This window comes from Chenopodium quinoa, unplaced genomic scaffold (assembly GCF_001683475.1).
Source record: "Chenopodium quinoa cultivar QQ74 unplaced genomic scaffold, ASM168347v1, whole genome shotgun sequence".
In the NCBI taxonomy this organism is placed as follows: Eukaryota; Viridiplantae; Streptophyta; class Magnoliopsida; order Caryophyllales; family Amaranthaceae; genus Chenopodium; species Chenopodium quinoa.
This window is the reverse complement of record NW_018743689.1, coordinates 484,514-556,602: the sequence shown is the minus strand read 5'-3', so window position 1 is coordinate 556,602 and position 72,089 is coordinate 484,514. Positions and strand designations below refer to the sequence as shown.

The 72,089-nt window shown below is 40.9% G+C and overlaps 2 protein-coding genes across 2 annotated transcripts; both read right to left on the bottom strand.

The window, feature by feature from the left end:
• Window positions 1–29,431: 29,431 nt before the first annotated feature.
• Window positions 29,432–34,825, bottom strand: LOC110683642. Its single transcript, XM_021860034.1, has 6 exons — window positions 34,546–34,825; window positions 33,214–33,531; window positions 30,793–30,911; window positions 30,653–30,710; window positions 30,128–30,261; window positions 29,432–29,896 (listed from the first exon to the last, which is right to left on the bottom strand). The coding sequence occupies exons 1-6, from the start codon at window positions 34,823–34,825 to the stop codon at window positions 29,432–29,434; spliced, it is 1,374 nt and encodes a 457-aa protein (XP_021715726.1).
• A 6,353-nt stretch (window positions 34,826–41,178) lies between these two features.
• Window positions 41,179–61,360, bottom strand: LOC110683658. Its single transcript, XM_021860050.1, has 8 exons — window positions 61,164–61,360; window positions 58,315–58,495; window positions 57,981–58,033; window positions 57,197–57,284; window positions 56,429–57,117; window positions 55,704–55,916; window positions 55,538–55,591; window positions 41,179–41,707 (listed from the first exon to the last, which is right to left on the bottom strand). The coding sequence occupies exons 1-8, from the start codon at window positions 61,170–61,172 to the stop codon at window positions 41,549–41,551; spliced, it is 1,446 nt and encodes a 481-aa protein (XP_021715742.1). The 5' UTR covers window positions 61,173–61,360; the 3' UTR covers window positions 41,179–41,548.
• Between the last annotated feature and the right edge of the window lie 10,729 nt (window positions 61,361–72,089).

Sequence of the window (72,089 nt, the reverse complement as noted above, 5' to 3'; positions counted from 1 at the left end):
CACCAACTCACGATGTTGAGTCCTACACATACGCACTCAACAAACACAATTAGTAGCAAGGCTACAAGCGTAGCCAAAAAGGAAAACAACTCTTTTTGTGTTTTTTTTAAAGGTGAATTAGACTCAAGCAATCAAATAGCAATCAACAACACTGGTTCCCGGCAACGGCGCCATTTTGACGAGCGCTAAATCGGTCGCACAATTTAGGCTCATTCAAACACATTTATAACAAACACCTCACTCAAACAAGTACAATGGCAAGCAAAGGTTCGGTCCACGGAGAACGGGAATCAAATGCTAAATAATCTTAATGCTCAAGCTAAATCGAAATCAAGGTATAAGTGGTGATTAACTAACAAACTACAACTAAAGGTTGAATTCAAGGGATTAAAACACTAGGGGAATGGGATTCACTCAACCAATAGCAATTAGGCAAATAGGGAGGAATGAGGGTAATGGAATAGCAAAGACCACATGTAAGATCAACATCAAACGATATGAAAACAACTCAGATTACTAAGCTTAGATCCCTCATTAACTTAGCAACAAAAGATACATAATCATATTGCAATAGGTAATGAAACATTCAACTCACATTTCCATGTCGAATCAAACATTTCATGCCATCAAGTTAAATAATCTAGGTTAATTACTCCTATCATGAAGAACTAACAAGCAATCCCATATAATCAAGTTTAGTCGCAATCCATCATCAAAATCACTCCCAAACTCACATAATCACCAATAGGTTGAGTTTCACCCAACCCCTAGCCAAGAGGACTACTCACAATTCATTGTGAGTACATGCAAATTCCAAGCTTGGATTATAAGCGATTCTAAGATTTGGAAAAACAAGTGATTATCTATGGACAAAGGTAACATGCAACAACAATATATCAAGATTGAGAGAAAATCAAGTGGCTTACAAAACAAAAAATAAAATCAGAAAATAATGAAGGACAAATGAAAGAAGTTACTATTGAAGCTTCAAAAATGTTGGATAATTGCTGAAATTCTTGAGATAAATCTTGAAATTTGCTTCTAAAACTATTAGATTTGAGAGTTTCTAAAACTAAATCAACTAATTTAATGAAGTTGCTAACTAAGAGAGAGTATCTTTTTTGCTGAAAACTATTCTACTGTTTTTCTTCTCTCTCCCCGAAAAACGATCTCAAAAGGACCTTAAATAGTCCGTACAAAATTGGCTGAGATCGAAAAAAGGTCCGACCGAACTCTGGGTAGGTTCGGTCGGACTCAAGGTAGGTTCGGTCAAACTCTGTGTAGGTTCGGTCGAACCTCCCTGATCCTTGTTTGGTCGAACTTTTGAGGTTCGACCTCTCCTGCAAAATTGCTGACAACTGGTTTGACACTGCCTTCACTGCACCCAGGAGGTTCGGTCAAACTTTTCAAAAGTTTGACCACACCTAGGTTCGACCGGACCTTTCAGAAGTTCGGCCACACCTCCTCTTGCACTTCCTTTTCTTGCTTCCTCTCCTTTTTTTTTTCTCCTCTTGCCTTTGTCCATGGCTTCCATACTTGGCCAAGGGGCCTCCCACCGTGCATAGGACCGTCATGGAACCTGCAGAAGATACCAAAGTTCACGAGAGCATGGGGATGATAAAATAATGCATAAAGATTATCAAAATAAGCGCAAATAAGCAATACTTTTCATCAATACATAAAGAAGCCATAAGAGGATAATTGAGGTGGAAAAAACTAAGAAAAATAAGAGGAAAAAGACCTAAATGCTACCCCTAAGAGTGACATATATGTCACTCATCAAGAGGCCGACTGTAATCCAGATGGCCAAGTCCATGGCTGAGGGCGGTTGATCCTGACGACAAGGCGTCTATCAGAGGAGTCGGCCTGGACTTGGATGGCATCCTGGGGAACCTCTGCGAGGTATGAGTCTTAAGCAATTCTTCCTTTTTTTTTTTTTTTTTTTGCTCAAGTCTTTTTCCGCCTGGTTTTAACCATTCGGCTATTTTTGCAAGCCATGCTGCGCGTCCAAGGGCTCAGGCAACCCCTCAAGGAGAAATCCAAAGAGGTAAAAGCCGCTAAAGCTCGGGCCGAGTCCGCCTTGGATCGGGCTCAATTTGATATTGCTCAGAATGAGTATCTGACGCTTGATATGATGTATTCGCAGGCGGAAGCCAATATGCAGGTAAAGAAGGACCTGGAATCGGCCCGCCTGCGCATCACTTCCCTTAAGAAAGAGATAACAACTCTTAAGGAGAAGCTCGAGCCTCTTCAAGATGCCAAAGAAGAGGCCGAGAGAGCCAAGCAGAAGGTGGGCCGCCTGGAGCAGCGCCTCAGCAACCAGGAGTACCAGCTGAAGTCCAAGTTTGAGTTCATGGTTGAGCAAGAGAGAGAGGCTCTTGTTAAGAAAATGATGAGCGACTATGATTCCATCATGCGGGACACTTGGGCGGCTGTGCAGCCGGACTCGGACTATCAGACTTGGAAATCCAAGTTTGATGAAGCCAGCAAAGCATTCGACGCTCGCCTGATTGAGGAGGCTGAGAATGCTGAGGCCGAGGAAATTCTGGGTCCGACTTTTCTGGGGAGTCGTCCTCTGGTGGCGAGGAGGAGGATCAGGCGGAGGAGCAACAGAAAAATGATGAAGAGCAGCCGAGAGACAACAGGCCGGCTGCCAATGAAGAGGCTCTCCCCTGATCACTTAAGCTTTTTAGTTTTTCTGTTTCTGCGGCCGAATGGCCAAGTACTTTGTTTTTTCGGCCTACGTGCCGAGTATTTGTATTTTATCGACCGAGGGGTCGGGTAATTTGACAATCTTTCTGGCTTGCCAGATAACAATCTTAACCAATCGTCTGGTGACGATTGGTCTTTAATTTGAATCATTCGACCATTTGGCTGAAGTTATTCATATTGTTGTCCTTTATGTTTTTGACTTTTTATTTTTCATTGCATGTTTTTAGCTAAGTATTATAACCTGTATACCATGCGAATGTCCTTGCCCTGGACGGATGTCGAGTGTTTTGGTTTATTGGATTGATTGACTTAGAAATTGTTGATACTTAGAAGAGTATTTATGGTTTCTAAGTCAATCAATCACTATGGTGATTACCCCAAACCATACGGCAGACGTCCATCCAGAATTGGCAAACATAAGTGTTCATTCAGCCATTGGCTCGAACTAAACTCAAATTTCCAACTTAGCTAATTTGCTAAGGGAAAATCTCCGCTTGTTCTGCCCCATAAGCAAAAACAGGCGCCTCCGGGCATAGGCCTCTTTGAGATGAAATGTGAAGTTTGTAACTTAACCAATTTACTTTAAAAATAATTGTCCGCCTGTCTTGCCCCATAGGCAAGGATCAGGCGTCATCTGGCCAATAGCCTCAATAAGTGCCAAGTAGTTAACTTAACTCGTATATTAATCAAATATTCCGCCTGTTTTGTCCTTGAGCAATAACAGGCGCATCCGGCTTCATACCTCGCTTAGCCTCTACTTATGAAACAGTGACCATTTCTGAACTGCGCTAGGACAGATAGAAAATTCAGGTCTTTTAGATTTCACTTTCGATTAACACAAACGACTGCGAATGTTTCCTTAGCATTCGGTAAGGCCGCTTGATATATTCGTAGAGCAATGTGCCACCCAAATGGGAGATGCTTCTCCTCAACAAATTCGCCCGAATGGACGTCGCCGGTTATCTGACTCATGTTGGAGCAGGCGGTCATACTCATGTTGGAGCAGACTGTGACCATTCGGTCTCTTTTTGTTTATTAACATCCGCCCATGGGCCTCATCATGATTTTATCTGGCCTTAGGCCTCTTAAATGATTAAGTCAAGTGTTGGTATAAACTTAATGAATTTCGTAGGGACGACTGTTCTAAAACAATCGGCTCCTTCAGAAGGATTGAAGCGTCTACTGTTGGGACAGACCCTCTACAAACGTATTGGCCGTCTGTATACAGGCGACACTAAAAAACTTAAATAAAAAGATAAGTTGGGAAATGAAGGCATATTCTCATTAAGAAAACTTGAAATTACAAATTTGAGGTCTTTACATTCGTACTTAGAAGTAGTACTTTTTCAAGTTATCTACATTCCAAGTTCTGGGCACCTGCCTACCGTCTGGGTCTTCCAAGCGGTAGGTGCCGTCTCTTACTTCCTCATAGATTCGGTAGGGGCCTTCCCAATTTGGGGTTAGCTTTCCCTGTTCATTCGCCTTACCGACTGCCTCCATTTTCCGTAGCACAAAGTCCCCCACTTTGAGAGGACGCTTGTGTACTCTTTTGTTGTAAGCCCGAGTCATTCTCAGACAGTATATCTCATTGCGCAAGGCAGCATTGCCCCTGCGCTCTGGTAATGAGTCCAATGTTAGGCGCATGGCCTCCCAGTTTGCCTCTTCATCATACAACATGATTCGAAGAGTCGGCTCATAGTGCTCAATGGGAAGAACAGCTTCTGCTCCATACACCATAAGGAATGGGGTTTCTCCAGTTGCCCCTTTAGCAGTCGTTCTGATGGACCAGAGGACGTGTGGTAATTCATCCGCCCAAAGGCCACCAGCCCGCTCAATTTTCTTTTTAATCCCGTCTAAGATTAACTTGTTGAAGGCTTCGACCTGGTCGTTTGCTTGCGGCCGGCCGAGTGATGCAAAGAAGCTTGAGACCCCCTGGTCTCCCAGCCAAGTCTTGAGTTGAGGCGTCTCAAATTGAGGACCATTGTCAAAAACCATAGACATGGGCACCCCAAAACGAGTGATTATATTCCTCCAAATGAAGGAAATGACATCTTTACTCTTGATGTTTTTTACTGCCTCCGCCTCTACCCACTTGGTAAATTAATCCACAACCACCAATATATAGCGCTTGCCGCCTGGTGCAGTCGTATATGGCCCTAGAATGTCCATGCCCCATTTGGCAAAGGGTATTGGGCTGTGGATGGACGTCAGGTCTGTACCCGGACGATGGATGAGCTTGCCAATCTTTTGGCACTTGTCACATTTTTTCACCATTTCCATGGCATCCGGTTCCAGGGTTGGCCAGAAGTAAAGCCGCCTGGCCTTGGCCGCGAGGGATCTGCCGCCTATATGGGAGGCGCAGAATCCCGAATGCAACTCTTCGAGGACTTCCTTACCCTTTTCAGGGGTAACACACTTCAACTGGGGTTTCAAAAAGCCAGCCCTGAAGAGTTCTCCTAGTCGTAACTCAAAGTTAGTTGCTCGTTTTTTTAGAACAGCCGCCTCCTGTGGTGAGCCAGGGAGCGTGTCGTCTGCAAGATAGGCCCGGATGCTGTCCATCCAGGTTGAGCTTTGGTCAAGAATTCCAATGGGGTCTTCATCAGATATACTTCTTTTTTCCATGACCTCCCAGAAAACTGACCGAGGCGTTTCACAGGAGGCGGATGATGCCAACTTGAATAGAGCATCCGCCTGATTGTTTGAAGACCTGGGCACTTGAGTTAGATGAAATTCTTCAAGTGACCCAACTTCACTCTTGACCGCCTGCAAATATTTTATCATGGTCGGATATGTGGCCTCGTACGTTCCATTAACCTGTAGTACGACCAGTTGAGAATCAAAGCAGGCAGATATCTTCTTTGCCCCTGCCGCCTTGCAGTACCGGATGCCGGCCAGCAGGGCCTCATACTCGGCCTCATTGTTAGAGACCTGAAACTTGAACTGTAGTGCGTATTCGTACTTATCTCCTTCAGGAGACTGACAGATAATCCCCGCACCACAACCGTTCACAGTGGAGCTCCAATCCACATACACTTTCCAAACCTGGTCTGTATTGTCCGGAACAACCGGCCTTGTCATTTCAACAATAAAGTCGGCAAATGCTTTCCCCTTTATTGCTTTCCTGGGTTCATAAGTGATTTCCAATCCTTGCATTTCAATCGCCCATTTGAGCATTCGTCTAGAAGACTCAAAGGTTGTGAGTGGCCGCTTGATCGGCTAGTCAGTATAGACCACTACCGCATGTGCCAAGAAGTAGGGTTTCAATTTCTTGACGGCCATGTAAAGAGCGAGACCAAATTTTTCAACCATGGGGTACCGATGCTCAGCGTTCCTGAGAACATGGCTGATGAAATAGACCGGGAGCTGAGTGTCGTCTCTTTCAGCTAAGAGAACAGCGCTGTGGGCATGATCGGAGACGGCCAAGTACATGAAGAGCGTCTCTTTGGGCAGAGGGCTAACAAGCCTCGGCAAAGAGTGCAAATGAGTCTTTAACTTTTGAAAGGCGGCCTCAGCGTTATCCCTCCATTCAAAGTTTGTCTTCTTTTTTATTACCTGGAAAAAGTAGAGGCACTTGTCGCCTGACCGACTGAGGAATCTCCCAAGGGCTGCCAGACAACCTGTTAATTTTTGCACTTCCTTCACAGTACAGGGCGACTGCATGTCAATCACCGCCTGTATTTTCTCAAGGTTGGCCTCTATTCCCCTTTGGTCAATAAAAAATCCGAGAAACTTCCCAGACTCAACACCAAAGACACACTTTTTTGGGTTAAGCATGACTTTGTGCCGCCTGAGTGTGGCGAATGTTTCTCGGAGGTCAGCATGGTGATCCGCCTGTTGTTTGGATTTGACTATCATGTCATCGATGTACGCCTCTACATTCCTTCCGATTTGATTAATGAAGACCGTATTAATCATTCGTTGGAAAGTAGCAGGCGCATTCTTCAAACCAAATGGCATCACTGTATAACAGAACAACCCCTGATCAGTGACGAATGCCGTCTTTTCTTGATCATTTTTCCACAGGGGGATCTGGTGGAAACCTGAATAGGCGTCCATGAAGTTCATCAGGGCATGTCGGCTCTTTAGTCGACAAGACTGTCGATCTTAGGCAATGGATAGTTATCCTTTGGAAATGCCTTGTTAAGGTCTGTGTAGTCAACACACATCCGCCAAGTTCCATTCGGCTTTTTTACTAACACAACGTTAGCCACCCACTCAGGGAAATTGTGCGGCCGAATGAACTTGGCGTCTAACAGCTTTTTTACTTCGGCAGCTGCCGCCTGACTTCTTTGTAAACAGTGAGTTAATTAATGAGAATTGGGAAGGCCCTTACCGGATTTATGAAGAAGTCAGAGACGGCATGGAAATTTTTTTGTAAACAGTGAGTCAATTAATGAGAATTCAGACTTTGTTTGCAAAATTGTTTTGTTGTTTTTTATTATGCACCTAGGTAATACTCAAACGGATTCTTCATTTAATTAACTAAGTTTGATACTTAGTAAAGGTTATAATTGCTTGACCGCCTGAGTAATACTCAGACGGATCCTTTGTTTATCTAACAAAATTGACACTTGGTATGATAATTGTTTGTTCGCCTGGGTAATACCCAGACGGACTCTTCGTTTAATTAACTAAGTTTGATACTTAGTGTAATCCAATAATTTCTTGTCCGTCTAGGTAACGCTCAGGTGGACTGTTTCTTTAACTAACTAAGTTCGACACTTAGCGTTAATTCACTTTTGTAATAACGCTCGGCCAATGGTCCGATTAAAAACTGGGCACAAAAACGCTTAGTGGCTATGCACCTGGTCTCAAACAAGACCAAAAGGCCAAAATGGCTGGATGGTTGCTTATATTATAAAATCGCCAGTCCCAACATGGAAAAAGGCGTCCGGCGATACTTCTCCGGGTGCAATCGTCGCAGAGAACAGACTATTCGTTGGTTCTACGTACCTACGCAGACGGCGAAAATTGAACGACCAAATTGGTCAACTCATAGCCGTCTGACTAGAATAATCTATTAAGAACGATTAAGTTACCGAATACCGGGTGCCCTGCGGCATCAGTTGGTCATCGGTTGAAGTTCTCACTTAGGTTATTTATTCCAAAGTTGCACTCACCCTCCCTATTGGGGCAGAAGATTGTGTAATGGCTATGAGTTAACCTTAGACGGAATACAACCGCCTTGGTAAGAAACTCAAAGCACCTGCTCTAAATGGCCGGCTGTGCACTTGGTTTGGGGCAATCACCATTGTGATTGATTGGCCTAAAAGCACTCCATACTTCTCCTAGTATCAAGTGTTTTCAAGCCAATCAATCAACTTGAAATAAAACCAACCACACAGCCGCTCAGGGGCAAGAGCACCCGGATTGCAAATTGTCGCATGCTTTTTTAAGTTAGGCAAAATGTTAAAGAATTGCAAACATACGCAAAATTCAAATTGAAAAATTCAAACACAAACATATATAAACACCGACTGAGTCAGAATACTTCATTAATATTAAAAATGGCACAAAGGCCAGAATAAGTGTTAGCTGGAATCACATCCGATGAAGAAACCAAAAATTAATTGTTGACCCAACCCCATGGTTGGTAAAGATACAAGATTACACGGCATGCAAGCCGGTAGAAAAAAATGGTTGGTGTTTTGGGTGAATAAATGATAAAACGTGCCCTCAAAAAGAGGGACATCTCCCTATTTATAAGGTCTTTGGGATTTGTGCCCCTGATTAGGTCACTGAACCCTAATCATTAATGGGCTGCGCCGCTTTGCGGCTTTCTCGGGATTTGGGCCTGAAGGCTGCCTTTTCCCCTTATTTTTTGGAGTGACACGTGTCAAGCAGAGATTGGTCCACTTTGGGCCATCCTGAGGCTGACACGTGTCATCCTCTGATTGGACCACGTGGCGGGGTAAAATTACCCTAAACATTTTCCCCTCACAGATGTGACGTGGCACGCCACGTGGCATCTATGACAAGTGTCACGTTCCGATTGGCGGTAATTTTACGGAAATGCCCCCGTATTTACCCTCTATATATAGCCCCCGTATTTACCCTCTATATATAGCCGTTTACCCTCATAATTTTGGTACGTTTACAAAACGTTTTCTAGAGAGAGCTTTGAGAGAGCAGAAGTCATCCGTTTGATTCAGGCGCAAGCAAGAAAGCTCGTCCTCCAAAGACCCAGCCGGACCCGCCTAGTTTTAGATATCTCTTAAAAAGGTACCGTCTCTGCCTCTCTCAGCTCTTTTTCTTTTTTCACCGCTTGTACGTATTTCTTGCAATAAATGGATGCATCACCAACATACACGGCACAGCCTAGGTTAGAGTCCAGCCGGTCACTAGGGACGGCTGAGTCTAGGACTGGGAGTGCCGCCTCGGGGTGTTGGGACCACCCTTTGCCTCGGATTCCGACCAGTTACGTGTCTGTGCAGGACACAATGGCTCGGATAAAGCAGACGGCGACTGATCCAAATTACAAGAGCGAAGGCTCAGGCGGCCAAACGCCTGAGGGAGAAACGTCCGGTCAAGGTGACCAAACGGCTCTGGAGAAATCCCCTCCGCGCGCCCCTTCAACCCCAGCTGACTCTTTCTTGGAAGAGTGCGACCAAGGCGGCGACGAGGCCGCCTCTGCCCCCTTGAATCAAAGTGAGGAGGAGACGGAGAGCGACAGCTCCGCCTCTACCTCTGAGAGTAGTGACGATTTACCCCCGCTTCCGGATAGCGAGGAGGAAGAAAGGAAAAAGTGGAACGAGAAGGATGATCCCTTCAACATCCACGTCTCCTTCAAGGACCGGATCCAAATAGGAGAAAACTTTAATAATTTTACTAAAATGCACCCGCTTGGAGACAGGTACAGGATCCGGGTGCCGCCTGAGAATGGCACCGTCGCCTGGGAGGACGGTCAGGAAAACGCCAACAGCTATTTCGGCTGTTACGAGGTGGCGTTCAAGGCTGGTCTCCGCTTTCCCCTTCACCAGGCGGTGAAGGCAATTTTGAGAGGCTACGGCCTCGGAGTCTGGCAACTTACCCCAACTCTTGGACAAACATTCTGGGTTATGTTGCCGCCTGCGAGTTTCAAGGGCTTAACCCCGGCTGGGAGGCTTTTGCTAGCATGCATTATCTTAGCAGAAGCCTAGGCTGCTGGAGGGCGTGGTACACTCTAACCACGCAGCCCCAATATATGATGACCTTGGACAAGGTCTCGAAATTCGACGGCTGGAAGCACAGGTTCTTCCTGATGTCAGCTCCAACCAGACGGGAGAATTATGAATTCCGTCTGTACAATAAGAAGCCCGACTTGTTGGGCCGGAAGTGTGCTCTTCCCCGGGTTCCAGAGGAAGACTTTGACAAGATCATTGAGGCAGACTTTTTTGGCCTCACAGACGCGACCTTGTCAACCGGGGAGACAATAAAGGTCCCCAAGAACTGGATCCCCAAGAGCACCTGGTTCAGGGACGAGTGCTTCCTAGCCGCCTGCGGGCTAGGGCACATGTTTTCCAAACGTATGCGCCCACGTTTATATCCGTCTGCAGTATTTTTTTATCGAAATTGTTTTATGATAGACCAATTTCCTTCTTTTTGCAGAAGAAGCATTAAACATGTTGCAGACGAAGAAAACCCCAAAGCGATCCTCTGCTGTCATCCGCAAGGCGCTTGCGGAGAAGGCTGCGGCTGAGGTCAAAGCCAAGGTAACAAACGCCTGACCCTTTCAGAAGTTGATCTTTTAATATTATTTTTCCCGGATGCTAACCTTAACTTTAGTTATTTTTGCAGGGAGGAGAGGTTGGAAAGTCGTTTGAGAAGAAACTCAAACGGGCTAGGGAGGAGACCCCTGCCGTTCTCAACAAAATCAAGAAATCCACCTCTGCATCAACTCCTGGCGCCTCAGTCGGGCATGAGCAGATGCGGATAGCGGGGCGACTCGAGAAGAGAGGCGGCAGCGTGTGCCTTGATCTTGTCAACCCCTTATCAGCAGCCGCGGGGTTTACCACGCCTGCAACCGGTTCCCGCTTGGCTGGCTATGAAGGTAAGAACCCTTTTGAATCCCCGCTTGAGCTGGGGTGGCCTTTGCGGGTGAAATCCCACTCTCAACAGACGTCATCTTCAGACGGCCGGCAACAAATAGGTGCTACCTTAGTTTCGCACTTATCACGTATTGATTGTGGTGCAGATCAATCTCCCCGCTGCCCAGACGTCCAGAACCACGCCAAGGCCATGCTGGAAGCCGTTTAGAAGAGGGATAAAGATAGTATCCCTGGGATAGAGACGTTCAATCTTGAACGCATTCTATCTCTTCTGGCTGAGGTAAGAACCTTGTCAGTTCAATTTTATTTTTCCCAAGTGTTTTATCCCGCCTGCAATACTCACACCGCTTGCTTTTCTGCAGGCTATGCTGCGGGTGGACGGGCTCAAACGTCCTTATTCCCGCAAACGGGAAGAGGTAAAAAGGGCCAAGAAGTCCTCCATAGACGCTGACAATATTGCTTTGCACTCAACTATCGTAAATGAACTTGAAACTAAAGCAATCATTATGACACAGGCGTTTAGAATCCAGCAGCTGGAGTCAGATCTGGAGGCGGCCAAGCAGCAGGCTACTAAGAGAGCCAAAAAGGCTGATGAGGCGCTCAAGAAGGCCCAAACGGACCTTTGCAATCTTCAGGGTGTTTCTGAAGAGAACACCAATCTGAAGACCAAGGTTCAAAAACTGGAGAAAGAGGCTGCTCAGGCTCAGATAAACTTTGCAGCAACCTTGGAGGCGGAGCAAAACCGTCTAGTTGCTGAGAGTGACGCTGATAATGACGCCCGGATGAAGATCGCCTGGGAAACCCTGTACCCGGACGCGGATTATGGTGTCTGGGCACTGGCTCACATGTACGCCGAGGACGTGGTGTACCTGAGGGAGAAGGGTGACCTAGAGCCTGAATCCTTCGACGCCTGGGTTAATGCCAACAATGAGCCCCTCGTACCTCAGCTACCTGGTCCGGGTGAAGCACAGGAGATACCCTCAGATGATGAGGAGGAGTCGCCTGCAGGCCAGAAGTGATTTTTCAGCGGCAATATGCCAATCTCTGTTTTTTGTCATTTTATTCAGCGGCAGTATGCCAAAACATGTTTTTCCGGCCTCATGCCGAGTAAATTTGTATTTACCGGCTGAGGAGCCGGGTCAATTAACAATTTATTTTTCTCCCGGACGGGGTCTGGTTAACATTTTAATTCACTACAACCGTTTGGTTGGGTGGTCTTTATGAAATGCACCGACTGAGTCGTTTTGATCATTTTTCATTTTTCATTTTTGCCTAACTTATCAAAAGCATGCGGCGATTTTTCATTTTTGCCTAACTATTCAATAGTCCGGCTGTCCTTGCCCCTGGACGGCTGTGTGGTTGGTTTCAAGTGGAGTTGGTTGATTGACTTGAAAACGTCTGATGCTGTAAAGATCATGATATGTTTGCAAGTCAATCAATCACAATAGTTATTGCCCCAAACCAAGTGCACAGCCGTACACCAACAGGCATTCCAGTCACTACCTAAACGGTGCTTATCCGTCTTGGTAGAGATTTCATAGCCATTGCACGACTCCTTTGCCCCAATTGAGGTAGGAATTGCAATTTTGGAATAACCAAGTGAGATCTTCAGCCGATGACCGACTGATGCCCCAGGTCATTCGGTATTCGGCAACTTGATCATTCTTCACAGGTCATTTTGGTCAGACGGCTATGAGTTCACCAATTTGGTCGTTCAATTTTTGCCGTCTGCATGGGTACGTAGAACCGACAAATAGTTTTTTCTCTGCGACGATTGCACCCGGAGGGGTGTCGCCGGATGCCTTTGTCCATGTTAGGACAGGCGATTTTATAAAATGAGCAACCATCCGGCCATTTTAGCCTCTGGTCTTGTTTGAGACCGGTTGTATAGCCACTAAACGTTTTTGTGCTTAGTTTTTAGTCAAAGTATTGAATTTACACTAAGTATCGAACTTAGTTTTTTAAACAAACGAGTCTGTCTGGGTATTACCCAGACGGACAGGCAAATATTTGATCATACTAAGTATCAAACTTAGTTAGGTAAATGAAGGATCCGTCTGAGTATTACCCAGGCAGATAATCAGGCAATTGAATAAACAAGTATCAAACTTTAATAAACAAGGGATCCGAGTATTACCCAGGCGGTCCAACAAATGTAACCTTTACTAAGTGTAAAACTTAGCTAGGTAAAAGAAGAATCCGCCTGGGTATTACCCGCATGGATAATCAAACAATAACTCAATTTTGCAAACAAAGTCTGAATCTTCATTAATTGACTCACTGTTTACAAAAAGTTTACAATCTCAGAAGTAGTACTTTTTTAGATTGTCTATATTCCAAGTTCTAGGCAGACGCCTGCCGTCGGGAGTTTCCAGGCGGTAGGTGTCATCCCTTACTTCTTCATAGATCCGGTAGGGGCCTTCCCAATTTGGGGTTAGCTTCCCCAACTCATTGGCCCTACCGGTTGCCTCCATTTTTCGTAACACTAAGTCGTCAACTTTCAAAGGACGCTTGTGTACTTTTTTGTTGTAGGCTCTCTTCATTCTCAGACGGTAAATCTCATGACTCAAAGCGGCATTGCCCCTCCAATGCCAAGCGCATTGCTTCCCAATTTGCCTCTTCATCATATAGCATGACTCTGAGGGTCGGCTCGTAATGTTCGATGGGAAAGACGGCTTCAGCACCGTAAACCATGAGAAATAGGGTTTCACCGGTTGCCCCCTTTGCTGTTGTCCGGATGGCCCATAGGACATGGATTAACTCTTCTGCCCATAAGCCAGCGGCTCTTTCTATTTTCTTCTTAATGCCGTCTGAGATGAGTTTATTGAAGGCTTCAACTTGGCCGTTTGCTTGGGGTCGGCTAACGGATGCAAAATAGCTTGAGATCCCCTGATTTCCCAACCAAGTTTTTAGCTGAGGCATCTCAAACTGAGGACCATTATCAAACACCATAGACATAGGTACCCTATACCGGGTGATAATGTTTTTCCAGTTGAAGGAAATCACGTCTGAGGTTTTGATGTTTTTAACCGCCTCAGCTTCTACCCACTTGGTGAAATAATCCACAGCAACCAAGATGTAGCGCTTTCCGCCTGGAGCAGACGTGTAAGTACCTAGGATGTTCGTGCCCCATTTTGCAAACGGGATTGGGCTGTGGATGGCCGTCAGATCAGTAGCCGGACGGTGAATGAGTTTGCCAAATTTTTGGCACTTGTCACATTTCTTTACCAACTCCCTGGCGTCTCCCTCAAGGGTGGGCCAAAAATAATGTCGTCTGGCTCTGACGGCTAGGGACTTGCCGCCTATGTGAGAGGCGCAGAATCCCGAGTGCAAGTCTTCAAGAGCTTCTTTCCCCTTTTCTGGGGTGACACACTTCAACAAAGGCTTCAGAAACCCCGCCTTGAAGAGCTCTCCATTTTTCAACTCGAATCTTGCCGCTCGTTTTTTCAGGACGGCTGCCTCCTGTGGCGAATCAGGAAGTGTGACGTCTCAAAGATAGGCCCGGATACCATCCATCCAGGTGGAGCTTCGGTCCAGAATTCCAATGGGATCCTCATAGATGCTTCTCTTTTCAAGAACTTCCCAGAAGACTGTCCGAGGCATATCATGGCAGGCGGAAGACGCCAGTTTTTGACAATGCATCCGCCTGATTGTTTTCCGACCTAGGCACTTGACTCAGCCGGAATTCTTCAAGTGCCTTGGTCTCTTCTTAGACTGCCTGAAGATATTTAATCATAGCCGGATTAGTAACCTCGTAGCTTCACTCATACTAGCTAACAACCAATGGAGAATCAGAGTAGGCGTCAATTTTCATGGCCCCTGCCGCCTTACACATGCGAATGCCGGCTAGCAGGGCTTCATATTTCGCCTCATTGTTAGAGGCCTGAAATTTGAAGCGCAGTGCATACTCAAATCTGTCCTCTTCAGGAGACTCGTAAATTACGCCTGCACCACAGCCGTTCTTTGTAGAGCTCCCGTCTACATACACTTTCCAAACCTGATCAAGATTATCCGGAGCCACTGGACGAGTCATTTCAACAATGAAGTCGGCAAACGCCTGACCTTTATCTGCCTTTCTTGGTTCATAAGTGACTTCAAGAGTTTGCATTTCAATAGCCCATCTCAACATTCTCCCGGATGAGTCCAAGGTAGACATTGGTCGCTTGAGTGGCTGGTCGGTGTAAATCACTACCGGATGTGCCAGAAAGTAGGGCTTCAATTTTTTGAAAGCCATATATAGAGCAAGGCCAAATTTTTCAACCATGGGATACCGGAGTTCAGCATTTTTAAGAACATGGCTAATGAAGTAAATCGGAAGCTGCACGCCGTCTTGCTCAGCAAGGAGAACGGCACTAAGGGCATGATCTGAGACAGCTAAGTACATGTACAACGTCTCCCTAGGTAAAGGACTGACCAACCTAGGTAGAGAATGTAAATGCTCTTTCAACCTCTGGAATGCCGTCTCAGCATCATCCCCCCATTCAAATCTGGTCTTCTTCTTGAGTGCTTGGAAGAAGTAGAGGCACTTGTCGCCTGACCGGCTGAGGAACCTCCCCAGGGCGGCCAGACAGCCGGTGAGTCTCTGCACTTCCTTGACAGAACGGGGTGACTTCATTCTATCACCGCTTGTATCTTTTCAGAGTTAGCCTCTATCCCCCTTTGATCAATCAGGAATCCGAGAAACTTCCCAGACTCAACACCAAAGACGCATTTCTTAGGATTTAACATAACCTTATGCCGCCTGAGGGTGGTGAATGTTTCTCGGAGATCAGCAAGGTGATCCGTTTGGAGCTTGGATTTAACTATCATATCATCAATGTACGCCTCCACATTCCTCCCAATCTGATTAATGAGGACCGTATTAATCATCCGTTGGAAAGTGGCAGGCGCATTTTTCAAGCCAAACGACATCACAGTATAACAGAATCACCCCTGATCAGTGACGAAGGCCGTCTTCTCTTGATCTTTCTTCCACAGGGGTATTTTATGGAAGCCGGAGTAGGCATCCATGAAGCTCATCAAGGCGTGACCTGCTGTAGAATCGACCAGACTGTCGATCTTTGGAAGTGGGTAAGTTTCCTTTGGACACGCCTTGTTGAGGTTTGTGTAATCAACACACATGCGCCAAGTCCCATTCGGTTTCTTAACTAGGACCACATTGGCCACCCAGTCTAGAAAATTACAAGGCTGGATGAACCTGGCGTCTAGCAGCTTTTTGACTTCGGCAGCTGCCGCCTGACTTCTTTCCTCACCGTGGTTTCTTTTCTTTTGCCGGATGGGCTTCTTTTTAGGATCCACGGCGAGCTTGTGGACAACAAGATCCGGGCTGACGCCTGGCATCTCTTCTACTTCAAAGGCAAAAATGTCTTTGAATTCCTTCAACATAAGGTGCAATTCTGCACCCAAAGTAGCATGAGCAACCGTCCCAACCTTTACAGTACGTTCCTGACGGTTGTCATCCAGAACGAGATCAATGCTTTCACCAGCCGGTTGGGGACGGAGCTCATCTGACCGTTCACCGGTCAGTGATTGCTATTTTTTCTCCTTCTTCACCTCAACCAGCAGAGATGCCTTTCTTTTCTTTCCGGTTGCTAGTGGGGCAGGTGCTGGATCGGCATCCTTGCCATTTTCAAGGTCAATTGGTTCCTGACCGCCTGGTGCCACAGTGTCCCTGACGGCTGAGAGATAGCACTCCCGGGCCGTCTTCTGATCCCCATTTAAGAAACCAACAGAGCCGTCATCCCTCTCATATTTGATGAGCATCAGAGACGGGATGATTACTGCCTTGGCTACGTTGAGGGTTGGCCGGCCAAGGATAATGTTGTAGGCGGTCAACTCCTCAACGACCAAGAATCTGACGACAATATGTCGTCCCTGGCCTTTCTCTCCCAGCCGGATGGGCAAGTCAATTCTTCCGGCTGGGTAGACCATCCCACCCCCAAAACCAACCAAGGGGTGGGTGACCGGATGCATGCTGCTGACATTGTATTTTAGCTTTTGCAGGCACCGGAGGCTGATGATGTCTGATGAGCTACCGGTGTCAATAAGGATCCGTCTAACCAGCTGGTTGGCAACCATACATTCAATGACAACCGGGTCATCATGCGGACGGCGGACGCTGCGCCTATCATTCTCTGTAATCAAGACGTCTGGGAAGGAGGTGCTTGCATACGCCTTCTCATCATCATCCTTGTCCATCTTTCGAAGATGGCTCTTGGTGCCCCAGATGGTAGGGCCACCACAGGAGAACCCGCCTGCTATTGTGTAGACCGGCTCCTTGTCAGTATCCGAGCTACTAGCAGGCTGGGGGTAGTCTTGGAGGACTGACCCTTGCTTTTCTTTTTTGCCCCGGCTGGGGACTTTGGAATGTAGGACTTCAACAGCCCTTTGTCAGACAGACGGTCCAACGCCCGCTGAAGAGTGAAGCAGTCGTTGGTATCATGGCCGACCTCCTCATGGAACTGACAGAATTTATTTTTGTTCCATGACTGGAAAGAACTCTTCATAGGATTCGGCTTCTCAATGAACATTCGGTCCTTTACCTCCATGAGGATGGAGTTGCAGTCTTTGTTAAACTCGTACTTTGGGATGTACGGTTTAAACTCTTTCTTTTTCTTCTAAGACGGCTGGTCAGAATCATTAACCGCCCAGATTTCTTTTCTTTTCTTGCTCTCTTCTTTATTTTTGGCCGGCTAAGCAGACCGGCTGTCTTTCGGTTTGTCAGACTTCTTGGAGTCCGACTGGTTACCAGGCGAGCAGAGGTCAGTAGCTTGAAAGCCCTTTTTTTGACTAGGTCGAACTTAAAATTCGACCCGTCTCTCAGACCCTTGAAGAAGTCTGTAAAAGCTACCTCGTCAGATAGTCCTTCAATCTGAATTCTGATCAGATTGAACCGCCTGACATAGGAGCGCAGCCCTTCTCTCTTTCCCTACTTAACAGTGCTCAAATCAAGGCTTGTTTTCTTAGCAGGGATGTTCATTGAGAAGTTGGAAGCAAACAGGAAGGCGAGCTTCCTGAAGCTATCGATGGATCCGGCCGGCAAGTTGCCAAACCATTGTTGGGCAATGCCCTTCAATGTAGCCAGGAAGCACCGACACCAAGTGGCATCATCCAACCCCTGCAGATACATGAGGTTGGTGTAAGCCATGAGGTGGACTTCCGGGTTGGTGGTACCATCATAGGTACCAACCAACACATTCTTAACCTTGGCCGGCTAGGCCGCCTCGATTATCTCCCGGGTGAACGCAGAAGGTTTTTCACCCAGGCACAGCAGACGAAGCTGCCATTCCAATGGCTGGACATTTGGATATGCCGCCTGACCTCCAAAGAGGGTCGGCTGCATGAAATGAGGGGGATACTGGCCGTAGACCTGAGTAGGCACATACGGTACAGCTCCAATCATATGAGGGCCAGAATGGACGGTATTACCGCCTGTCTGACTCTCATGCAAGGAAGATGCATTCCCGGCAGAGGTATTGTTAAAGCTGTCAGGAAAGTTCAACGTAGAAGCCAACTCAGACAGCTGCTGATTTCTCTTCCGGTTGATGATCTCCTAGGCATCAAGAGATGACTTCTTACTTCTCACCGGCTGTTGAGTCCGGCGGGAGTTATTGTTATTCCCCTTGGGAAGAAGAATTTTGGACCAATCAATGGTCCTGGCTGCCTTCTCCTTTGGATGAGGAGTGGGCTGCCGATCTTTAACTGACTTCCCCTTTTCCAGAGGAGTCTTCTTAGCCGACTAACCTCTACTTGGGCCAGCCCGGCTCTGGGTGATCAGTTCTTTAATTTCACCCTTTAAACTTGTCATGAATCTCACAATGGTCCTGGCTGCCTTCTCCTTTGGATGAGGAGTGGGCTGCCGATCTTTAACTGACTTCCCCTTTTCCAGAGGAGTCTTCTTAGCCGACTAACCTCTACTTGGGCCAGCCCGGCTCTGGGTGATCAGTTCTTTAATTTCACCCTTTAAACTTGTCATGAATCTCATGAGCTCGTCTCGGGTGACAGGCGCTGATCCAGCTGCCGTTTGGGTTTCCCCTTCCGGCTGCCCAGGGGGTCTACTTGCACCCGCCTGGGAGGCACCCCGCTCCAGAGTCTCTCTGGGTCGGATGCGCTTGATTCTGAGAGAGTCGTCTTCGTCTGTAAAGGTTTTGACTTGAAGATCTTCATCCTCCTGGTCTGTAAAGACTTCTGGGTCTTTGCCCAGACGGTTAGGAGGTGGTACTAACTCTTAAACCATCTTCAAGGTACTCTCCCCACAGACGGCGCCAAATGTTTTGGGTGTTTTTATCCCTCGCGAGAGTTACAACACGAAGACTGATCCGGGGGGAGCTGTACCTGCAAAACAAACGGAGACACCAGTTGGGTGGTGCTCCGCCTTTGACGCACAAGTTAGAAACTTGAAGGGAGAAAAGGTGCGGAAATTTAGGTAGGGATCTTCTCGGTTTCCAAGCTTAGGATGTCTCTTTCAAAGAATAAATGTGTAATAAATGATAAAACGTGCCCTCAAAAAGAGGGACATCTCCCTATTTATAGGGTCTTTGGGATTTGTGCCCCTGATTAGGTCACTGAACCCTAATCATTGGTGGGTTGCGCCGCTTTGCGGCTTTCTCGGGATTTGGGCCAGAAGGCCGCCTTTTCCCCTTATTTTCTGGAGTGACACGTGTCAAGCAGAGATTGGTCCACGTGGCAGGGTAAAATTACCCTAAACAGTTGGCATACTGCCGTAGAAGTTCGGGAGGCCCGCCTAAGGCTGAGGTGGATGCTGCTTCTCCGGCTGAGTCTGGATGGTTTGGCCTTCGTCATGCTCATCCGCCACCGGCTCCTCGTTATCAGAGACGTCATATCCCTGCTCAGCAGCCCAATCTTTGAAGCGAGGCGGTGAGGCATCACCCAGTAGCTGGGCATCTTACACCTCAGTGGCGTAATCATACCTTAGCTTATAAACCTCAAAATCTTTGTCAGGGTAGAGGAGGCTCCAAGTGATCTTCAGCCGGGCCAAGTTATCGCGCTCATTCTCCTCCGTCAGCCGTTTTTGCTCTTGGGCAAGCTCGTGCGACTGCTTGTTTCGCAGATTGACAAGCTCAACCCCCAGGCGGGAAACGTCTGCTCGGAGTTGGGCATTTTCCTTATCAGCATCTTCTAATGCCTTGAGGTCTTACTTGGCATCCTTCAGTTTCTTATCAAGGTCATCAGCCCGGCTGTTAGCTTCGTCGTTCACAGCCGTCAAACTCCGGATCAGCTCCTCCTGTTTCAACTCTACTGCTTTAATCTTTAAATCACACATATAATTTGCATATTCAGCAGAGTTGAGGTTTTCAAGGGCCCTCCGTTTGGAGTCATTTATCTCTTCTTGTTTCCGCCTGAAGGGGCCCCGGAGGCCATCCACTCTCAGCATCACCTGAGAAAAGAGCAACCGGATTATGAGTTACTTAGTAGAATTAAAGGTAAAAGACATCAAGGTTGTGGGATTCTTTACCTCAGCCAGTTAACCCATTATCCGGTCAAAGTCCACTACCTGCAGATCAGGTGTGGAGTTCTTCTCTGACCGGGTGAAGGTCCTCACCATCCGTTTTGCAAAGCCCATAAGATCCGGCTCGTCAAAAATCAGATCTGCATCAAAAGTAATGTTTAGGGTATTTTTACCCTAGACACGTGGACCAATGAGAGTTCGCCACGTGTCGAGCTCAGGATGGCCCATGTGGGTCAACATCCTCTTGACACTTGGCGCCCTCAGATATGTTTCTGAAATAACGTCTTTCAAAGGCCCAGACTCTTAGGAGCGCCGTAAAACGGCGCAGCCCACTAACTCTAGGTTTAGTGACCTAGGTAGGGGCACATTTTCCAACGACCCTATAAATAGGGAGATATTTCCCCATTTTGGGGACACATTCAATCATTTATTACACCCTTATTCTCTTACATCAGAGAAAGACCTAAGCTTGGAATCCAAGTAGATACCCACCTAATTTCCGTTCTTTTTATTCCGTTTCAAGTTACTAACTTGACCGTCGGAGGCGGAGCACCACCCAACCGGTGTCTCCGTTTGTTTTGCAGGTACAGCTCACTGCGGATCAGTCTTCGTGTTGTAACTCTCCCAAGGGACAAAAACACCCAAAACATTTGGCGCCGTCTGTGGGGAGAGTACCTCAAAGCTGGTTCAAGAGTCTGTACCACCCCCTAACCGTCTGGGCGAAGATCCAGAAGTCTTTACAGACCATGAGGAGGATGAAGATCCTCAGGTCGAAACCTCCACAGCCGAAGATGGCTCTCTCAAAGTCAAGCACATCCGGTCCAGAGAGACTCTGGAGCGGGGCGCCTCCCAGGCGGGTCCGAGCAGACCCACTGGGCAGCCGGAAGGGACAACCCAAACGGCAACTGGATCAGCCCCTATCACCCGAGACGGACTCATGAGGTTCATGACGAGTTTCAAGGGTGAAATCACAGAGCTGATCACCAAGAGCCGGGCTGGTCCAAGTAAAGGCCAGTCGGCGAAGAAGACTCCTCCAGAGAAGGGGAAGTCAGTCAGAAACCGGCAGCCCACTCCCCACCCAAAGGAGAAGGCAGTCGGGACCATTGATTGGTCAAAAATTCTCCTCCCTGGGAGGAACACCAACAACACTCGCCGGCCTCAGCAGCCGCTGAGAAGCAAAAAATCAACTATTGATGCCCAGGAGATCATCAACCGGAAGAGAAATCAATCGTTGTCTGAGTCGGCTTCAACGTCAAACTTTCCAGACAGCTTCAACAACATTTCTGCAGGGAGTGCACCCTCCTTGCATGAGAGTCAGACATGCTATAATACCGTCTATTCTGGCCCTCATATGATTGGAGGTGTCCCATATGTGCCTACTCAGGCTTACGGGCAGTATCCTCCTCACTTCATGCAGTCGGCCTTCTTTGGGGGTCAGGCGGCATACCCAAATGTCCAGCCAACGGACTGGCAGCTTCGGCTCCTGCGCCTGGGTGAACAACCTTCTGCGTTCACTCGGGAGATAACCGAGGCGGCTCAGCCGGCCAAGGTTAAGAATGTGTTGGTCGGTACCTATGATGGTACCACCAATCCGGAAGACCACCTCATGGCTTACACCAACCTCATGTATCTGCAGGGGTTGGATGATGCCACTTGGTGTCGATGCTTCCCGGCTACATTGAAGGGCATTGCCCAACAATGGTTTGGCAACCTGCCAGCCGGGTCCATAGACAGCTTCAGGAAGCTTGCCTTCCAGTTTGCCTCCAACTTCTCAATGAACATCCCTGCTAAGAAAACAAGCCTTGATTTGAGCACTGTTAAGCAGGGAGAGAGATAAGGGTTGCGCTCATATGTCAAGCGGTTCAACCTGATCAGAATTCAGATTCAGGGGCTGTTTGATAAGGTAGCTTTTACAGACTTTTTTAAGGGTCTGAAAGACGGGTCGACCTTTAAGTTCGACCTTGTCAGAAAAGGGGCTTTCACCCTACATGCGGCCCTGAGGGAGGCGAAAAGCTATATTCAAGCTACCGACCTCTGCTCGCCTGGTAGCCAGTCAGACTCTAAGAAGTCTGACAAGCAGAAAGACAACTGGGCAGACGACAAAAAAGAAAGAAGAGAACAAGAAGAGAAAAGAAGTCTGGGCGGTTAGTGACCCTGACCAGCGTCCCAAAAGAAGAAGAAAGAATTTAAACTGTACGTCCCCAAGTACGAGTTTAACAAGGACTGCAACTCTATCCTCATGGAGATAAAGGACCGGCTGTCCCTTGAGAAGCCGAATCCAATGAAAAGTTCCGTTCAATCCAGGAACAAAAATAAATTTTGTCAATACCATGAGGAAGTTGTCCATTACACCAACGACTGCTTCAGCCTACAACGGACGTTGGACCGTCTGGCTGACAAGGGGATGCTGAAGTCCTATATTTCTAAGTCCCCGGCCGGGGCAAAAAAAAAAACAAGGGTCAGTCCTCCAAGACTACCCCCCAGCCTGCCAGTAGTTCGGATACCGACAGGGAGCCGGTCTACACTATAGCAGGCGGGTTTTCATGTGGTGGTCCTACCATCAGGGGCACCAAGAGCCATCTTCGAAAGATGGACAAATATGATGATGAGCAGGCGGAAGCCATCTCCTCCTTCCCAAACGTCTTGATCACTGAGAAGGACAGGGGCAGCGTCCGCCGCCCGCATGATGACCCGGTGGTCATTGAATGTAAGGTTGCCAACCAGCTGGTTGGACGAATCCTTATTGACACCGGCAGCTCATCAGACATCATCAGCCTTCGGTGCCTGAAGAAGCTGAAATACAATATCAGCAGCATGCATCCGGTAACCCACCCCTTGGTTGGTTTTGGGGGTGGGATGGTCTACCCAGCCGGAAGGATCGACTTACCCATCCGGCTGGGAGAGAAGGGCCAAGGGCGACATATTGTCGTCAGGTTCTTGGTCGTTGAGGAGTTGACCGCCTACAACATCATCCTTGGCAGGCCAACCCTCAATGTAGCCAAAGCGGTAATCATCCCATCTCTCATGCTCAACAAGTATGAGAAGGATAATGGCACTGTTGGTTTCCTGAATGGGGATCAGAAGACGGCTCGGGAGTGCTACCTCTCAGCCGTCAGGGACACTGTAACCTCAGGCATCCAGGAACCAATATACCTTGACAATGTCAAGGATGCCGATCCAGCACCTGCCCCACCAGCAGCCGGCAAGAAAAGAAAGGCACCTCTGCTGGTGGAGGTGAAGAAGGAGAAAAAATAGCAATCACTGACTGGTGAGCGGTCAGATGAGCTCCGTCCCCAACCGGCTGGCAAAAGCATTAATCTCGTTCTAGATGACAGCCGTCCAGAACGTACTGTTAAGGTTGGGACGGTTTCTCATGCTACTTTGGGTGAAAACTTGCACCTCCTGCTGAAGGAATTCAAAGACATCTTTGCCTTTGAAGTGGAAGAGATGCAGGGCGTCAGCCTGGATCTCGTTGTCCACAAACTCGCCGTGGATCCCAAAAAGAAGCCCATCAGGCAAAAGAAAAGAAACCACGGCGAGGAAAGAAGTCAGGCGGCAGCTGCCTGCCGTAGTCAAAAAGCTGCTAGATCTCCTTGTAATTTTCCCGACTGGGTGGCCAATGTGGTCCTTGTGAAGAAACCGAATGGGACCTGGCGCATGTGTGTTGATTACACAGACCTCAACAAGGCGTGTCCAAAGCACAGTTACCCGCTTCCAAAGATCGACAGTCTGGTCGACTCTACAGCCGGTCACGCCTTGTTGAGTTTTATGGATGCCTACTCCGGCTTCCATCAGATACCCCTATGGAAGAAAGATCAAGAAAAGATGGCCTTCGTCACTGATCAGGGGCTATTATGTTACACGGTGATGTCGTTTGGCTTGAAAAATGTGTCGGCTACATTCCAACGGATGATTAACACTGTCTTTGTTAATCAAATTGGGAGGCATACATTGATGACATGATAGTCAAATCCAAACAGCAGACGGATCACCTTGCTGATCTTCGAGAAACCTTAACCACACTCAGGCGGCATAAGGTCATGTTAAATCCTAAGAAATGCGTCTTTGGTGTTGAGTCTGGGAAGTTTCTCGGATTCCTGATTGATCAAAGGGGGATAGAGGCTAACCCTGAGAAGATACAGGCGGTGATTGACATGAAGTCACCCCGCACTATCAAGGAAGCATAGAGACTAGCCGGTTGCCTGGCTGCTCTGGGGAGATTCCTCAGCCGGTCAGGTGACAAATGCCTTTACTTCTTCCAAGCAATCAGGAAGAAAACCAGATTTGAATGGGGGGATGAGGCTGAGGCGGCCTTTCAACGGCTGAAAGAACACCTCCACTCTTTGCCAAGACTTGTTAGTCCATTACCTAGGGAGGTGTTATACATGTACTTAGCTGTCTCAGATCATGCCCTCAGCGCCGTTCTCCTTGCTGAGAGAGACAGTGTTCAGCTTCCGGTCTATTTCATTAGCCATGTCTTAAAAAATGCTGAGCTCCGGTACCCCATGGTAGAAAAATTTGGCCTTGCTCTATATATGGCTTTTAAGAAATTGAAGCCATACTTCCTGGCTCATCCGGTGGTAATCTACACCGACCAGTTCCTCAAACGGCCAATGTCTACCCTGGAGTCATCCGGAAGAATGTTGAAATGGGCTATTGAAATGCAAAGTCTTGAAATCACTTTCGAACCTAGAAAAGCAGTGAAAGGTCAAGCGTTTGCCGACTTCATTGTTGAAATGACCCGACCGGTGCAACCGGATAATCTTGACCAGGTTTGGAAAGTGTATGTAGACGGAAGCTCAACAAAGAACGGCTGTGGTGCAGGAATTATATATGAGTCCCCAACAGGGGGAAAATTTTGAATATGCACTGCGGTTTAAGTTTCAAGCCTCAAATAATGAGGCGGAATATGAAGCCCTGCTAGCTGGAATCCGCATGTGTAAGGCGGCAGGGGCAACATTGATTGACGCCTATTCTGATTCACAGTTGGTCGTTAGCCAGTATGAAGGAACATATGAGGCAACCCATCCGGCTATGATCAAATATCTTCAGGCAGTCAAGGAAAAGACTGGGGAACTTAAGGAATTCCGTCTGAATCAAGTGCCCAGGTCAGATAACAACCAGGCGGATGCCTTGTCCAAATTGGCTTCATCCGCCTGCTGTGATACTCCTCGGTCGGTCTTTTGGGAAGTTCTTGAAAAAAGAAGCATACATTAAGAGCCCATTGGAACCTTAGACCGAAGCTCCACTTGGATGGATGTCATCCGGGCTTATCTTTCAGACGGCACGCTCCCTGATTCACCACAGGAAGCAGCCGTCCTGAAAAAGCGAGCTGCAAGCTTCGAGTTGAAAAATGGAGAACTCTTCAAAGCAGGATTTCTTAAACCCCTGTTGAAGTGTGTCACCCCAAAAAAGGGGAAGGAAGTTCTCGAAGACTTGCACTCGGGATTCTACGCCTCTCATATAGGCGGCAGGTCCCTAGCCGTCAGAGCCAGACGACATTACTTTTGGCCCACTCTTGAGGCAGACGCCAAGGAGTTGGTGAAGAAATGTGACAAGTGCCAAAAATTTGGCAAACTCATTCACCGACCGGCTACTGATCTGACGGCCATCCACAGCCCAATTCCGTTTGCAAAATGGGGAATGGACATTCTAGTTCCTTACACGCCTGCTCCAGGCGGAAAGCGCTACATCTTGGTGGCTGTGGATTACTTCACCAAGTGGGTGGAGGCTGAGGCGGTCAAAAACATCAAGACCTCAGACGTAATTTCCTTCATTTGGAAGAACATTATCACCCGGTACGGAGTACTTATGTCTACGGTGTTTGATAATGGTCCTCAGTTTGAGACGCTGACAGGCGGTGTTTTAGGTCGTTACTAAGACACCTCTATCAAATGATATTTGTAGTCCTAAACATGCAACTAAAAGAGCATAGAGGCAAGTCAAGGGTCGAACACAGGGAAACGATTAAGCACTGCTATCTATCTCCTAAAGTTAATCTAGTTCGGTCAAGGAAAATAGTGGATGAATTAATGACTAAAGAGTATGTCAAATTAGTTAAAATAAATGCTAGGGGTAGGGGTCGAACGTGCTATGAAGTCAAAGGAGCTAGGCTTAGGGAAGTAGGTTTACATGCAAACCAAGCAACTCATACAAGGCAAAGTCAAGAGTACTCTCTAATCACCTATCGGGATTAAGAGCTTTCCTAGTTAACATGCACTTACACTATCGTCATAAGGCATGCAATACTAAGGTTAGACAATAATCAATCACCCAATGACTATTCCTAAATCACACTATCGTCATGATTTAATTCAAGTAACTCAACCACAACATACATATGGCCATAAACATGGAGTAGCCAAAAAGTATAGGCGCAAGGAAGATTTAATTGCAAGTATTCAAAACTAGCCTAGCCTATCATACATCAAATTCAAAGCATGTCTCCACCAAACCCCTAGCAATAAGAAAACTACTCACAATCCATAACCCTAACTACAACTACACTAATCAACAAAGTAATTAAGAAATTAATGAGAGAGATGATAATTTCACCAATTAAACCAACAAAGATGGGAACTTTAAGCATATAACAAAAGAATAAAAAGAAGAATACCAATAGTTTCATTCAATACCAAGTGAGATGACAAACACCAATAGAGTTCCAAAATGCTTCCTCAAAATACCCAAAGTAGCTAAAATTGATAAATTGAAGATCTACACTAAGATCTATGGAAGAATTTCCAATACAAGAAAGCTAAAATCTATGCTAAGAATGTTCCTCTAAAGAGTATGCTAAAAGTTTCAATATGTGAATAATGAATGCTGCCTTCTCTCTCCTCTTCTCTGCTTTTTAAATCTGATTTCAGGTTGCGGACCGCAGCAGACAGGCGCGCCCGCGCTGCACAACGGCGCGTCCGCGCGCTAGATGGTGACGCGGCCACTCCTCAAGAAGCGCGCCCGCTCAAAAATGGGTGTCACAGGATTGGGCCAGCTCAGCGCGCGCCCACGCCAGGAAGTCGCTCGCCCGCGCCCAAGGTGGCGCGCCCGCGCCTATAGTTGCGCTTGCTCCAAACTGCTGGTTCAATGCTTCGATCCTTACTCTTGCTCCTTGTCAATTTGAACCGCAATCAATCTGCAATTACAAAATAGGAAGGCGAAGCGTAATACAACAAAGAGGGAGGGGAGCAAAGCCTACCTAAACCAAATAAAAACACATTACGCAACACATAGGTAGACTGCTTAAATTAGGCAAAACATAACAAAAGCACACTAGGATGAACCGAATTATTGCTAAAACTACTAGAAAGAACTACCCTAGGAGTGACATAAATATCACTCATCAGACGCCTCAGCTAAAAACTTGGTTGGGAGATCAGGGAATCTCAAGCTATTTTGCATCTATTGGCCGGCCCCAAGCAAACGGCCAAGTTGAAGCCTTCAACAAACTCATCTCAGACGGCATTAAAAAGAAAATAGAAAGAGCCGGTGGCTTATGGGCAGAAGAATTAATCCATGTCCTATGGGCCATCCGGACAACAGCGAAGGGGGCAAGCGGAGAGACCTCATTTCTTATGGTATATGGTGCTGAAGCCGTTTTGCCCATTGAGCATTATGAGCCGACTCTCAGAGTTATGCTCTATGATGAAGAGGCAAATTGGGAGGCCATGCGGCTGGCATTGGACTCCCTCCCGGAGCGTAGGGGCAATGCTGTCCTGCACCATGAGATATACCGTCTGAGGATGACCAGAGCCTATAACAAGAGAGTGCACAAACGTCCTCTTAAAGTGGATGACTTTGTGTTACGGAAAATGGAGGCAACCGGTAGGGCCAATGAGCTGGGAAAGTTAACTCCCAATTGGGAAGGCCCCTACCGGATTTATGAAGAAGTAAAGGATGGCGCCTACCGCCTGGAAACCCCAGACGGAAGGCGTCTGCCTAGAAATTGGAATGTAGACAATCTAAAAAAGTACTACTTCTAAGATTGTAAACTTTTTGTAAACAGTAAGTCTATTAATGAAGATTCAGACTTTTTTTGCAAAATCGAGTTATTACTTAATTATCCATCCGGGTAATACCCAGGCGGATTTTTCTTTTCCTAACTAAGTTTGACACTTAGTAAAGGTTACGTCTGTTAGACCGCCTGGGTAATACTCGGATCCCTTTTTCATTTAAATTTAATACTTTGTTTATTCAACTGGTTGATCATCCGCCTGGGTAATACCCAGACGGACCCGCTTGTTTAAAAAAACTAAAGTTTGATACTTAGTGAAAACTAAAACTGACTAAAAATTAAGCACAAAAATGTTTAGTGGCTATACAACCGGTCTCAAACAAGACCTGAGGCTAAAAAGCCGAATGGTTGCTCATTTTATAAAATCGCCTGTCCCAACATGGACAAAAGTGTCCGGCGACACCCCTCCGGGTGCAATCGTCGCAGAGAACAGACTATTTGTCGGTTCTATAAACCAATGCAGACGGCAAAAATTGAACGACCAAATTGGCCAACTCATAGCCGTCTGACCAAAATAGCCTATGAAGAGCGAACAAGTTTCCAGATAGTGGATGCCCATAAGCATCAGTCGGTCATTGGTAGAAATTCTTACTTGGGTTATTTATTCCAAAGTTGCACTCACTTCCCCTATTAGGGCACAGGTTTGTGTAACGGCTACGCGTTAACCCCAGACGGAATTTAACCGCCTGGGTAAGAAGCTCAAAACACCTGTTTTTATGGTCGGCTGTGCACTTGGTTTAGGGCAATCACCATTGTGATTGATTGGCCTAAAAACACTCCATACTTCTCCAAGTATCAAGTGTTTTCAAGCCAATCAATCAACCTGGATCTAAACCAACCGCACAGCCGCCCAGGGGCAAGAGCACCCAAGTTGCAAATGGTCGCATGCTTTTTTTTTAAGTTAGGCAAAATACTAAAGAATTGCAAACAGATGAATAAAAATTCAAATTGAAAAAAACCCAAGACATATATAAAATCCGACTGAGTCGGAATACTTCATTTATATATAAAATGGCACAAAGGCCAGAATAATTGTTAACCGGACACATCCGGTGCAGAAGGAAAGTGGAAATGTTAATCCAACCCCATGGTTGGTAAAAAGATACAACAAAACACGGCATGCAAGCCGGCAAACAACATAGTTGGCATACTGCCGCAGAAAGGTGGGAGGACCGCCTAAGGCTTAGGCAGAGTCTTCTCCAGCTGAGCTTAGTTGGCTTGGCCCTTCTGCTGATCATCCGCCTGCTCCTCATCATCATCAGAGACTTCATATCCCTGCTCAGAAGCCCAGTCTTTGAAGCGAGGCGGTGGAGCATCACCCAGTTGCTGGGCATCATACACCTCAGTGGCGTAATCATACCTCAGCTTATAGACTTCAAAGTCTATTTCTGGGTAAAGGAGGCCCCAGGTGATCTTCAGCCGGGCAAAGTTGTCCCGCTCATTCTCCTCGGTCAGCCGGGTCTGCTCCTGGGCCAGCTCATCCGCCTGCTTGTTGCGCAGGGTCATGAGCTCAAGCTTCAAGCGGTAATTGTTAGTCCGGAGTTGGGCATTCTCTTTGTTAGAATCCTCTAATGCCTTGAGATCAGACTTGGCATCTTTCAGCTGCTTGTCAAGGTCATCAGCCCGGCTGTTAGCTTCATCATTTGCAGCCGTTAAACTCCGGATCAGCTCCTCCTGTTTCAACTCTACTGCTTTAATCTTTGAATTACACATATAATCAGAATGTTTAGCAAAGTTGAGGTTTTCTAGGGCCCTCCGTTTGGCGTCATTTACCTCTTCTTGCTTCCGCCTGAAGGGGCCCCGGAGATTGTCCACCCTCACCATTGCCTGAATCATTAGCAGTCGGTTAAAGAGTTACTTAGTCAAATTAATGATGAAAGACATCAAGATAGAACAACCATGTACCTCAGCCAGAGAGCCCATTATCCGGTCAAAGTCCACAACCTGCAGATCAGGTATGGATGCCTTCTCGGACCGGGTGAGGATCCTCACCATCCGCTTTGCGAAGCTTGGAAGGTCGGGCTGGTCAGAAGTCGGACCTGCATCAAAAGTAGTGTTATATGAGATAGAAGCAGCGTAGCTGGCATTCATCCGTTGCCGGCTGCTGACGGACCCTTTTGAAGAATCAACCTTGGTCTTGATTCTCATGAAATCAAGTTGCCAAGGTATTTCAGTTCCTTCCTTACCTTGAGCTTCCGGATGGGTCTCCGCCCAGTGGTTGCCGCACCGTCTGCAACCTCAGGTGGCATCCCACCCTTTGATGCCGTTGAGAGATCCGGCGTCTTCTGCTGTTCTGAGCTTTCACTTAGCTTTTTCAGAACAGCAGGGGATTTTCCCCCAGTAGTTGGATGACCGGATTGGGCAGAACTTTCTTTTTTTGGGGGGGGGGGTCCTTTCTTGCGGCTTTGGCAGCCAGAGCCTTTTCCAGACCATCTCCCTTCCTTTTGAGAAGCTTGGAGAATGATCGAGGGATTCTCTTAGCGGACTCCTGAGAAAGATGCAAATATAAGCATACCCAACTGGTAAAAAAAAAAAAATAAATATGCAAACATTAAGTCAGGCGGTCTTACCCCGCCTTTCTTGTCCTTTGCCTCGACGGCTGCCTTTTTGGCAAGAGCCGCCTCCTTGCGCAGTTGCGCCGCTGATTTGGCAGGAGTCTTGTCCTGGTCAACCATCTTCAGGGCTTCTTCTGCAAATTCAAGAATTTCAAGTTAGAAAGAATTAAGACAAGTTTGCAATAAAAAGAAAACAACAATTGTTCCAGGTGAGAAGTATTTTACCCCTGGGAAACATTGTGCTCAGTCCGCAGGCAGACAAGAAGCACTCGTCCTTGAAGAAGTCCGGATGGGGGATCAAGTTCTTGGGTACAATAATGTGAGTCCCATCCCCCATGGGCTCAATTGTAGTTTCAAAAAATCCGGGAGAGGGCATTAGCGTCCAAGAAGAGTCGGCTCGGTGTTATACCGGCGCAGTGTCCGGTTGTGTCTTAGAGTGGGAGAGGAAATCAGATAAAACTTGTCCTTCCACCCGGACCATTTGGACACTTTGTCCAAAGTCATCAAGTACTGGGGCAAGGTAGTCAGTGTATACCATACCCCATGGCTGCCTGGAGCCTTGCTCAAATAGTGCATATGAGCGAAGGCAGAGAAACTAGGGTTCAAGTTTTGAAACTCGCAGGCGGCGATGTAACTTAATATATTCACCCACGAGTTAGGAGTGAGGTGCCAGACCCCCAGATCGTACCCCTTGAGGATTTTCCTAATCCCGGGGTGGAGGGGGAACCGGAGGATGGCTTCTATTACCGCCTCATAGCAGATGAAGTAGTCATCTGCATGATCAATGTCGTCCCCCCAGGCCATTACAGCATCAGCCGGAGGGACAATAACTTCCCATCCCCTTCCAAAGGGATGTTTCTCCTTAAAAGCCCTGAACCCGCTGTTAAGAAGGGCAATGTTGCTCGGCAGCATCCGGGTTCTCTTAGGGTTGGGGTTGTCAGCTACTTTTGGCGGCTGCTGATAGTCAGACAAAATCCCCTTGGTCAGAGCCGGAAGACTCTGCTCTTGATCCCTGGCCGGTCTCAGCATCGCCGGCTTCATTGGAAGAGGCGGCTCCCTCGTCGTCCACCTCTCTTACTCCAGAGCTCCCGGAAGTAGAAGGAGCCTCTTCGTCGGATCTGCTCTCCTCCAAATCCCTCGGATCCCCATCCGGGAAAACCTCATCGGCTGGCACTCTCATGGTGCGCCAGCTTTTAGACCGCCTGGCCGTTTGTTTTGTTCTAGCCATTGTGTCCTGCACAAACACAAAGAGGGAGGAATTCGGAGATGAGCATATTGGTTCCGACAGTCCAAAAAAGGCACCCCCTATTCTAGACTCAGCCGTTCCAGGGGATCGGCTGAGTGTCCTAGGCAGTGCCGAGTGGGTGGATGGGGAACTCATTTATATTTTTTATTTTCTAAAGAAAGCCGGGCATACAGGCGGAAAAATGGTATGTAAATCGAAAGGGAGAAAAGCTAAAGTGGTACAGGCGGTTACCTTGCTTTGACTCTGGAAAATCTGAAAATCGCTACAGCCGGTGAACCGGGTGATGAACTGCTAGCACTCGGAAGCTTGAAACTCGCTGATTATGCAGGCGGGAGCAGAGAAAAATCTCTCTAGAATCTCTCTCTTTCTCTCTCTAAAAAGTCAATATGAACGTAAAATGTGAAAAGGAGGGGGGGTAACTTTCTATTTATAGAAAGTAAAAGCGGGGGGAAAATTTTGATTTGAAATTCAAAATTTTACCCGTTACTGTTCACCTATGAAAGGTGGATACGTGTAACAGGCCCCACGTGACATGCACGTGCGACCTGTGAGGGGCAAATGTTTAGGGTATTTTTACCCTACACACGTGGACCAATGAGAGGTCGCCACGTGTCGAGCTCAGGATGGCCCATGTGGCTCAACATCCTCTTGACACTTGGCGCCCTCAGATATGTTTCTGAAATAACGGCTTTCAAAGGCCCAAACTCTTAGGAGCGCCGTAAAACGGCGCAGCCCACTAACTCTAGGTCAAGTGACCTAGGTAGAGGCACATTTTCCAACGACCCTATAAATAGGGAGATATTTCCCCATTTTAGGGACACATTCAATCATTTATTACACCCTTATTCTCTTACATCAGAGAAAGACCTGAGCTTGGAATCCAAGCAGATATCCACCTAATTTTCGTTCTTTTTATTCCGTTTCAAGTTACTAACTTGACCGTCGGAGGCGGAGCACCACCCAACCGGTGTCTCCGTTTGTTTTGCAGGTACAGCTCACTGCGGATCAGTCTTCGTGTTGTAACTCTCCCAAGGGACAAAACCACCCAAAACAAGTAGTACTCTTTGAGAAAGAGGCAGCATAGTTGGCATTCATCCGTTGCCGACTGCTGACTGACCCCCCAGAGGGATCAACCTTAGTCTTGATTCTCATGAAATCAAGTGGCCAAGGTATTTCAATCCGTCCCTTACCTTGGGTATCCGGATGGGGCGCAGGCTTCTGCTCCTCCCCAGGTGTTGCCGCACCGGCTGCAACAATAGGTGGCTCGCCACCCTTCGATGCCGTAGAGGCATCCGGCGCTTTCTGCTGTGAGCGCTCTGAGCTTTCGCTCAGAATTTTCATCGCAGCAAGCGATTTGCCCCCGGTCGTTGGACGACCGGATTGGGCAGAAGATTGTTTCTGGGGAGGAGGGTCCTTCTGGCGGCCTTCGCAGCCGGAGTTTTCTCCAGATCGTCTCCTTGCCTTTTGAGCAGCTTGGAGAAGGATCGTGGAATTCTCTTGGCGGAGTCCTGAGAAGCAAACAAGGGTAAGTATACCTAACCGGCAAGTAAAAAAAAATATTATGTAAACGCATAAAAAGTCAGGCGGTCTTACCCCGCCTTTCTTGGAGTCCTTGACTTCGACGGCTGCCTTCTTAGCAAGCGCAGCCTCTTTGCGCAGCAGCGCCGCCGACTTAGCCGGAGTCTTCGCCGGGTCGACCATTCTCAAGGCGTCGGCTGCATGAACAAAATTCATGATTAGAAGAAATTACGGCAAGTTTGCAATAAATATAAAAATAACAAGCATTCCGGATGTAAAGTATTCTACCCTTGGAAACATGGTACTCAGCCCGCAGGCGGACAAGAAACACTCGTCCTTGAAGAAGTCCGGATGGGGGATCCAGTTCTTGGGAACTATGATGTGATTCCCATCCCCCATGGGTTCAGTTGTTGTTTCAAAAAATCACGGCTCTATTATTTGCTCCCGGTCCATAGTAGATAGCATCGGGAGAGGGCACTTCCTGCCTAGAAGAGCCGGCTCAGTGTTGTACCGGCGCAGTGTCCGGTTATGTTTCAAAGTTGGGGAAGAAATCAAGTAAAACTTGTCCTTCCACCCAGACCATTTGGACACTTTGTCCAAAGTCATCAAATATTGGGGCAAGGTAGTCAGAGTATACCATGCCCCATGGTCGCCTGGGGCCTTGTTCAAGTAGTGCATGTGAGCGAAGGCGGAAAAGCTGGGGTTTATATTTTGGAACTCGCAGGCGGCGATGTAGCTAAGAATTTTCACCTACGAATTGGGGGTGAGCTGCCAAACCCCTACATCGTGACCCTTTAGGATTTTCCTAATCCCGGGGTGGAGGGGGAACCGGAGGCCGGCTTCGATGATCGCCTCGTAGCAGACGAAGTAATGGTCTGCATTGTCAATATCATCGTTCCAGGCCATTACAGCGTCAGCCGGAGGAACGTTGATGTCCCAGCCCCTTCCCAAGGGGTGCTTTTCTTTAAAGGCCCTAAAGCCGCTTTTGAGAAGGGCGATGTTACCCGGCAGCATCCGGGTCCGTTTAGTATTGGGGTTATCAGCGACCTTAGGCGGCTGCTGATAGTCAGCCGCAAAATTATCTTGGTCGGAGCCGGAAGATTCGGCCCTTGACCCTTGGCCGGCCTTAGCATCGTCGGCTTCATTAGAGGAGGCGGCTCCCTCGCCGTCTACCTCGCGTACTCCAGAGCTCCCGGAAGTAGAGGGAGCCTCTTCATCGGAACCACTCTCTTCCAAATCCCTCTGTTCCCCATCAAGAACAACCTCATCGGCTGGCACTTCCATAGTGCGCCGGCTCCTAGACCGTCTGGTCGTTTGTTTCGTTCGGGTCATTGTGTCCTGCACAGACACAGAGAGGGAGGAATTCGGAGATGAGCATATTGGTTCTGACAGTCCAGAAAAGGCACCCCCTGTTCTAGACTCAGCCGTCCCATGGGACCGGCTGAGTGTCCTAGGCAGTGCCGATGTGTGGATTGAGAACTCATTTATATTTTCTAAAAAAATTAGGTATACATGCGGAGAAAAAATTGTATACGAGTTGAAAAGGAGAAAAGCTAAAATGGTACAGGTGGTTACCTTAATTTTACTCTGAAAAATCTGAAAACCGCTACAGCCGGTAAACCTGGTGTTGAACTGCTAGCACACGGAAACTTGAACTTTTTGTGATGCAGACGGAGGCAGAGAATCTCTCTCCAAAAAGCTCTCTCTTTCTCTCTCTAAAAAGTCAAATGAACGTAAGGTGAGAGAAAAAGGGGGGGTAACTTTCTATTTATAGAAGGTGAAAGCGGGGGGAAAAACTTTGGTTTGAAATTCAAATTTTTACTCGTTACTGTTCACCTTTGAAAGGTGGACACGTGTCACAGGCCCCACGTGATATGCACGTGCGTCCTGTGAGGGGCAAATGTTTAGGGTAAAAATACCCTAGACACGTGGACCAACGAGAGGAGGCCACGTGTCGAGTTCAGGATGGCCCATGTGGCTTAATATCCTCTTGACACATGGCGCCCTTATATTCGTCAATGAAATGGCGGCCTTCAAGGGCCCAAATCCCAAGAAGAGCCGTAAAACGGTGCAGCCCACTAAAATCTAGGTCAAGTGACCTAGATGGGGGCACATTCTCCAATGACCCTATAAATAGGGAGATATTTCCCCAGTTTGGGGACACATTCAATCATTTATTACACTTACATTCTCTCACATCAGAGAAACACCTGAGCTTGGATTCGAAGCAGATCCCCACCTAAATTTCCGTACTCTTTATTCCCTTTCAAGTTACTAACTTGATCGTCGAAGGCGGAGCTCCTACCACCCGGAGTCTCCGTTGTTTTGCAGGTAAAACTCTCCCGAGGGACAAAAACACCCAAAACAGTAATTATTGTGACAAATTGGACAAGAATTGCAAGCAAAAACATCAAGAACAAGCCACATTGTCTTCCCGACCTTAAGAAGCCCAACAATGGTGATTTGTTCGTTTCTTCACCAAATTGAGTCAAACAAGTCTCAAAATACTCCCAAGGAAATATATAAACATAGTCAAGCAATTTAATGGCATAAAATTTGACAAACAAAGAGAATTAAGTAATTAAAGGTTCGAATTTTCCAAAAATTCGTGAACAAGAATGTCAAATTCATCAAAAACCGGGGTGAGTTTAAAGAAAACTTACATAGGTCGGGAAAGTAGATGGAAAAAGCTTCGAGTTGCAACAAATTTGAGCAAATTTGGTTGAGAAACGAGTAAGAACGACCAAGTTGAAGTTTCACGGCGATTTTCAGAGAATAAGCAGCAGCAGCGGCAAAATGAGGAATAAAGGGGATATATACGGAATTCAAGACTCTGGCGCCAAACAACAGCTTTGGCGTCTGACACCATAATTCAACGCTTAGAGCTAGATCCAGCGTCTGGCGCCAAAGACAAATCATGGCGTCAGCAACTTTTCATCGGCGACAGAACGTTCAGCTACTCAGAACGCTTATTTCGACCTCTTACAACAATTTTGGGTTCCTTGGTACGCCAGTTAGCCTCTCTAAGAAATTTGACATATCTAGTAATCGGCTCGATTACAATCGCATTAAGTGGTCGACCTGATGAATGATCGTCTCACTTAGCTTAACGCGCCTAAGAATTGGCTCATTGGAGGCACTGACATAATGGTTCATAAACAGTGGGGGCACCGACATAATGGTTCATAAAGAACAGAGGCACCGACGTAATGGTTCATAAACAGAAGAGGCACCGACATAATGGTTCACAAGCAGCAAAAGCGCCGACATACTGGCATAGCGGAAACAAACTTCAAGCGAGCTTTTAAAGGTCGACAAGCATTGGTCTTCGGTAATTTTCCTCGGAATATTATTGCAACAAATGAGGATGACTTCAAGCGAAGATATCTTCGACAACGTTCCCTAGCTTGTGGAGGGTTGTCACAAACAAATGAGGATAGTTTCAGGCAAAGCAATCTTTGATCGTGTTCCCTGGCTTGCGAAAGATGATCACAAAGCGCTAGAAGGTCGTTTCAGGCGAAGCAATCTTCGATAGGGTTCTCTAGCTTGTAGAAGTCTATCACGGCGGAATTGAAGGCAGTTACAGGCGTAGCAGTCTTCAGGCGGTATTCTCTAGCTTGTAGAAGATCGTCAAAACAAACAGCAGGATGGAATTCCCTAGCTTGCGGAAGGTTGTCACACCAGCAAATGTAGCAACAAATCGGTTACCTTCAGAGACGTGTGCTCGACAGTGCTAGATACGCGTTTCTTAACTCTTTTATCTGTTTAACTAACGCTAGTTTGCAGGTATCGGCGTTACAAGAGTGATTTAGGATCGCAGAATGTTCTGAATCATTCTCCGTCCCTATCGATACTTTGACTTTTGTTTTCGAAACTTACGTTTCTCCAAACTCAGTCAAAGTGGGGGCTTCTGTAGACACCCATTTGTGTCTCCCCAAAACCAAACCCATTGATGAATATCTTTCATGTCGAATCATAATCGAATGAAGTGAAAGTGTGGAAATTCTAGTGTTGCGGTTAGTTTTTATTTCTTTTCTTTCTCTCTGTTTTTGAAAATCTATTTTAAGAAAATAGTCATTCCTGTTTGGTTTGGTCCATGGCAAGGGTCCAATACTAGTGTAGTTGGGTCAGGTTCGAAAAGAGCTTTCCAACGATATATTATAAGCCCAATTCCGATGAATAATGAGGAAGTTATGGCCAAATTATTAAACTGGGCCCGGTTTGATTTTATATGCGGCCCAATGATCTAGAGGAAGGCCTAATATTGATTTATCATTCCTAATGTAATTAGAATTGATTATAGTCTTCTAGATTCTTGTAGAAGGTTCTTTTGAATCCTAATTTAATTAGCATTGATAAATTGACTTTAATTGACTTTTAAGAGTTTTAATCAGAATAAAAGAAGTGTTTTTAAGGAAAAAACGATTTTGCCCTCCTGTACGGCTAAATTTTATCAAATTAAGAAAACGCGTGGAAACTGTTTTCTAGCATCAGCGCCTGGCGCCGGGCTTGGCGTCTGGCGCTAGACCTAGCATCTAGCGCTAGTGTCTAGCGTTTGGCGCTGCAGTCGTGTTTTATTCTTTTCGTAACTCTGATTCGTTTTTTATCCATCCGGCTAATTTTCCCTATAAATAGCCTCTTAAAACCTTCGTTTTCAATCATCAAAAATCACCAACTCTCATCAAGAATATCTTGATTACTCTCCCTCTCTCTCTCTTCTAAACTAGCTTCTGCATACAAAATTCCGCATTCACAAGATCTAGAAACACCTAGACAAATTCGAAGTTGCTTTCGCCCTAGACGTGAAAGGTTTTAATTTCTGAGGGTTTGGTCCCAAATCTCTCTTTCAATTATTTAATTTATTTCTTTGATTTTATATTTTCCTTGAAGTTACTAATGTGTGTATTTTGTTATTAGAAAGAGATACGAGGCATCCAAGTAAGTGCTTTAATTGATTTATTGTTATTATGATATAGAAATCATGTCTAGATTGTTATTATGATTCCTAGTATCATGTTAGGATGTTTTATTGCTTCCTAGTTCCATGTTTTGGGTAATAACTATAATTTCTAATATCAAATATGCTTATTATGATTTATATGATGCTTCCTATTTGTCTTTCCTAATATCATGATAGTATCATGTTAGGATTTGTCATTAATCTTGTTGTATCATGCCTAGGATCTTGCTATTTATTGTTATGCTTTATATGATTATGATAATTATGATTATGATTATTTTTATAATTGTTATGATTAATATTATGTTGATTGATATTTATATTTGTTATTGCTTGATCACACCTTTTTATGCATGTTTAAAGGGAATTGGTACTTGTAATCACGCTTAATAAGATAATTGATAATCTTGTTTAGGGTTAATTTGATTATAATTCAAGTGATCACCAATTATAGTTTTATTTGTGCATTAATATTCAACCAACATGGATTAAACAGGTTTAGGGTAATATTATTGATTGCATGTTAGTCAGAAAGCGCACATGAATACGATCAGAATAAAGTAAGGCCTATTATTAGGGCAGGTTCAATCTCTTTTAGGTTGGATTTGTACCTTCATCCCCGAACTAGCAGTCATGGTTCCAGACCTATTGGAGTTGACGATCTCCTGGATCGTTAAGGGGTGTAACCTTCACCTCGTGAACGGTTTACAAGTTCCTAAAACTTGTTGGCGACTCTTTTGCTCTATCTTTCTTCCCTTTGGAAGCCACCGTACTTTAGTGTATGATCACAGTGGGGTTCATGCTAGGGGTAGTGCTTGAAATATTTCCTACAAGCCCCTACTATGCTTGATGTTAACCCATTTTCACAAATCAATGTCGTTCGTTCTCAAAAATCCGTCATCTCTTAAACAGTTTCTACCTACTTTTATGCTTCTTCCACATGGGAAACTAAGAAAATAGCAGGATAAGGCTGTGCTAATTTCTTTCTGGTTTCCATTTGTTAATGGTCTCCTACGGGTAGGAATCCATGATTCGAGCTTGACTGAGGAGGAATTCTCATACTTTGAACATTTATTAACTCCGGATGAACAACTACTGTTAGATCTGTTTGGTCCTCATACACTTGAAGCTTTATTAATTCACATTATGAGTACTATGTCCTGGTCAGATAATTCAGTTAGGCTGGCAACTCTAGTGGAACGAATAGAAGAGCATGTTCAACATAATGCAGCCAGATTAGCTAGTCTTCATGGGGATAACAACGTTGTTAAAAGATTAAAACAAAGACCCAAGACTAAGGTTTTACGTCTACCATTCGGTAAGGCTTTAGTTGCGCTGTCTTATAAAACATATCTTGGATTTTAGCAACAAATGCTTTAGAAGCATAAGCAACAGTAACTGCAGGAGAAAAAGGAACAATAGCTGGTTTAGGGCATATTTCTCCTAGAACAATTCGAAGTAAGCTATCTTCTAGAGAGCGTTTAAACCGTAGTTTAGGTCCTATAGCGTATGAGAATACCTCATACTCTTCAAAGGCTCCTTTGGCTCCTTAACAATTCGAGGTTATATCCTAGCTACCAGAAGAAGGAAGCTAACTTCATATTCTAACATTTAGTAGCTCTTTCCTTTAGTCGACACATAAAGTAGGATCAAACAAAGCGACAACAAAATCAGCATAAGAAGAGGAGGAGGTACTCAAGTATACTTCTCTAATCCTTGCTTACTCGTTATCGTTCGAAGAAAGTTAAAGAACCTTAAACGGAAGTATGGGAGAAGCTAGTTTTGAGTAACAAATCCCATTAAGGAAGAAGCGAGAAAACCCTATTCTTGAATAAGCGGGTTTAACATTCATTATCTACACTAATTAGGTTCGGATAAGTAGTTATCTATGCTCACCCTTATGATTGTACCCTCATATCAAAGCAAACGTGTGTGTGTGTGGGGGGGAGGCTCTCGTGAGAATTTTTCTTATGTGAGAACACTTTTTATGTTCTAAATTTTAAATCTGATGTTCTAAAGTTTTCCCCAAGTGTTCTAAATTAAATCAGAGGTTCTAAATTAGTACTCACATGTTCTAATTCATAAATTAGTTAAGTTAGATATTATAAATTTTAAATGACTTATTCTGAAATTTTAACTTATATGTTATAAATTTTAAAACGTGCGTGTGTTCTAAGATTTTTAATTATATGTTCTAAATTCGAAAGCATATGTTCCAATTTTGACTCACATGTTCTATATTTTTACTTATATGTTCAATATTTTTACTCCCATTTTCAATATTTTATACCAAGTGTTCTAAATTTTTTATTCACGTTCTAAATTTTAAATCAAACCTATAAGTATGAATTCTCACATACAAACCTATTCTCACCGGATCCCATATATATATATATATATATATATATATATAATATATATATATATATATATATATATATATATCATCAGTGCATCAATATCATCAGTGCCTAAAACTGCAGCAATGGCTTGGAGTCTGGGACTGACTCAAGAGCACAAAGAACAGACATGTAAAACAAGTGCTTTTGAATTTTTGATGCTCAAGTTATGCATGCCGATGAAGAAAAAAAATAAACAGACGCTTACTTGTGCAATAAGGTGACCATAATAATTGGTTACCATCATCCGAAATTAACCATAGATTTGGACATTTAAGTGAAAAGATAACAACGCCCATACATCTCCATTCTAACAGAAGACTTTACATGTTTAGAGACATACAATTGGCAGATGATGGCAACATTGGCAACTCAAGTAATGCAGCTACCTATCAAGGTTTTTACATATCCTTACTTTGTAGATGGAAGATGACAAAAGCATTAACTATGCTGTATGGTTTCTGTTCCTTTTTCTGATGCAAAAAAGCTATTAAGAACTCTCGATAAATCAGCCTAGTAAGGGTCGAAATTTAGACCACTGAATTCAATTGTATCAGGTAAAAAAGATTTTTATCATCTCAACAGTTACAAATCTTTGCCTCTAACTACTCATCAAATGCAGCTTCTGTAATGACTAACAGAACTGCCTCACTCAGCTAAATAAGGGGGCATATCAGGGCATTTTAAAGCTGAAAGTTTTCGGCCACCTCTACCTCTACCCCTCAGAACAGGAGGAGCACTAGCAAGTTCTCTTACTCGTTCTATTACAGGATTTGGCAACACATGCGAATTATTCCTCTGATCATCCTGAAAAATAATTCACAGACGAAGTGAGTATAATTTCACAAGTGACTAACAGACAACATATTTCTGTGAAACACTAGTTTGTTGCATTTGCCTACCACTTGGCATGCTTAAGACAATAATCGTACATGAAATAGTAAGAGACCACGTACGTCAATGTCTAATACACAACTTAGGCATGATTAAAAAATCAAGAATGAGAAACGATATGAATTGCATGAGAAAACACGTTATCTAGCATTATCAACATTATTCTCCAAAATTAAACAACTATCTACTGAGTGGTGAGGGTTATCACAAGTATACTTGATGAGAGTTGAAGTGTACAATCTACAATGTTAACTAAGAAATGATAAATAATTTTCACAAACTGGCTAAATCAGAAAGTAAAACATTTGTCTTTCCACTTGATGAATAACCATGTCCGGAAAACACTTGTCCATTAAGAACCGCAGCAAGAAAAGAAAGCAAAATCCTCCTTGCACGCCTAAGTGCTTCTTTTTAGGCAAAATTTCATTCATTGGCAAACCATCTTGTCATTTTCTACTGAATTATTCAGAAGCAGCATTTAAAGAGTAATAAATACACTTTTAACATAATCAGAAGGTTAATGTTACGAACATGGACAAAAGAAACTTCAAGTGGCTGTCCACTACACTGAACATAAAACGGAGTTTCAGACCCATCCAAATCATCTGATAATCCTCCGTATCAAAACAATAACATTACTATAGATCATGTAACATATTCCTTTGGGATCACTACAAGAAAAAGACTCTCATCTCAGGCCTAATAAAATATCCTAAAAAGGCAGGTTTAAAATGAAAAGCATCAATACACATAACTGAGAATTTCTGAGCAATTGGAAGCAGCTCCATCACACATTGTTTATGCACCTTCTAACACAACAAAGTAGAACATTCTCCGAACACTTCATCATTCACAAAGTTATGATGATAATGTAGATCACACAGTTACAGGAAAGAGCTTACAATATAAGTTGATGTAGTGACACGAAAATCATGAAGACAACAAGAAGATGGTCTATTTAAAACCAAACAATTAGGGGCCATTTGGTTGAGAGGGGAAAGGATAGGGAAGCAAATGTATGTAATCCCTTTGATATAGTAGGTTGATTGGGTCAAATGGTTTACACAAAACACAGAAGTCAAACATAGAGTATCTCCTAGACTCCTCTCACCATTTTCTTTATCTCTTCCTTGCTGATGTATTAGCTTACCTCACCACCGCCATTTCATTCAACCATTCACATAGGTTTTAGTGGTAAAATTCGACCCTACAACTGCAGATATGGATTTTTTATGGTCGACTTGGACCTTCTAAAACCATCGTTTAAGATATAAAGATATATTTGGATATTCATTCGACGTATTTGGGATGTTCATTCGAGTTTGAGGTGGATTTTTTTTTTTTTCGTTCATTGTTTTTGGTATATTTGGTGGTTGGATTTTTCTTGGTGTTAGGCAAGGTGGTTTTTGTAGTGTTTGGGTTGATTTTCATGGGTATTGGATATTGGGGTTGGTGAGCAGGTTTCATGGTGGTAAGTGGGTGGGTTTCATGGTGACTGATCAGATCGACGTTAGGATGATAATGGATGGAGTTAAAAGTTAAGTGTGGTTGTGGTGGTGGATGGAGTTAACAGATTATGGGTGGTGGAAGTAGTGTAGAAATCTAGAGAAAAGGGAATGGAGAATCTTTTGGCGGTGGGGGGATGAGAGTAGACGACTTTGCAGGAATAAAGAAGAGAAAGGAGATGATTTTAACTGTGTTAACAAACAGCAAGAAAGGTAAAAGACCCTTTTGATTCCCTTAATGTCTCCTAGATACCATGTACGTTACCTGAACTCAGGTAGAAGTGTTGGGTTTCCAGGAATGGGTAGAGGACTTGGGGGGGGGGGGGTGAATGACAGTAGACGACTTCAGGGATATAAAGAAGAGAAAGAAACTGATTAATATGTGTTAACAAACAGCAAGAAAGAGCAAAAGAAATCTTTTGGAACAAGTATCCCACATGTCAAAAACTCAAAATTCTAGGACATAGTGCTTTATGTCCTGAAATTGGACACACGTACAGAGAAGCAAATTAATACAAATATTGGAAATTATTTGTCCAAAAAGACCTGAGGTCTTAATTTTCTACTCAACTTATTTCTTCGATTTTTTGTTATTCACAAACCCTAAAATTTGGTTAAGTGTTTACACAATCTTTTGGACAAATTGAACTTGAAAGCTTTCTTTATTTTAGCATCAGAATGTCAAACTCAAGTGCTTTGGGTGGGTTTGAGGGCGAGGCAGCCTATGGAATCCAAGTGTGGTGTACCTATGGCATTGTTGAGGTTATGGAGTTCAATATATCCTAGATGGCAATTCATCAAATGCGAATTATATTAGCCTGAAGATCCTGCACAGAAGGGTTTAAACTATGGGAGTGGTTGGAAAATGGCAAAAAGAGGTGACAAATTTATAGCTTGAGAAGGTGTTGATTACTGAAGTGAACTTGCTCAAGTGAACCATCGAGAAGTCATAGAATTGTCATGTTTTTAGGATATACACTACATAATAAGTTAAGAGGACACGTGTCAAACAAAATTGAAAAAAAAGGGTTAATAAAAACTAGCCAACCCACGAGCACCCCTCCCCACCACCGGCTACGGCCCCCTTCCACATCCCCTCATCCCCGCCCACGCCCGGGCCCCCCTTCCCCATGTTGGCACCGCCTTTCCCCTACCCCCGAACCACCAAACCCCCACCCTAATACCCAACCCGGAACCCCTCCTAATCCCTGGTTGAACCGCCCCTCCCCAACCGACCCTCCCCCACCCTCGGAACCCCTAGTCAACAAGAAGGTTCCGAGGGTGGGGAGGGTTGGTTGGGGGTTCATATGGTGGGGGAGGGGTTTGATGGTTTAAGGGGTAGGGGAAATGCAGCGCTGGGGATGGGGATCTGGGCCGCCGAAGACGGTGGAGACTGGGACCAGGCTGGCCTTTTGGGAGGGAGGCTCCTGGGTGGTGATGGGGTTGCATGGCTGGGTGGGGCTTTATATTTAGGTTTTCTTTTTTTTTAATTAATTTATTTCAATGGATCACGTGGAGACACGTGTAACTTAAACAAAACAAAAACCACTTTAACAGGTTTGAATAACCCTCAAGTTCGGATCATTTTAAGATAATCCATAGTTTGAATTATTTTGGACGAACAAGCAAAAGTTGGGACTATTTTTACCAATTTATCCAAAAATAAATTAGGGTTTGAGAGCACCAGGGCATTAGTTTGCTTGCCATGTATTGATTCACAATTACATTAAAGCCTAAGACCACAAGCATGATCACATATGCACAACCTATTCTACTAATATAATATACTTCCTCCGTTATTTTAATTATACCACTTAGAGTTTCATACTTGACACTTAAAAACCTTTGGTAATATTATCCTTAATTCACTTCTAGTTAGTGCAATTAAAAATAGGATATATTAGAAAAAATACATTTTAAAATATAAATAAAAATAAAAATCTAATAAGATCTCACATGACTATTTTTTCTAACATAAAAAGCACAAAATATAGTTACAGACTCACAACACAAATTATTGATTAAGGCGGACTTTCATTACGTTATTGTAAGACGGTTAAAGTTACCCTAATATACTAGAAAAGTTACCATTTTCCTAAAATAAATTTTATTCTTTAAAAATTATTTAAAATGCATTAAATTAGTCACATTAGCCTTCTTAGCATGTATCCATTAAAACATAGCAAATTACATACTAAAATACAATTAAAGTCATTACAAACTGAAAGTTATCCTTAAAGGGATTAAAGTTACTGTAAAAGTGTTAATATTACCCTCAAATTGACGATAATAAAACAAGAAAAACGTAAACTCACCTCATACAAGACTTTGTAGTAAAAGAGCCGTGTGAATAGTGAAAAAAGTGCAAATGGTGCGATTAAAAAAAGGGGGAAACATATCATAACAAAATCCAAAGTGTTTTTTCATTCAAATGAGGATAAAAAAAGAGAGAAAAAGAGAATGGGTAATTGAGTAAATAAAATGGAGTGTGCATTACAGATGCTAATAGTATCAAATATGTTGAGTCAATAAATAAATTAATTAAAAAAATTAAATGAAAAAAAAAATTAAAGGATTATCTTAAATTTCCTTATTTTCAAAAGTCTCTCCTTTTTTCCTTTTTAATTAGTGACAAAATTAAGAAATTATTGTTTAATCAACACAAGCAAAATACATTACTAAGCACTCATCTCATAATCAAGCAATCTAATTAGAAAATTCCTTAAGAAATGGGAAAGTTGATTCTAATAATATAACCATTAAGCAATTTGTAATCCAAACGTTGACACCAATCCACTTTTAACATTCCCAACCGGTAAACAAACCTTTATAGTCGGTCACCTATGCAAAGCACTTTCTAATTGGTTTAGAAATTTTATATTTCAGCTTTGATATTTAAAGTTAATAAGAAAAACCACTTTAGCCACCACTTCATTCTCTCTCTTCCCCATCACCACCACCTGACCACGACCTCCTTCACCAACTTGCACAAGCACCACCACCAACAACCACTTTGCCCGGTACCACCGACCCCCCACCCCTTCACTCTTATATCTTTTAATGTCGACCAACTTCCGCAATTATACCCATCAATGCCTTCAATGCTCAATTTTAATCTAACTATAAGTCATTCTCATGTTCATGATGATTCTAATAAAAAAATGATTATTGTAAAACATTTATGTCAGAATAACTTTTAACCACCACGTAAATTGTATACTTCGTATAAGGGTAACTTTTGACCAAGCTTAGATGACTTAGAAACTACAAGTATTTAGTTTTATTTGTACATTGGAAGATAAGTGATTTTTTAATTGTAAGATTTTTAAAGGGTAATATTGCAATCTTTGAAATAGAGGTGATTTTAAGGGTATTATTTTTTTGTTGGGATGACTTTTGATCATTTTGCAGTAATAAATCCAACCTTTAAATAATGTAACTTGGACTACTAATTTTCTGTGGTGAGCATACTTTTTAATGTGTCAAATTATACATACATGTTATTGGTTATTGTTAGTTTTTTTTTTTTTTTTTTTTTTTTTTAATTATAGGAACTTAAAAATATATATATACTTATTTCGCCTAGGTCTTATGAATTGCCGAGAACGAGACTGCAACAACGCATGGTCTCTTTTGCTTCTTTCGCTCCCATAGGGAAACCTCTCTCCTCTCCTCCATCGCATCCTACCTAATCAGTGTCGCCTTCCTCTTCTTGTGACCGACAACATCAACCGTCATAAGACAAGTGTGCGGTGATATTGTTGGTGTGGCACACTGTGAAGGGGCGGCGGACGCTTTTGTTTTGATGATGGAAGCAGTTGAGGGTAGTGGTTTTGGTGTTGGGAAGGAAAGCAAGGTTGGTTTTGTTGTTGGAAGGGCGGCAAGGGCAGCTAGGGTGGGTTTTTAGTGATCGGATGGGCAACGAGGGTCAGGACTTTGGTTTTGGTGATGGGAAGAGCAGCAACATTGGTGGTGCTTGGTGTTGGGAGAGGCGGCAAGGTGGTTAGCTGAAGGTTATGGTATTGTTGATGGAATTGTGGGTGGGTTATACATTTTATTATTATTATTTTAGAGAAAGAAAATAAGATGTTGTGGAGTGGAAATTTATCACCGTTGATCTCAACTCAGTAAACTAAAAAAATTTACCTATTCTTCAGGGGCCGTTCACTTGGGATCATTGGAAGATAATAGTTGTAAAAAGTTTATTGAAAAAGAATCAAAAGGATGGCTTTATATTAGCAAACTGGTAAAAGGTTGGTTTATTATAGTCATTTATTTCTTTAAAATTTGGGAAAACCATCTTGGTTGATCTTATGTATAAGTCAGGACGTCAGGTATTACAATACAAAAAGCTGATTACACAAGAACATCATTTAAAGATCAAGTTTCAGTTTATGAGACTTGAAAAGAAACGGGAGTATTAACCTAATGTACTACATATCAGAATTACAATAATCAGACATCATCATAGAGCACTAACTAATTGTGCTCTCTCGAAATCAGTTTGGGAATGGAGACCAGGGCTAGTGTTTCTACAGAAAATCTCTAGACATGGAGGGACCTTTTTGCAAATTGTTCTGGACTGAGGAGTTTAAAGAGCTCATAAAGCATCTTGGATTTAAGACTTAGCTCTCAAAGACAAAAAAATTCTAGTATAGTCGTCGACTACGGACAACTATGGGCGACTATGGTAACAGATTAAAACTGAACCGTTGATATATCATTTGTCTAATCCTAGCCGTCCAATCATACACCTATGATATACACTATACAGTCATCAAGGGATTGTTTGGTTAACTTTTTTTTTTGTACTATTTTAAACGACATTATATTTTTTTTTTAATAAAATCAATTTTTTTAAAAAAAAGATTTCATCCTCAACTACTTGTATCATCTTTAACCTTATTAACCTTCGTATGAATTAAATTGAACTTCATTTTCAATCTATATCATCTTCAACCAAAACATTCATCCTTCACCGATAAAAATGTTAGATCTAAACCGTGGTTGATTTATTAATAATGTTAAAGTAAGATTGATTAAATTATACTATTATTTAAACATGATTATCTTAGAAATATAACAAATCGAAAAATAATCATCTTAAGCCTTCAACATGATTCATCTCTATTATTAATCTCCATTGTCAACATTAACATTGAACCTCATTTTTTGACTTAATTATTTACCTTCATCCTTCACCAAATTATCCCCTAAATTACTAAAATCTATGAATAACTTGTAAATGCAATGTCAAATTATCACAATTATGTCTGTATTTTTAAATCATAAGAAAATCAAATTAGTTAATTCATTTGAATCACAACTCAAAGGATAATTAAACAATGTAACTTCTTAAAATACAATTCAAAACTCATGTATCATGTTCATGTACAATAATTATTATATGATCTGAAACGATATTTTAATTTTTTTTTTTAATCGTTTCCCCATTATTTCTTTTTTTTTTTTTAACGGGAGTAATCCCCATTATGAAGAACTTTAAAGCTCTAGAGGTAATAAACCACATAATAAAAACAAAATATAACCGGAAATGAAGTAATAGCAAAGAATGAAAAAAAAAAAAAAAAAAAAAAAAAAAAAAGGTAAATAGCAAAGAAAAAAAGACTTGCAATTTAGTTAAGCCTTAAACGTAAATTGAGGATTTATTTAATTTTTGATAATTTTTGTCTTTATTTATCCTTTCCCTGTTAGTTAGGCGCACATTGAGGATTTTTGTTTTAAAAAAAATTTAATAAATTTTATATTCATTTATCTTTACCTTTAATAATTTGGTTTTTTTTTATTTTTTTGACTAGTACCTTAAATAATTTGTTACAATCTTATAATTATGTTTATTGGATTTACCAAACTGGTGTATTTAGCATATAAATTGAAATACATTTATATATAATTATATGGCAATACTGTCATACTTGTTTAGGCATGTATAAAAATGTATTTTTGAACTAAAATAAATAAATGTATTTGAATATTCATATAAATCTAGTTATATTTTGGCTGACTGATTTCACAAATATAATTTTGTTTTTTGACATATTTAAAATTATAAATACATGAATTATTAATTTTGACCGTTCAAGTACTAATTTTCTAATATATTTAAGATTTGATACTCTATTTAACTATTTTTATACCACTATCGTATATGTTTGTCTAATTAAATGATCTAAATACCAAAAAGATTTTAATGAAACAAATTGTTGTTTGTCTAAAGTATATTAAACACTATTCACACTATTATTGTACTGTAGTAAATAAAAATCCTTAGAAGTCAACTGAATTGAATAGAGTTGAAATGAATATTTTATTGTATACGAAGTATATAACTAATAAAGCTTTTATTTAGTTTTAACAAATAATCAAAAAATAATATTCATTGACTTACAAAAATAATAATAGACACACCCTCATCAACCCTTATCTTATTTTATTCCATCGTATATTCATTGATTTTCAAAAAAGATACTATCTTTATTATGTAAGATAAGTATTTTTTTTATTATTTGTCTTCTACTAAGATAAAGTGGAAGATATCAATATATTTTCTTTAATTACTTATTACATCAATAACTCTTTGATTTTTCGGAAAAAAAAAAAAAAAAAAAAAAAAAAAAAAAAAAAAAAAAACCTTAATATTTTTTATTATCTTACATTACTTGTATAAATAAATTGTGCTTCACATAGAATACTTATTAGTTATAACTATGAAGATAATCAAATAGTTTAGTTAGTTAAAGTCTCAAACGGTGATATCCAAAAAAATCAAATTAGGCAACCCCAATTAAGTAATATAAAGTCCCAATAAAGAGTATTTGGAGGTATATATTATAATCAAATTAGGTATTCTCAATTAAGTATTATAGAGTCCCAATAAAGAATATTTGAAGGTTATTATAATCAAATTAGGAAGTCCCAATTAAGTATTATAGAGTCCTAATAAAGAATATTTGGAGGTATTACAATCAAATTAGGAAGTTTTAATTAAGTATTACAAAGTCACAATAAAGAATATTTCGAGGTTATATATTCCTAATTAAGTATTATAGAGTCCCAATAAAGAATATTTGAAGGTATTATAATCAAATTAGGCAGTCCAATTAAGTATTATAGAATCCCAATAAAAAAATATTTGGAGGTATATATTATAATCAAATTAGGAAGTCTCAATTAAGTTTTATAGAGTCCTAATAAAGAATATTTGAAGGTTACTACAATCAAATTAGGCAGTCCCAATTAAGTATTATAGAGTCCTAATAAAAATATTTGGAGATATATAATCAAATCAAGAAGTTTTAATTAAGTATTATAAAGTCACAATAAAGAATATTTGAAGGTTACTACATTTATCTTTTGTTAAAAAGAAGGCACTCAGTAGTCCCAATTAAGTACTCTCCCTCGGTCCCTTTATTTTTGCCCCATTGCCATTTTTGAGTCAAACTTTAAAAACTGTGACCATAATTTACCGTTAATTTATAAAAGATAATATAGTCATAAGTGGTCTCGTTAGATTCGGCTTATTGTATATTTTATAAATATCATGTTTTTATAATTTTTACGTGTATGAAAATAAAGATATAAACGTTTTAAGACGCGTCTTGGAGACCGTTCATGGTCAAATAGGGCAAAAAAAAAGGGACAAAGGAAGTACTTAACATGTTGTTGACCTGACCCGATTTAAAACCACCTTAAATTCAATTTAGACCACCTTATTACTACATACTTATATACTTACATACTCCTTTCTAAATTATTTATTAAGAATATGATGTTTGCCACGCAAATAAGAATATAAGATTATACTATATGAAATTAGTGACATCTTATGTGTGTCACTTATGTAGTTGTGTGCTTGTGCAATAAACTAGTTACTATGAGAAATTCAATAGTCAATATATAATTCAATATGTACATGAATTGTTAACCAACCGACCTGAAAAATGATGTAACTGAACCCGATATGACACGACCTGAAATCAACCCGAGATCCAAATTAACCCAGTATTTGAGACCCAAACCCAAATATGACTAGACTTAATTGGAAATGATCCGACCTGATTATAACCCACAAATTATTAACTTGAACCGAACTTGACTTGAACCAGAGAATGACCCTAACTCGTTTTAACCCGTTAAAACCTTAATTAAACCTTACCTATTATTATATTTACCCAACCCGAATGTAACCCGACCTATTATTGACCAGAATGTAACCCAACCTGTTATTGACTCGACCTAAACTCAGCTCAACACAAACCCAATAAGATGTATGACTTCACGTGACCCGACTCAAGCATGACCCAACCCGAACCCAACCCGCATAGGTTACAACATAAACCCGAATTGACTCAACCCGAGTTGACCTAACCCACACTAAACCGACCTAAACCCAACCCGTTTATCTAATCGAATAATCATCTCCGTATTACGTAGCTCCGATTAAGAATATTTGAAAGTAATTACAATTAAATAAGGTAGTCCTAATTAAGATTGTGTGTGTACGTGTGTGTGCGTGAGTGTATATATGTGTCATAATCTAATGGAATAACCCATTAATTAAATCCAAAGAGCGATATAAAGAATGAACCAATCGCATGTTATCCCTTTGCTTTTTAGTCCATCACTATAAATCTTAGAAGAAAAAAAAAAGTAGAATATTAACACCAAAAACATACATAATCTTTTATTTCATTTTTCTGAAACATTAGACACAAAACATATATGATATACAACTATTTGAAAAAAAAAAAAAAAAAAAAAAAAAACAACAATTTAATATATATACTTTAAATTTGTTGTATTGTATATCTATTTTGATTAAACCCTAATCATTTGAGATTCCCTATATATTAATTGGGGGGTCCCATTTGAATATTACAAAATATATATTCAATATGAAAATATTTAATTCAAATACAAACACACCTTTTTAATGTCTTTTTGACTAAAAATTTAATTTTAATCTAATTTTTTAATTCGAAAAGACATGAAAACATAAAAAATAAAGCAAGAAAGCAACAATCCACTATCCCTTATTTTAAGGAACATATGTTCATCCTAACTTAAATAATTATACTTGACTTGCACACACACACACACAAAAAAAAATAATAATAATAAATAAATCTTACTATGTAAAAAAATCAATATTTTAGAGATCCCAAAATGTATAAGTAACTCTAAATAGAACATTTAAACCCTTTGTTTAGAGAAAATTGAATAATGGTTAAAGAATCAAATATAATGTCATTGATAAATAACAAGGTTCAATTAAAACTCATCTTTCCTTTATACATGAATACGAATATTCCAAAATCTAAATACGTAGTACTTATAATCAAATACGAAGTATCTTAAAAAATTAAATGTCAACACTAATTTGAGAAAAAAATAATTATAATATATATTCTACTTCAAAAGAAATAAAATAAATTTATCAGATACATTTATATATTGTAAAATTGAAAAGAAAAAAAAAAAAGATAATTAAAGAAAGTTTTAGTCAAAGATTGAGTACTAATCAACACACCCCCCCCCCCCTCCCGAAGTATTAAAGTGAAATCACTTTTAATTTTTTTTTTACTTTTTTTAACTGTACTAAATAACTGAAACGGTTTTTTCACCAAATACCCTTGAACTTTTCAAAAATTCACCAAAAACCCTCAAGTTTTTCAAAATTCACCGAATGCCACTGACGTTTGTTAATATTCACACCGTGACCTCAAAATACTCCTGACGTTAAATTGTTAAAGTTCCGGTAGCAATAAAATTTAATTCACCAAATGCCCTAACTTTGTAAAATAATTACACAAAATACCCTTATTTTTTGAAGCACAAGTGTACAACATCTAGTTTGAAATTTAAGGAAACAAGTCGTTAGTTTTGGTTTTCACCCTTTATTTGCATAAATACTCCTTAATAAGCCTGTAAGTAATCACGTCTTTATCATTCGGCCCTCTTTTTCTCTATTTGCGAGGTCTCCGCCACTTCTTTTTATGAATAGAGGATGTTTGCAACTCTTACACAAAAGTACTCATACATTGAGGAGGATTATTTAGATTGATAACTCATGGTGTTAAAAATTTGTGGTTAAACAAATAAGAGAGATGCTATGTATCGACTCTGTATGCAAAAAAAAGGGTGAAAATCATAACTTACAGCTAGTTTCTTTAAATTTCAAACTAGACATTGTACTTCCAAAAAATTAGGGTATTTTGTGTAATTATCTAACAAAGATAGAGCATTTGGTGAATGAAATTTTATTGCTAACGAAACTTTAACGCCAGAGGTCACGATGTGAATATTAATAAACATCAGTGGCATTTGGTGAATTTTGAAATACTTGAGGGTATTTAGTGAATTTTTGAAAAGTTCAAGGGCATTTGGTGAAAAAACCATAATTGAAATTATCGGCTTCAAAAAAAAAAAAAAAAAAAAAAACGGAAATCATCAATTTTTTTTCAACGAAGGCTGATTAATTTTTTAAAATGAATATTTTTATTTTTTTAAAATGAATAGCATTTTCTCTTTTTCCTAATCTATTTTTTGATGCAATCTTTTTCCTAATATATCGTTGTATTGTTTTAGCTAAAAAAATCAGATTGATTATATTTTTTTTTTTTTTCTCATATATTCCTTCTCCCAAATGACGCTTTCTAAATCAAACAATCAAATAAAAAGGCTAAAATTATAGAAGTCTTTCAATTTAATTTTTATTTATTTTTGTACAAAAATAAAATAAAATAAATTCATATTCAACGAAAACAAACGACCAACTTAAACAATGGCATTGTAGATTCAAGCTTTAACAATGGCGAATTACTAAAAAAATCATATGACTAATCACAATTTACCACAAAATCATACGACAAATAAAATTAAACACAATGTCATAAGATATAACGCAATTTTTTTAATCAAATTGTGTATACATATAATTACATTGATTTCAAACTCATAAATTATTACTATATTGACACATAAATATGATGATTATACATTAATCTTATTGATATCATATATAGTTTGGTAATTTAAGATTGAGTTTTGGACGAAAAAGTTAAAAGATGAAGATGAAGTACACCATTAAAAAAGGTTAAAATTGTTAATATGAGTTTTCCTCTAAAAAAATTACAATCGATTTTATAATAATTCATTTGGATGGTAGTTTGTAATATTGTAATTTGATAAAAAAAAATAATAAATAAATAATTACCCTCTAAAAGCAGAAAAACAAACAACACTTAGCTGATTGATCAATGACTGGTCGCTGACTGGTCATAACTTAAATGATGTGTAAATTAGGTTTTTTTAAATTTTTTAAAATTTGTAATATTCAAAGGTAAAGATTAAGCAACATACATAATAAACGGTTTAGATTTAATCTCTTAGTATAGTCATCCGTAGTCGACGACTTCGCTAGAATCATCCCTTGTCGACTACGCTAGAATCATCCCTCAAAGACAAGTGTTAGATATAACAATTAATCTAGAAATAAAAGATAACTTGGTGTTGCGTTAATTCAGTTATGGTCTCTTTAAGTTCAGGTCCCTTACTTGACATATGTAATTATGCTTATGGTTAATATATTTATGGCTGTTTATTATGAAGTAAATGTAAAGCTCTTTGGGAAGCTTTAGAGTCCCAAACTACTTCACAACAATGAAGACAAACACATAAACATACACACAAAATACACTTCAGAATAATCATTCACAAATACTCCTAGTATCCTATCTTTACCGCAAAAATACAAAGATCTCTCTCTCAGAAAAAACAAAGGGCACCAAGTTAATCTAAAACCACTCTAGATTTAAGTCAATAAGCTTTTTTAAGAAACATGAACTATATGGATAGTAGGTCTTGTTCTGACAAGCTCATAAACAATTATTTAATTTTTCAATTTCAAAAACAGAAAACAAAGATAGTGTATGTAATCAAATAGGCATGCTATGATAAGGTGGATGATGGTTTATGTTAGTCAGAAGGTGGATGATGAACAACCCACATAGTTAGCATTATGTAAAAGTGTTTTACTCATCAAGATTATTGAATGCAAGCCATAGATCAAAAGATGATGAAAGGAAAGGATTTCAACAGTATAAGTTATTAAAGATCAAGATAACTCATGAAATGTGATTGTATACATCAGTCCAAATAAGTCATTTGAGGTGCAGGTCAAAATGAATATGCAAGCAAGAAGCATGTAAAACCAAACCTTTTTCCCCTTTGAACTTCTACAATTAGTCTTTACAAGGTTCCGCCACTTATCCTGCAAAGACCACCACAGGCAGATAATTTCCAAGGTTGGTTGTTTGCACAGAAAAAAGCAGTCATAAAAAAGATGCAGAATGGAAACAGCAAGATCAAGCATTATAAATTACCCTGATATCAGTAGCAGTACGACGAGAAGATAAGAAGAATGTTTTCTTTACAGCAGTCCATTGTCCTGGACCAAACTTAGACATTCCATCAACCAATGCTACTACCTCATCCAAAGTCCAGGGCTGGCAACTCTTCCTTCTGTCATTCCTTTTAAATTTTCTGCCATTGAAGCTAGACTCAACAGGCTCATATTCCTCATCTGAATCTAATTCCTGCAAAATGCGTGTCATGTTAATTGCTAACAGCAATAAGCCTGCAAACAGCATGGATCACCAAAAAAAAAGTGACTGCAATAAGCTTCCAGCTGCCATATATAGAAATCAAGATTCAAATTAAGGGACAGGCTACAATTGAACTGCTGTGATACACATATACGAAGTATATTCTTACCAATGAGTAAAAGAAATCACAGTAAATTTTACAGCAAAAACAACCACCAAAAATAATCCCCAGTTTGGCTAGCCATTTTTGATACTTTAGGACTCCATTAGTCCACTGTTCAGCAATAAAAAAGTCATTGACGATCTGATCCCTCAGTTACATACTGATATGATTTAAAAATAAACATTTTCCAAAACAATTTTACCAACTTCAAGTGCAAACATTGGACCAAATGAGCTCCATTCAAGATAACTTAAATTTAAAAGTTGAATAAATTCAAGTAATAAAAGGCAAAGTAGGTACACATACAAAGACAGAAATGTATAGAGTAATATGTCTATACCATATCACTTGCCCAGGTCTTTGACGCTTTTACTTCCAATGCTTTTCTGCTGTGCTTCTTCAGAGACCTAACTCCAAGATCTTTATCCTCTAATAAACTGCTAGGATGTTTCTTAGCATTATGAAGCCTTAACTTCAAGGATGAAGTTCCATCTAGATACCTCTGCGGAGGTCTGCACAATCTTCTTTGTCTAGCTCGGGTTATTTTAGTTTCAGCACAACTGTCAGTTGATGGGTCTTCCACACAAAAATCATCCACATCTGTGCATTGACTTGCTGAGCCAACTTCGTCATGTGTATATATGGAAATGTATGGTGGCTTAACATAAGGGAAAGAAACATGTGTGTTATCTCTATCGTCATTGAAGGAACTTCCGATCTCCAAAGTATTTCGATCATCATTAGTGGCCTGAACATATTTAACATCACTAACGAGAGAGCATTTTAAACCCATATTATCCTCCACTGGCATCTGATACCTACATTTGCTCCCCAAGTCACCATGCATTTCTTTAGCAGTTTTTCCAAACTGATCATTGAAACATCGAGGCACTAGCACGGATGATTCAGATACCCCAACTTCTTCATTGCTAGTTTCTGGAGAGTGGATCTCAGATCTCAAGTTACCGACACTTAACTCATCATAGAATTTACAGTCCAGATCAGGGACCTTTTTATCAAAATCAACATCTAAAAACACAAAAGTGGAAATCTTTAGTGATCTAAGTCTATCTATTCAACCCAATTATGAAATCCATCAAAAACATACCCAAATAGTGATCTTCAGATGCATGTGAGATACTAACAGCAAGAGGTATGTTGGTTAATTTATCCTCATTCAGAATTCCATCAAAATCCTACAAATGCACTTCCATTAGCAAACAATTCAAGATAGAAAGAAAATAATAATTTGACAACGAAAACAAAGCCAGAAATACCACTTTATCTTTATCAAGAGTAATACAATTAAAAAAAAGTGGTTTCTAGCTCTTTAGAAAAGAAATTTTATGCAACAAATACCAACAGACAAGAACAAACTTTGACCTTGCAGTGTGAAAGAAGCTTGTACAACACACAAAACAAATATGCAACGTGCAAAGGATGTAAACAACAAATCACGTGGTCAAAAAGGATTACAGAAAGAAAAGAGTACAATGAGATGAAAAAAAAAAGCAAACAAACAAACAAATAAAAAAATTCGAAATTCAAAAAATAAACACAAAAAAAATCACATTCACATTTTAGCAAAATATTATTTTATTAAAAACAAAAGAATGAAAGAATGTGACAGTGCCAAAAAAAATCAAATAAAAAAGAAGAAATCAAAAGGATGAAAATGCTAGTCAAACTAGCTCAGAAGGCAATGCCAAGAACATGAACAATGAACCACAGAGTTAACAAAAGATCACAATGCAGTGTTATTATATACTCGTATTAAATGCTAGGAATTATTTCAAGATAAATGCAAGCATGCAACCCTACCATGGAAGTTGATGATAATCGTTTTTCACATGCACAAAGAAAAAAAGAAAAGAAAAAAAAGAGCTACATACACTGCATAATATTTCGCCTTTCCCTTCTTCAGTCATATAGGAATTCAGCCCACCTTCAGAAAAACATGAAATTATTCAATTTAGAATGCTGTAATATAATTATATAACCACATCAGGACTATTGTGGTAATTAAATGTAGAGTTGTGAACACACAACAGAGGTAACCATTATGGACTGATCCTGGATTTGCACAGCTCTCAGGTGCTTTTATTCATACAACTCTTTAAAAAATTAGACATGATAAGATATGTTACACAGTACAAGCAACAAACTCTTGAATATTTCAGAAATTGGAGATGATAAGACAATTAATAATAAGCTGAGTCTCCTTACCATTTTTGGCAAGTAGCTCATAATGAAATACTGAAGATATATCATCAATTTTGAATGCATCCTCAAAGTTTGCATCAAAATACAGTGCAGAGGCTTGATCTTCTTTAGATTCAGCCCACATATGTCTAGCATCAGAGCTTCCATATGCTAAGTCAGCAATATAATGTTCATCTTTCTTAACCTGGATCAAAAAAAAGTTGGTGGCAAGCGGTGACAAACTGAACACTCAAGTAAGACAAATAATCTAGATAAATATACACTCATTCAGGACAAATAATCCAGATAAATATACACTCATTCATGTGTTGTTGCCTGATATTTCCACAATTATTGGGACTGCCTTTTGACAGCTTGGTGCTCTAGTAAATAACAAATAGACATAATATTCATTGAAATGATGACAATATACTACATTATGCCAAATTTACAATCAAAAGATTGTCTGTTCTTTATTCCATTATTGGAGAACCCTCTTTACTACTCCTCTTAACCCACAATCTCACACCCAACCACATATTTACTCATTACACCTACTCAACTTTTCCCAAAAAAAAAAATTTATCTACATATCCAAGGGAGGTAGAACAAAATGATTGGAGGTGGAATTCTAGACTCTGAATCATGGTCCCTTATGGTTATATTCCTGTTATATAGTTAAACCACCAACCAAAACAGTCGAAAATATCAATAAATCAAACATCACTTTTCATAATTGACCAGAACACTATAAAATTTATATACGTAATATAAGACACCATGGCATGAAGGGAGCTCCTGCAATTCACATCAAGAGGAAACCAGCTTTCAAATCAGCACTCCGCAAATATCAAGATATTCAAGGGTTACCATATCCATATATAACATATAGAATATAGATTAACCATACCAACTCAACGTTTGCTAGGCCACATTTAAACAACAAAATTTAATCCAAACACATGCATATATCCTAACACTTATTGCATTCTGGTGCAATGTTATACCTGTACAGTCAGATACAATCCATTACCTTTTTTCTAACCAATGAGTTACACATTACCTTCAGGCACACCGCACAAGAGACCTCAAAGTGGACTTTAATTAAAATATTGCTTAGCAAAAAGTATTGCATTTCATAATGTTAATAAAGTAAAACTGCAGGAAACCCACAGAGTATATGGAAACATTAAGGAGTATAATTTGTCTAACAACCTGGTTTTGGTTCCCAGCATAGGATGTAGACTTATTGAGTAAACCCAAACATATTAACATTTATTAGGACATAAGAGATTGAAAAGATTAATTTAGACTGAATCAACATCATTTAAAAAAAGCCTGACAAATTATATAATCCCAAATAACACTGCCATACCTAATAATTCAAATCCTAATTCAAATCTGTTTTCAAATCCCTGTCTCCCTAACACTTTCTTTTTCTTCAACATTTTTCTATCTGCAACTTCTCTCAAACAATTTAGTTACACTGTTAAAATTGATGATATATCTTCAGTATTTCAATATGAGCTTCCATATGCTAAGTTGGCATTCTTATTCTAAATAAAGATTTTGAAGTTTGATCCAAGTAGTAGATAATTGAATACAGCTAGAGTTGATCACTAATGTGTCAAGAAAATAAGTAAATCAATGGGAGGACAGGAAAGAGAGAGAAGAATAATTGGTGTTTAATTGTCAACCTTGTAGATAATTTTATGTAATTTTTATTTTTTTGGAAGATCTTTGTTTAAGTAGGCCGTAGGTAGTAATCATAAACTCACAAAACTCTATTTCCTAAACAAATTACTTGAACACTATGTAATCCGGTATTTCACAAATATTAAATTAGTAATTTAAGAAGTTTCAATTTCTAGTACTGATAATTACCATTTATACATTTTCCAACACAATCTTGCACAATATCATCCCTTTGATAAAGTGCCTCTCAACATGAGTCTAAAATACTACTGCTGAGACATCGTTATTATCAAAAACATTTGTTATAAAGGCATAGGCGGTCCAACTAAAAGGCAACATATAGATATTTAAACACACTAGTTCACAACAAAAAAAAAAAAAACTGTCAATAGCTAACAAACACTCCTATTTCACCCTAAGCACTTGAGTTAGATGCTTGACAGTCTAATAAGACACTTAAACACTTCGATTTTAGCAAAAAGGTGAAAAACACACAAACTTTTTACAAAATAAATCAAGTCGAGCACTTGGACAAGCATGCAAAATGAACAACTGTAATCGAATCCATGTAACAAAAGTTATGTTTAATAGTCAAAATAGTCACTCAACCAAATTTCCCTATTATAGTGACTCAAGCACTCAATTAAATTTCCCTAATATAGTGACTCTTTGGACTATGTTGAACTATACAAGTATATGAAAATATTCAACTTAAATCCGACAGCATTTAATTCGATAAGACGGTAAAGTTAAGCAATTTAATCACAAGTTTATCATACCTCTCAATTAAAATTGGCTTAAAAAAGACAATTTAAACTGCACAATTGTGAACAAAAATCTCATGCATGATAAATCAACCGCTCAAAATCGAATAATTCAGTCCTAACAGTAGATAAACTACAGTCTCAAGCATTTAATCGCAAATTCACAACACACTAACAACAAAATTTGAACAAATAACAACGAAATCAATTAAAAACACAATGAATACTCCGTAAACAACAACAAAAATCGAAAAAAACTAAACACACAAAAGCAAAACAATTGATAAGTTACTTCAACTTAAACAAAATCAAAATGCTGAAGAACAACACCAAAAATTAGCAGAACTTGAAAAAAATAATTAAACAAAACTAAAATCATTAAATAAAATTAATTAAGAACAGCAGAAAGCTGACCTCATTCATGGTCGGCAGAGAGAAAAAATGGAGACTCTAGTAGAGAGAGAAGGATTGTCTTAGGAAATGACGGATAAATGGTGAGCGAATGTTCGAAACTGAAAAAACGCTTCAGACCGCCGAAAAGTGACACGGAGGAGTGAGAAAGTGGACACTGGAGAGAAAGGAGATATTGCAAGGAGGGAGGGAAAAACTGCCCCCGATTTCACTACCTCATTATTTGTCTTTATCTTTCTGTAGGGTCGGTCTTATATGTAACGGATGTATTCAACTAAACCTAGTCCTACCCACTCTCACATGTACTCTCTCTGTCCTTTTATTTTTGCCCCAATTAATTTTGCGTGGTGTTCAAGACTCGTGATTAATCGTTTATATATCCACGTGACTATATTTTCTTTTGTAGGACAATGAAAATTTATTATGGTCAAAGTTTTCAAATTTTAACCCACATTTTGAAAATGGAGAAAAAATATAGGAACAGAGGAAGTAACAAACTAAAATTTGATAGTTACTATTAGTGGACTATTGACTGGCCTTAACCCTTTAAAAAAAAACCTTATTGATTTTATTTTGGTCTAGTTTTTATAGAGAAAATCCAAGTTTCTCTCTGTGAGAAACGTGTACTTAATTCATTACAAATCATTAACGTCATTTTGGCTCATAAATCATGGGTGTTTTAATAACTTTATCATGTACTCCGAAAAGGCTACACATAATCATAATCTATGTGTACCCCACATAAACAAGGGTTTTTATTGGCCGAAAGCAGTTGGCCCACTAGGTCCCACTTCAATAGTTTTGATAATGTCACTGTGAAAATTTTGCAAATGAAAATTTTGAATTTTGAATTCTAAATTTGAATTTAATTGTACTTTAGACTGTAAATGATGTTGGAGGCATTGCGAGAAGACACTATGGAGGGTCGACAATGGTGGCTTTAAGGCAAGGGTCGGCGACGGTGACTTTAAGGTGAGTAAGGTGGTTGAGAGGAAAGGAAGGGTCGATGGTCAATGTAATGAGAGCGTTGATTGGAATGGTGTCCTTCGAACAAGTGTATTATTACGATAGAGGTTTCAGAATTATTATAAAGCTAATTATTTAATAAGGTCAAGTGATCGAAATGCTTAGTTGGAGGCCGCTTCCGATCAATAATATTAATGTATAATTAATATTACAGCGTAATCTTGACTGAACCCTTCCGGTCACACCCAAGCAAACTAACTAACGATCCGTCACGACGAATTAAAAAGGAATTAATGAGTCACTCAAGGATTATGAAGATAGACGTCGGATATCGAGCTAGAAGCGTCGAGACCAAACGTCGCAAGTCGAGTTGAATTAATAAAACGCCGAGACGGTAAAAATCAATTAATCAACAATTCAGTATTCAGGAAAATCCTAGCATCATATTGGCCAAGCCAATCGATGCCTAAGCTAGGGTGACTAGCATGGATAGCCAAAGCCATTACTGCAAGGCAAGGCTCGCGCCGCAAGCTCAGCATGCCTAGCAGGGCCGAGCTAGCCTTGCATGCAAGTCTAGGCTATCGCAGCCAAGCACACAAGCTAGGCGTAACTAGCAGCCAGCTCGCATCATCGCAGCAAGGCCAACCGCATTACTTGCTGGGCCAAGCACGAGCACACCAGCAGCACCGCAAGCATGCAATGTTGGGTCATAACCGCACACACACACGCTGGCAGGCCCAGCCAAGCACCAGACCGCCAGCAAGGCGCCCCTTGGTGCCCAAGGCTAGGTGCCACGTGGCAGCATGTGAGTGATGTGGTTAGGGAGGCTTGGGGAGCAAGGCTTTGCCCCCCCCCCTTATGGTCCACACCTACTCTGTCCCTCCTTACTTGACACTTGTTGATTAATTAATGTTTTGCTTTTACTTTTGATTTTTTATTTTAAAATAAAATGGAAAAAGGATTTTTACCAACTCTCCCACATTGATGGGAGAGTGGAATGTTCATGGGATTTCTCCATAAATACCAAACAAAGTATTGGGATTTGAGAAACCCACTTGAGTTGAACTCAATAAGGCATCTCCAAAAGTGAGAAACCCTTTAAGTTCATAAAAACTCGAGTAGTCTTATATTTTTTCTAGCTCGGATAAACTCCGAGTAAGTGCCGGATGGGTCATTGTTGCGGGTGGATTTCCATTGGAAGTCGTCGCACTTGCGAGACTCGAAGCTTTCGAAGTCAGAGCTCATTAAAGGGAGAGAAGCACACACCAAAGGTGATATTGTCTTTCTACTTATCTTGTTAATTATGCTTATTAGTTATATTAATTGTGAGCGGGTCTTGGGCTCGGGTTTTCTTTCCGCAAAAGTCGGACTTTCCGAAACTCAACTAGAGTAATGTGGTTTAGAGTATGAAATGATGGTCGACGAAATTAGAGAGTGATATGGTCCATAAGATGGTCTGAAACAATGGAGGGTGAAATAAAAGGTGCAGGTGAGCGAGCGAAAGAGACGATGGAGACCAAGTGTATTGTTGTAGTATTGAAATTGTTTTGAAATGTTTTGTAATTCATCATTTATATTAGGAAATTTTGCGAAGAACTACCTTTTAAATGATGCGTTTTGGAAACAACTATCATTTAAATTTTTTTTTTTTGAAACAACTACCACAAAAACACAAAAACGTTCGAGTAGCACTACCTTGACTACTATTCCGGCAAGAATCTCCGGCTGTGGGCCCCACCACTTACGATTTCCCTCCAAAAATCCCACTTGAATTGACGCTTATACCCCTAATTTAATTTCTCCCCCAACTACCTATCTTCCTCCTCATTTATTTCCCGCCTAACTCCATTCTTCATTTTCTTCATCTACTCATCTCTGAAATTCAGAGAATATTCCTCCATTTGTCCTTCAAGTTGTCTCCCTCTCTCTTTCATTTTCATTCACCCTCTCTCTCTTACGTGTGTGGTCCATATTTAGCTGGAAAGTTTCTGCCTTTTAGTACTGTTGGCTGCATTTTTGGGTAAAAAGAGAGGTTGGTCCCTTTAATGGAGAAATTGGAGATGGAGACAACTCATAAACGACAAAAATTAAAGTGGTCAAGACGAGGTACATTTCTGTAATTTATGGGAAGTTTTTGCCTTATTTCATTGAAAACTGAAAACCCTAGTTTTTTAATTGGGAAATGATTAAGCCCTAATTTAAAAATTAAGCAAACAAACAATTAATTAAGTAATTGGAGTACTGTGTGAGATAAATTAATTAATTAATGTGTTAATTTATAATATGATATGTGGTTGATGTCCTGTTTTCTGCGACAATTATGCTATGGGAAAATGTGTTGTTTTTGTGCATGTGTTTGTTAACTCAAATCTGTTATTGTTTGAATGCTAATTAGATTAATTAATTGTAGGAATCCTCCTGAATATGTTGACATGAATATATGGGTTGGTGGGCAGTTTGAATATAATAAGGGAAGGACTCAATACATGGTGGTGGAATGTTTATGAAATTGAGTTGTTACTTGTCTCAAATGACTGTCAGTAGTGTTAGAAGAGCAGTAATACAAGCTTATGACTTAGTAATGAAGAAAGTTCCCATGAACTTCAGAGTTTGGTTTAGGATGTTTGGTCCAATTCAGTGAGGTCCAAAAACCCAACATATTTTCCACCTAGACTAATAGGCCAAACAAACATACCCAGCATTGATAACACCAAAAAATCACCCCCAAAAAAACTGAAACCCATTAAAAAAGAGATAATGGGGTTGAGAAAAAGTGATAGGTTATCCCCATTGAAATTCAAGGATGATGTTGTTGACTTGGATGCACAAGTTGTTACCAAAGAAGAGTTTGACTTGCACATGGCTTCTTTAATTAGCCTCAATAATCCTGACTGCATATTCACCCCAGACCATTGCTTCTTCTCATAACAGCCCACCTGCTTCTCCACCTAGCCCACCTGCTCATCATCCTAGCCCACCTGCTTCTCAACCTGCATCTCAACCTACTCCAGCTGCTTCTCAACTTAAACTTACATCTGACTCCCCAACAAGTAAGGGAACACCTAGAAGGAAAACTGTTGCTACAAAGAAGAAGGCAGGGAAGGCTCCATAGAGGAAAGAGAGGGAAAGGGGGAAGAAAAGGAATAAAGAAACAGAGAAAGGAAAGGGAAAGGCAGTTGTAAATTTAGGGTTGGACTCTGATTGCAGTAGTGAAGGGGAGTGGTCTACAGATTCTGAAAATTCAGATCTAGATGTTGATTTTGAGCCTGGTGAGGAAGGTAATGTTGGTGTAGTGGGTGATGTGTTTTTTGAAGAGGGTCCATCTGAAAGAAAAGCAAAAGTTAAGGGAGATGCAACTCAGTTTACTAAAGAGGAGGTTAACTTAGGAAATGTACAAGAGATTGATTATGATTCTGAGGAATTGAGGAATTTGCAAGGATCAGATGATGAGGTAGATCCTTATCCAACCTTCAATCCTGAAGTTGATTTCAAGAACAAGATTAATTTTAGTCTAGGGCTTAAGTTTCCAAATGTTATAGCAGTGAGGCAGGCAATTAGGAATCATAGTATTGAGAACAACTATGATTACTATTTATTGCACAACAGTAGCTTTAGGGTAACTTCTTACTGTAGGAATAGATGTCAGTCTTGTCCTTGGGATAAGAAGCATAGGAAGCTGAGAGAGTGTAAGTGTAATGATGAAAACAAATGTAGATTCAAGATCTATCTGAGACAGTTTCCAGGGGAGTCAACTATGTAGGTTAAGAGTTTGAGGCCCAACCACACATGTGGTTTCTATCATTCTAGTACAAAGGTGAGTTCTGAGTACTTGGCTGTGAAGTACCTTGATGATTGGAGAGCTGATCCAAATTGGAAGTTAGTCAGATTTGTGGAGAGGGTGTACAAGAATTTGGGTGTACATATAGGGTACTACAAAGCTTGGTATGCTAGGGCCAGGGCAAAACTGACTTTGTATGGGGATTCAGCTGAAGAGTATGCAAGAATCTTTGATTATGGGTTTGCAATTCTAAAGTATAACCCAGGTTCATCTGCAATTGTGTTCATAGAAGGAATTGAGAGACCTCCTCCCTTTTTTCAAAGGATGTATGTGTGTTTGGAAACATGTAGGGAGGGGTTCGAGAAAGGATGCAGACCATTACTGGGTGTGGATGGATGTCACCTTAAAGGAGAATTTCCAGGGATGATTTTGGTTGCTTTCAGTAAAGGTGGGAATAATAATATTTTCCCTGTTGCTTGGGCAATAGTCGAAACTGAGAATAAAGATAGTTGGACTTGGTTCCTTGAGCTGCTGATCAAGGATGTGGGGTTTGCAAATGGGAAAGGTTTGACACTGATGTCTGATAGGCAGAAGGTAATATAACTCACCTTTATCAATTTCATTAACATGTTCCTTTAATTTTTTAACTAAATAAGTCATTAGATTATTTTTGTATGCTATTCCAGGGGGTTAATAGAGGCAATTGCAGTCATGGCACCAGATGTAGAGGTGAGGTTCTGTGCAAGACATATATGGGCTAATTTTAAGCTCAAGTTCCATGGTGACACATTCAAGGAGCATTTCTGGAAAGCATCTAGGTGTACTAACAAGGTATGGCAGATCCACTTACCTAACATGCATGTGATTAGATTTTTTTGACAGTGTGTTTAAACTTTACATCTTTCATCAATTAGGTTGATTTTGAGGGTCATTTAGCATGCATTGGATGAGGATGCATACAATTATTTAAATGAAATCTCTCCAGAGCATTGGGCAATACATGCATTTAGAAAAACATCTAAGTCAAACATGTTGCTGAATAATCTATGTGAGACTTTTAATGCTGTTCTGAGGGAGGCAAGAGACAAGCCAATTATCACCTATCTTGAATGGATCAGGAGATATGTTATGAAGAGGAATACAGAAAAATGGGAGGGGGTTCAAGGACTTGAGGGAAGGTTTATGCCATATGTGAGCAAAGTATTCAAATGGATATCAAGTTATGCTTCAAAGTGCACTGTTGTGCCATCTAGGATGGATATATGGGAGGTGGATTTTGAGGGTGACAGGTTTGTTGTCAATCTGAATAACAACACATGTACCTGCTTTCACTGGGAGTTGACTGGAATTCCCTGTCCTCATGCTTGGGCTTGCATTTTTTAAAAAAGGCTAAGGCCTGAAGATTATGTTCATGAGTACTATACTAAGCAAACCTACCTGCAAGCTTATACACCAACCATCAAACCCAAGCCTGGAATGAAGCAATGGGAGAAATCAAACATGGTACAGCCTCTGCCACCATTGATCAAGAAGATGCCTTGAAGACCATCCCTAAAAAAGAGAAGAAAAGAGAAAGGAGAAGATAAAGAGTCTAGGTTTGTCAAAAGGCCTAAGAAACAGAACAAGTGTTCTAATTGTGGGGTGCCAGGGCATTATAAGAACAAATGCAAGAAGCCTCCTGCCCCACCAAAGGAATTAGACAAAGGTGGTAGGCCTTATGCTACTGATGAGTGGGCAGTGGCACAAAGGAAAAAGAAAATGGACAGGAACCTTAGAAAGGTTAGATCCTTTTTGTATTTTTTTTGGTTCATTCTTCTTCTTTTTTACCCTTTTTTTTAATTGTTTGATGTACTTATTTATTAATTAACCTGCAGACATATGCCCCACAACCAACCCAAGAAAGTCAAGCTGCTGAGACACATGGTGATCCTCAATGCAGTCAGGCAGGGTCATCCATAACACAAGCTAAGGGAAGAACTCAACCCTCCTCCAAAACTACTTCAAAGGGAAAGGCAAAACCAACTCCTAAAGGAAAGCTTCCCATCAAGTCCAACAACAAGAAGCACCATTGGAAGCCTTTATAGTTTAGGAAGAAGTCATGATGTAGGTCTTTGGTAATGTAGGCATAGTGTTCTGCAAAAGCTAGGCTAGTATGTTCAGTTATTTGCCTAAAACAATGTGTATTTCAAGTGTTCTTTTGCTATACATTTATAATCAATCAGTCATGTAATTCAGAACTTGATCTTTGTATGGGGTTTATTTAAAATTTTGCAACAATGACAAGGGACATATTATCTAAGAAAGATTGCAATTCTTTCACAAACCAATAATTTCATTTCATTCATTGCAAAAGAGTTTTACAACAAACTTGCACACAAACATAGTTTATTTCCACTTTATTACAACATAAACAAAAAATTAGTGGCAATAACCTGATTGTGCATTACCTACTACAACTTAAGCAACTAAAAGCTTAGCTAAAACTAATATGAGCATGGCAGTTGCAGCATAAAAGATTACTGCACTGCAGCCTGTTTTGGAAGGGGAACAACCATCCATGGATGTGCACCTCAGCTTCTTGCTCAATTTCTCATTTTGTGCAACCAACCTAGCTTTCTGATCTTGCAGCAAGCACACCTCTTGTTTCAGATTACCAATTTCAGCCCTCATCAACTTCTTTTCTAAAACAAGCTAGTTGGTTATCACCCTCTGCCACTCCACAATTTCCTCATCAATCCACTCAAAAAACTTGCAGCCACGCCTACCACTCATAGCATCATAAAATTTGCAGGCAACAAACCTCCTCCCAGGATTAGGGCTTGTCCAAGAAGTCTCAATTTTTGGGGGAATTCCGCAATAGCATTTTGAAGGAAATGGTCGAGCTGATTGATATGATGAATGAGACATGGTTGGAAGCAATTAATTGCTGCAAATAAAACAATAGAAGTTCAGTAATGAACCCTAAACTAGACTATACAAAAGAATTGCCCTAAATGTCACAATTTTGTAAAGCCCTAATTTCATTTATTCAAAACCAAGAACCCTAATTACAACATTCATTGTAGAAATTGAGTAATTAAATTGGGAAATTAGAAATACATTACCTTGATTTCAGTTCGCTAACCAATTTCCCTTGTTCTGCCGCTCTGAATTGAAGAGATTCAAGAAATTAGGGTTTTAATTTGTGGAGAGGGAAAAACGAAGTTTAGTAGTTATAAACAGAGGAGAGAGAAAAATTTTAGGAGGGAAATTGTAAATTGGTGGGCCCCACAGTCGGAGATTCTTGCCGGAATAGTAGTAAAGGTAGTGCTACTTGAACTTTTTTTGTTTTTGTGGTAGTTGTTTCAAAATGAAAATTAAAATGGTAGTTGTTTCCAAAACGCGTCATTTAAAAGGTAGTTCTTCGCAAAATTTCCTTTATATTATTTTAGTATCAAATTGATTGTTTTAGGATTATTTGTATTATGTTAGTATAAAAAAAGAATGTTTTATAAACAAAATGTATATCAAATTCTTAGTTGTGGTATAGTATGGACATAAATATCCCAAAATGTTATGATGTTTGTTGGTCAATTTTGTTCTTGAAATTCTTAGTTGTGGTTGTATAATATGTGATTTTCAACTTGAAAAGAGTTTGTGAATTTAGATAATAAGAGTTTGTGAATTTAGATAAGCTAATTGTTGTAGATCTTTTAGAAGATAAGTTCTCTTTAACTATAGTAATTAAAAACATTTGAGAAGAAATAGTGGGTATATGATTGTGTATTGAATTGGTGATGTGAGTTGATGGTAGACATATAAAGGAGGAAGTGTTACTGTAGACACCTAAAAATGTCTCCCCAAAACCAAACCCGATGATGAACAACCTTTCACCGCCACTATTGGTCGGGTTCAGTATTTAATCCCGGGAGTGCTTAAAAAAATCGTATTTAATTAAATTCATTTTTGAATAGTCCATGGATCAATCCTGATGTTTAGTCAAAGTATAGTATTAATTTCAGCCCAAACCCTTTTTAATTTTATTGTTTTATTATTTATTTTGGCCCAAACCTTTTATTTATTTTATTTACTTATTTTCTTATTTTATCCCAAATAATAATAAATCAGAAATGGCCCGAAATTATCAATCGACACTTAAAATGCTGAACGAAATTAGGGTTAAAAATGAATTTAGACGGAAAAACGGACTAAAAATTTCCGCGTCACGACATTAGTCCACCGTGTCACGGGAAACTGTCTCGACTAACGGTGGGATTTCCCGTGACATGGGAATTTCCGTGTCCTTTTCGCGTAAACCCTTAACGTGTTTTCTCCCCCGTTCACTGAATATTTCCCGCGTCACATAACAGTACACCGTGTCACGAGAATGTTTCCCGTCTAACGGTGGGATTTCCCTTGTCACGGTACACTTTTTCGTGTCGCAGTATTATTTTTAGGGTTTTTATCATTTTAGGGTTCCGTGTGTTCCCTTAGCACATTTTTTCTATAAATACCCCCTCATTTCTGATGTACGGGGCATCAATTAATTCTCTATTTTTTCTCTCTTCTATGCTCTAGCCTAAACACTAGCCTACCCTTCTTCTTTCAAAATTCCTTCTTCAAGCACTCCAAGGAGTCCATACTTTACTCGTGGTTCTGTCCTTAAGCCAAGGCGTGAAAGGTAGAACTATTTGAGGGTTTGGCCCCAAATCAATTCTATTTAATTTAATTTAATTATTGTTTTATTATTATTTCCTTGAAGTTACTAACTCGTTTATTATTTTATAGTTGCAAGCAAACAGAATCAAAGTAAGAATTATGTTCCTTTTATTTCTATTATTTTTCTAACGATTTTTATATTGTTGGAATTATTGTTAAATTGCTTCCAAATATTAATTCTTATTGTTATGATCACCATATTGCATGCTAAAGGGAATATGTAATTGAAAATCACGCCTAATAAGATAATTTGGACAACCGGTTTAGGATCCTTTTTAATCTTGTTATTAATTCAAGTGATCACGATATTATAGAATTATGTTTGCATTAATATTCAACCAATTTAGCTTAATAATAGTTTGGAGCAAATTGAATCTTTGTTTGTATGCCTTTGAGATCGCAGGAATGCTTTTCACTATAAGAATCGAGTAGAGGCCAATACGGGCGAATGTGACTCCATGACTCACTTCGTACCATCATCCCCGATCCTCCTTTCGTGGTTCCGAACCATATGGAGTTAGTAATCTCATGGATTATGAATGGGGTGTAACCTTCACGGGTCAATCGTTGTTGCCTATCGTTGTCCCTTTATTGTGGTTGCCTTTTATGATCCGTGAACGGTTTACAAGTTCTTTAAAAACTTGTTGGCAGCTCCCTACTTTGCTTTGTCCCTAATCGTAATGTCAATTCCCACTTCCTATGAGTGCCAAGCATATTTACCACATGCTTTTATGTAGGCGCACTTCGAATGCGACTCCACTAGGGAGGATTCTTGGTTATTTATCGATTTGAGTGATCGGTATTTAATTAAGATGAGTGGATGAGACTTGAAAGGTTCTTAAAAAATATTCCTGTGATTAATTTTGCATTTTTGCATAAGCATAGACGTTTTAACGTCGCATTTAGGTCTGTCCTATAGGAAAAATTGAATAACTTGATTGCGTACGGAGGAAAACAGGGCACCTGTCAGATTTTCTGACTGTCGTGCCACGGCAGAATCTGCCGTGTCACGGTGCAGTACACCGTCTGACGGTGTGCTGTACCGTGGCATGGGAATCTCTGACGTGTCACGGCAAGCCTAAAATCAGTCTGGTGTCTTGTTTTCTCTTCTCACGGTCAACTTCCTTCGATTTTTCTGAAAAAACGTGTGTGTTCTACATGCGTCTTAGCCCCGGGGGATTTAAGCTCTATCAACCCAAAAACGCTCATGGAAATAAGGGTTCATCCGAGTTATTAAATCCACCCAAACCATGGAGTCGAGTTTGATTTCATCACGAACTCGCGGAGCCGCCCGTTGGCATACACCCTCAAGGGAGGCTGCCGTGCTAACGCTTCCAAACTCTTAACCATGGTACCCTTTTGACACCCAAACCTTGACCAATAGTTGAACATAGATCTTGACCTTAGGTTGCGAACTCTTTTTTTACATCATCGTGACTAAATGCTACATGGTTTGTTTGGTGCTAATCCTCATGTGTTTGCTCTTT

Excerpts from the sequence above, each read along its gene's own strand:
- LOC110683658 (XM_021860050.1), bottom strand. Across the intron at positions 57,118-57,196 it reads ATCTGAAGATCACTATTTGG|ATGTTGATTTTGATAAAAAG; the intron begins GTATGTTTTTGA and ends TTGTGTTTTTAG. Across the intron at positions 55,917-56,428 it reads AGACCTGGGCAAGTGATATG|GAATTAGATTCAGATGAGGA; the intron begins GTATAGACATAT and ends CGCATTTTGCAG.
- LOC110683642 (XM_021860034.1), bottom strand. The coding sequence starts at position 34,825 with ATGGAAGTGCCAGCCGATGAGGTTGTTCTTGATGGGGAACAGAGGGAT. Across the intron at positions 33,532-34,545 it reads ACGGACCCGGATGCTGCCGG|GACTCCGCCAAGAGAATTCC; the intron begins GTAACATCGCCC and ends TTTGCTTCTCAG. Across the intron at positions 30,262-30,652 it reads TCTCAAAAGGAAGGGAGATG|GTCCGACTTCTGACCAGCCC; the intron begins GTCTGGAAAAGG and ends CTTTTGATGCAG.